The sequence below is a fragment of the Diadema setosum genome, chromosome 5, assembly GCF_964275005.1.
Source record: "Diadema setosum chromosome 5, eeDiaSeto1, whole genome shotgun sequence".
In the NCBI taxonomy this organism is placed as follows: Eukaryota; Metazoa; Echinodermata; class Echinoidea; order Diadematoida; family Diadematidae; genus Diadema; species Diadema setosum.
In genome coordinates, this window is record NC_092689.1 from 9,133,793 (window position 1) to 9,196,200 (window position 62,408).

Genomic DNA, 62,408 nt, shown 5'->3' on the forward strand with positions numbered 1-62,408 from the left:
TAGGGAGAGGGGTGGGGGAGTGCGGAGGGGGGGGGGGGGGTCGGCTGATACACCCACTATGGCTGCGCCCATGCCAAAAATACACATAGCGCGTCACAGAATCGGTCAATAGAACCTCTTTGAACCCATTAGAGATTTTCCCCAGTGACTGCTAGAGTGCGGAGTCTTCATACGCCCTGTACTATTGTTTTGTGAGCGCAAGGGGAGCATTGGATGACAACGAGGCGGTACAACGGTAGGCTCACCCCTCGTGCTAACACGCTAGCAAACGAGCAACCGAGGAGCAGCCAAAATCAAGTGCGTACTCGCGTAAAAGTTCAGAAGTTCGCGTAATACGCGCTGTAGAAATGTATACATAGTACGCAAAGTCCGCCATTGTTAAGTGGAACAATGGCGGCCCCCAGGAAATCACTGACTCCATTGTAGAGTCCGCCCTCTAGTGGTGGGGAGGAGAAAAATCTCTTTGTTTGAACCCCACTCGGCTTAGCCTTTTGTCAAGGCCCTCTCGCTGTATGGTGTAGAGAGCCCAGCCGAGTCAGGTAGCGCTACGCGCTCGGATGGACTCTCTTCGCTCGTCCGTTCACTCGTCCGTTACAGCGAGAGGGCCTTGACAAAAGGCTACACTCGGCTGGGCTCTGTTCATCACACAGCGAGAGGGTCTTGACAAAAGGCTACTGGATAGTATACATTTACGTGACCGTATGTACCACAGTGAATGCTGTCTCCCTTTCATTTTCTTCTTTTCAGAGGAATACAAGCTAGATTGTCAGATGTGCTTAGGACCTTGTTATATCATGCAGAAACATCATTTCTACAAAAGCATATAAAATTTAGATATGCTCTTTATTTTAAAAAAAAATTGTACTCCTCAAAGTTCGACCTCACCTTTTTCTTCTCTCTCCCTCTCTATATCTCTTATCTCTTTCTTACCTGGTCCGTTTGGCTGTAGGCTTTATTTTAATAATGTATGATTAAAATTGATGGTGTACAGCATAATTCCAAGATAATTCATTAAGGAGCGCAATTCCTAAATATCCTGTACGGAGCCCGAGACTGTAGCCCTAAAGTGCCCCCGCCCCCTTTGTGATTCTAGTTAGCTGATAGAGACATGGCTAATTTCTTTTGCAATGACACGTGAAACACCTAAGGCCTTAATTTTGTTCTGTACAGGGCCTAGACAGTAGCTCTGAGGGGAACCTACATTCCATATAAAGCTGATACATTTACCCGAAGAACGACATGACACTATTTTTTTTTTAATTGAACAAGTATAGTGAGTAACAAAAACACATGTATCGATGAAGATAAGATTGACATCAGGATGAGATGGTGATCCTCCACTCCCCATACTTTTTACCTGTCAAGTGTAAGCTTGTAGATTTCTTTCATAATCCATGGGAATCTCATGTTTTACAGAACTCCCAAAATGCAGCAAAACATTAAATATGAACCTCAGGGGACTTGTTTAGGCCACTGCTTAGAAATTTGGAAGTCAACAGTTATCTAAAATTTGAATAATGCACAAAACTCAACTACTCATTAGTTCTGTGTGTCAGCCACACTTAAGCCTGTTTGTTGCAGTCTTCTGTATTTTTTATCTATAAACACAAATCTAAAAGCATAAGAGCTGATGTAATAACATATAGAGTGTGTGGCAAGAATGTATGTAGAAATGTTTGTAAGTTTTGATAAACTTTCTTCACAAAATATACATGATGGACACACATGCAGTGCATGGGTCTGCAAAGGTAGCCTAGTAATGTACTGGAATTTACGGTGAGCCCCGAAAAAAATTCAATTCAAAATCTAACGGTCAATAAAAATGTACGAAATGTTACCTTCCACTTTCAATACTTTATGGGAGTTTCTAAAATGATACTCTCTTCAACATACCACTGTGTTTATACAACTCTTCATTTAAGGCATGCAAATGGGATTCCCTACCTTTAAATGTATACATTTTTAATATGATACATTATTTCAAATCATAGATATGAGATTCACAAACTCTATCTAAAAGAATTGCTTCATAGGATGACCTATAGATCCAGAAATATAGAAATGAAAGTCTTTGACTACGTGGAATAAGAAATGTAAACTTCAAAAAGATCATTGTAAAAGTGAAAGGTCGGACATGGACTATTTGTTTTGAATATCATCGCAATAACCTGGACTTACTGGCAAATATATCATGCCCTGGAAAGAAGATAGGAAAGAAACATCGCAAACATGAAAATAATTCAATCTGCAAAATCTATCTTGATTATCAATTGGATATTACTTACGTACAGGTCAATGTGCAAAGCAGTTCTTTTTGCAGCAGTTGAAACAGCATTAACATGAAAAAAAAATATGGACATCTTTAAAGCTCATAGACAGTCCAGGCTATTGAGATGATATTCGACAATTAGAATTCAGTTTTACAAGTAATAGCTAATTTGTCTTATAACTGCGAAAATATTTACTTTCTTCATACACCACTATATATCAGTCGTAAAATGCTCTAACTTTAAATAGATAAAAGTAGGATGTATAACAAGATTTTGACATTTTGTTTTCCGAGTGATGTACAATCTGTGATTTTCAGTTTAGATCACTCTTTTCAAACGGTGTATCTACTTTTTATTTCAACATTGCAAAATATGCATTATTCCCACTGATTCGTTCATATATATGTTTTAGAAAAAACTTTTTGATCTGCGTTGCTTACAAGTTTTGTTTAAACATACGATTTATGAAATGTTTACTTTGTGTTACCTTTTTGTTGGACTTAAATAAAAAAAACCCGCAATTTGCAATGAATTATTACATCTGACATCAATAGGTATACCGGTATCAATTCCAGATTTGCACAAAGCTCTGATTCCGCTAGTATGTCCCAATAATAAGTATTGCGGCTTTTGGTTTGTTTGTAGATTTTCCCCGGATTTTGTTCTCTTTTAATTTCTGTCTCATAGGGTTTTTCCTATACAATGCCGGTGTGATGGAACAGTATCGTAAGAAAACTGGCGGTCTAGCGAGGTTATGGTTTGGGCCGAAGCCGATCTTATATGTATACGGAGCTAAGTACATGGAGGTGAGTTTGACTATGAAATAAATTACAACGTTCACGCTAGTATCGCTTACAACAAACGCTCTCGTCCACACAGACCAAACATGACACGTCGCAAGTTGATTTGAGCGCTATTTTGACTCTTCTATATTCCCGCCAGTGCGCCGTAGGAGCAACCTTAGAAATACTTGCACACTGTATCTATGCGACGGCATATTCAAACCCTCCTTTGGGTTCGTAATGAAGTTGTATTTAAATCAAACCATTTCAGCATTATATTCTATATTTGAAAAACAATTTATATAGATATCGTCTCAATCGTGACGTCCTTCTATCTAAAACAATACCCCGGTTCTCTGTTTCAAGTTCGAAAGTATTTGTAAAGTTCACTAGAACAGCCACAGAGGCTGTCACTCTGTTGTCAGCGCCAGAATGTGCTGGCGAATCTAGCTGTTGTTGAAATCATCAGTGCGAGTCTTGGGCTTGACCCATTTCGCTGGTGGGCTTTACTCTGACTCGTGTGAAGACCCTCGGCTTGCTTTGCTTGCAACTATCACAGCGAGGGACCTATTATAAAGGTTACCGAATTAATGGGGAACAAGCAAGATGGTATAATTTTATCACTCGTATTTCTGTCTCGTCTAACTCGTAATCTGCTGAAACACATGCGCGTTGTGTTCTTACAGGTTATGCTTACTAGCAGTCGACATATCAAGAAAGGATTTAGCTACAGGTTCTTGAAGCCATGGCTCGGCCCGGGTCTCTTGCTCAGGTATGGAAGATTGTCTTGCATTGGTGTGAAACGCAATTTATTTACATGCGCTAACCATTAACAGAGTTACAATGGCCTGATTTCTGCAGGCAAGGACACCTCTTTTTCTTTTTCTTTTTGTACCCGGATCGGATATTAATACGTCTGAAGGTCTGAAACTGAAAAAATAAAATACTCTCTTGCCGATATCTTCATATCATCACTGTAATAACACCCACATCTGCTCTTTATAGTTTTTTTTTTCAAGATTACATGAAAGACCACATGCCGCCCTTCTCAATTCCTTACACAGCACCGGCAAGAAGTGGTTCCAACGCCGCAAGATACTGACACCAACTTTCCACTTCTCCATTCTCCAACACTTCATCGATGTGTTCAACGAGCAGAGCCACATCCTGGCGGAGAAGCTGGACGCGTTTGCAGACAAACGTGATCCTGTCAACATCTATCCGCTCATAACTGCTTGCGCCCTGGATGTCATAAAAATTATGTGGTACTTGACGAGAATATATGCTTCATTATACATTCCAATATAAGAATGGTTGCTGAACAGACAAACAGTTGCGATAGATATAATTAGTTGCATTTATTCAAGATTGTAATATCAATAGGCAGACATCAGATTCCAGAATTTAATCAATTGGATTACACAACTCAACCAAATTAACATATACAGTGTATATATATATATATATATATATACATATATATAATTTTAGAGAAAAAAAAGAATGAATAACCGACAAAAAATTCGTTATAATTCTGTGATCATCTGACTAAAAATTCTACAGATCAGCACGGGGACAAAGAATCGGCCGTTGGCACTTTTAACATTTTCCGTAACAGCTACAATGAATCATACGCGTAAGATATTTTGATTATGGCGTCAGTACGGATACAAAATGTCACCGTGACGACTTTTTATCATTTGTTTGTTTGTTTTGTTCTTAACATTGTAGACACAGCCATGGGGAAACACGTCAACGCGCAAGGTGGAGGCGAGAATGACTATGTGCGTGCCGTCCAAAGGTATTCCTTTTTAATAAATACCAATTGACATTAAATCCATTCCTCTATTGTGACGTTCCTTCTGCTACTATTACTGCCAATACGCGTATTAATATAATTTGTTTATATCAAAGATATCAAATTACCATTTCTATTCATTTTGGCTTATAGACTACTCTAGTTTGTCACTCTTATGGCACAGACAATGTTTCGATTGTCAAAGGTTACCTTCTGCTTGACTTTCTCCCCCTATCAATCTCCATTTCTCATTTGCATTATCACATGCTCAAGAATGGGTGACCTGCTCATGAGGAGGTTAAAAAATCCACTGATATGGCCGGATGCTGTTTTTGAGCGGACTGAAATTGGTGCACAGCACGCTTTGTTCCTGGAAACTCTGCACAGTACGACCAAACAGGTGGATGTTTCACTGTGTTTGATATGTTTGGAATGTCATCTTTATTTAAAAGAGTCATTGCTGACTATGATACCAAGATTCGGCTGTCACGACTACGTCATTTAGATTAACCCATTAACTGACCAACAATGCAGAAGCCGTAGTCTTGCTGTCCTTACGGTTAAATCGAGCTGAAAGACCCAGGAGCATGGAATTCAAGGGTGATCCGATTCATTCTCTAACCAACAGCGTACATTCGAAAACTAAGATCAGCGAATGTGTGCATCAAAGCGTACGCTGATTGGTAACGAACGACTACAGTCCATTTCCTTTGTTCTCCTTCTTTTTTTGCCTCCGTGTGCACTTATACAAAGATAAAGCTATAAACAATACGTTTACCTCGGTTCCCGAATATATAAGAGCTTGGCCAGCCTTTTAGCTCGATGGTACATCCCCAAATTACCGGTTCTTTAAGAATGAAGGTTAGCCAACAGTTACTCTCCATGGGAGTATAATCCGGTAAAGAAGGGAGTCACTTTGCGCGGGTGTAAGTCCATCCTACACAGGTCTATGATTTAATATTCTATTTTCAGGTGATTCGCGAGAAACTGCACCGTACTTCCACACCTCTTGGCGCCAGTTACGTGGACAATGGTGCGATGGGTGTCGGAACACAGAAGCGTATCGCATTCTTGGATCTCCTCGTCCAGATTCACAGAGAGGACCCAAACTTCACAGTTGAAAACATCCAGGATGAAGTGGATACCTTCATGTTTGAGGTAGGAAATATGCATTGTTCGTTACCTGTAGTTGTGAAACGACTGTTCTTCTTGTTGTTGTTGTTGTTGTTGTTGTTTTGTGTGTGTAACTCCTCCCAACTTCTATGGGCAGTGACGGGACCGGGGTTTTTTTTTCCCGCCACTCCAGGGTCTAATAATTGTGACGGAGAACCGTGATGTGCCTTGGTGAAATCAGGGTGGGGTGGAATAAAAGTGTCCATTCGGGACAGGAGAGTTGGAGTTGGCAAACATGGCGTGAACAGTTGTAGTCATTCGGTGCTGATCCAAGAATGTTTTGTCGGTGTATGACAGATGTTATGTCGGTGCTGACGGGTGTTCTGTTGGTGCATGACATGTGGGGAACATGTCCGGGAAATGAACATACAAACAAGCTGTCTTTTGAGTAGTTATTTCGGTGTTTGGTACATCGTTGTAAGTATTGATGCCCGCTGGAAGTATATGTGTAGTGTTCGCACTCATGTGAGATGTGTACACAGGGTAGCGAACGTAACAGTGTCGTTCTTTCGTAGCGGTATTGTATACTGCGTGACATTGCACGGTATGTGTAATGGGGCTGCGTTAGCAGTGGTTGTGAATGGAAGTGCGATTCGCGAAGTGATGCGATGAGTATGTTTTGCTCACTTGTACTGGTCTTCTCGCTAGCTGAATACCAGGGTTGCAGCGTTGATTGCTGGAAAGGAAGGGTATGTATTTCCGTTTCCGTTATGTCATTTTATCAGATTAGTGTGTCACTTTCTGGTTATTTGGATTAGCATCGGTAGATGTGGCTTTACGAGGAAATTGGCCTCGAGATATACGAGCGTTTGTTTGGTCTGAATTGCTTAGACTATTCTCGTAGTTCGGTACGCAGTGGAGTGTACTGTAGGCAGTTGCGTTAGCGACGTAGTCTTGAAATCTAGTCGGAAAGCTAGATGTGAATAATCATGGCAGCCAAGTTCGATGCTGCAGAGTTTGTGAAAGACGTCACTCTTGGTAGATTGAGAGGGTTAGTGAAAGCCCAATTGATTGAGGTTGCAACTCATGTAGATGCTGGTATCAGAGAGTGTAGTCGAAAGAAAGAAATCTTTGCAGTTCTGGTGAAGAAGCTTGAACTGGGTGGTGTAGAATATGAACACACAGACCAGAGTGAGAGTACAGATGAGATTGAGAGTGCTGGTAGAACAACTGCTCCAAGTACTACTTCTATTACTAGACCTAGTGAGATGAGGGTTGATCCCACACAACTAGAATTGGCTAGATTGGAGTTAGAAAAAGAAAAAGTGAAGGCAGAAAATCTGAGACTCGAACAAGAGTTAATGCAACGTCAAATTGAGTTGACCCAGGCCCAGGCCAGTAGCATCCCAGGGGATAGGCCTAATGTTACTATGTCGAGACCAAAGACGCCCGATATTGCAAAAATGGCAAACACAGTCCCCCGCTTTGATGAAGAGGATGTAGACTCTTTCTTTTTCTCCTTTGAGAGAATAGCCAGGAATTTGGAGTGGGAGAAGAAATATTGGTCCATGATAGTACAACAAAAGCTCACAGGCAAGGCACATTCAGTAGTGTCTGCTCTCTCGGATGAGGAGGCAAATGACTATGACACAGTTAAGGAAGCAGTCCTTCTTGCCTATCAGTTAGTCCCAGAAGCCTACAGGCAAAAGTTTCGAGGATATAGGAGAGGTTCGAGACAGACCTACGTAGAGTTTCAGAGAGAAAAAGAAATTCTGTTTGATCGATGGGTTCGATCAATGAAAGTAGATCTCACTTATGACAATTTGAGAGAGATAGTGTTGATGGAGGAGTTCAAGAAATCGACACCTCCAGATTTGAGAACATATTTGGAAGATCGAAGAGTACATGATGTAAAGAGTGCAGCAGTCACCGCTGACCAGTATGAGTTGACACATCAAGTGAAAACAAAAAGTCCTGAGAGAAAGAGGGAATTTGATCAGTTGAGAAATCCTGACACTCAAAAGTGGCACAGTAGTCATAGTGAACGCAGGGATAAAGTAAAGACTGAATCACAGAAAGAGCGACCAAAATCGCCACGGCCTCAATACAAAGAAATGAGATGCTTCTTCTGTGGGAAAACAGGTCACATTAAGTCCGAATGTAGGCGATTGCTGGAACAAAATGAAGCAAGAGAAAAACAAAAGCAAAGAGCAACACATGGTTTAGTCCGTGCAGACACACGTACACAGAACAGTTCAGATGCTGAAACAAAAGAGAAACAGTACCAAGCAGCCACCAATGGTTTTGTTAAGTCAAGTGTAAGTGATGAACAGCGTCATCCAAATGTTGTGAAAAGCAGTGTCTCAAAAATGACAGATACATGTTCAAGTGGTCGTGTGGATGAAAAGTACAAGGACTTCATTTCCAAGGGTACAGTTACCATTGCTGAATTTAGAGTACCGGTTGTCATCCTTCATGATACTGGAGCTACACAGTCCCTCATGGTAGGAGATGTGAAGAGTATGCCCATAGACTGTAACACGGGTAGGAAAGTACTGATACATGATGTCAATGGAGGAACTCAGGCGGTCCCTCTTTTCCGAGTGAATTTGGATAGTGGACTGATTTCAGGGGAAGTGATTGTGGGAATTGTTCCATTTCTCCCTATGGATGGAGTTTCCTTTTTGCTTGGTAATGACCTTGCAGGAGGTCGAGTGAGTGTCCTTCCGGTTGTTTCCGAAGTCCCAGTGTACGAGCAGGAAACTGAAAAACTTGTCGATGAATTTCCAGAAGTATTTCCAACATGTGCTATCACAAGGTTTCGAGCAAGTGAAGCAGAGCGTGAGAGAAAGGAGTCTGAAAGTGAAATTTCTCTTGATGGCACATTCTTTGGAAAGGTGACTAGTGAAGATGAAAGAGAACAAAGTTGGGAGGAAGGTGTGTTCAGTCAGCCAGCTTTAATCAAAGCACAGATGGAAGATGAGGAGTTGTTGAAGTTGAGAGAGGGTGCATTGACTGTAGATGAGGCGAAGGGAGTGCCAGAATGTTTCTATGTAAAGTCTGGTGTTTTGATGAGGAAATGGCGTCCTCCAGATCGTCCCGCAGATGAGGACTGGACGGTTGTCGACCAGATAGTTGTTCCTCCGCCGTATCGAAACGAAATTCTACGTCTTGCACATGAAATTCCAATGGCCGGACACATGGGTGTCAAGAAGACTTTGTGTAGAATCAGAACTCACTTCTTCTGGCCCAAGATGAGAAAGGATGTGTCTGAATTTTGTCGAACGTGTCATGAATGTCAAGTGGTAGGAAAACCACAACATGCCATTAGACCTGCGCCTTTGATTCCTATTCCGGCTTTTGAGGAGCCATTTAGCCGTGTGATGGTAGATTGCGTTGGTCCATTGCCGAAGTCCAAGTCAGGATGTCAGTATTTATTGACTGTGATGGATGTTTCCACGAGATACGCAGAAGCATTTCCGTTGAGGAGCATAACTGCTCAGTCAGTTCTGGATGCCTTGTTGACTTTCTTTACTAGGTATGGGCTACCAAAAGAAATACAGTCGGATCAAGGTAGCAATTTCATGTCTCGTGTCTTTCAGGAGTTGATGTACCAGCTTGGTATTCAACAGATCAAGTCGTCTGCATATCACCCGCAATCACAGGGGGCCTTAGAAAGGTACCATCAGACGCTAAAAACGATGCTGAAAGTCTACTGTCAGGATAATCCCAGGGACTGGGATAAAGGGATCCCTTTTCTTCTCTTCGCTGCTCGTGAAGTGCCTAATGAATCCACTGGATTCTCCCCCTTTGAGTTGGTGTTTGGGCATGAGCCAAGAGGGCCCCTGAAAGTTGTGAAGGAGCAGCTGTTGTCTGATGAGGAAGAGAAAGATTCCAATGCCTTAGACTACATCTCCATGTTCAGAGAGCGTCTTGTGAGAGCGAATGAAGTGGCGAGAGAACACTTGAAGTCTTCGCAACAGACAATGAAGGAAATCTTTGACCGAAAGGCAAAGAGTCGTGTGTTTGAGGTTGGAGACAAAGTCTTGGTTCTACTTCCATTTCCAGGAGATGCATTGAGGCTAAATTCAGTGGTCCCTATGTAGTAGAGAGGAAGCTTGGGAAGGAGACTTATGTGGTGAGCATGCCTGATCGTAGAAAAACCAAGAGAGTTTGTCACGTGAATATGTTGAAGAAATACCATGAACGTGTAGAAGACAAAGGTGCAGTTGTGAGTGAGAGTGTCCTACACAGTGCTGAGAAAAGTGCAGAAGAGTTTGAACCTGATGCTCCAGATTCTCAGAGTGTGAGTTTCAAGTCAGGAATGATTCCGCGAGTAGAGAACTCAAAGGCACTAGAAAATCCAGAGTTACTGCTCAATCATTTGTCTGATTCGGAGAGGCAAGATGTTGTCGACATCTTCCAGGAATTTCCGGAGGTTTGCAGTGATAAATTGGGCTGTGCGAAAGACACTGTTCATGCGGTAGATGTTGGTGACAATGCTCCCATAAAGCAGCATCCATATCGGATTCATCCTGCTAAGAGAGAACAGGTGGATAGGGAGGTAGATTTCATGCTTGCAAATGGAATCATAGAGCCCAGTAACTCAAACTGGAGTTCCCCGGTAGTGCTAGTCCCAAAGGCAGACGGAACGTCCAGGTTTTGTATCGATTACAGGAAGGTCAATACCATAACCAAGACTAATTCGTTTCCGCTTCCTTTGATTGAGGAATGTATTGATCGGGTAGGAAGTGCTGAGTATGTCAGCAAATTGGATTTGATGAAAGGGTATTGGCAGGTGCCATTAGACAAAGATGCAAGAGAGATCTCGGCGTTTGTCACGCCCTCCGGGTTATACCAGTGTCGTGTCATGCCCTTCGGGATGAAAAATTCCCCCGCAACTTTTCAACGGATGATGAATCAAGTTATTGCTGGTCATGATAACTGTATTGTCTACATAGACGATGTGTTGGTTTTCAGCAATACGTGGGAGGAGCATGTTGCTCATCTTCGAGAGCTGTTCCAGAGGTTGTCACATGCAGGACTTGTGGTGAATTTGGCCAAATGCGAGTTCGGGAAAGCTTGTGTGACCTACCTAGGTCACAAGGTAGGCCGAGGTAGCGTCGCACCACGAGATGCTAAGGTCCGAGCCATCGTGGACTTCCCTGTGCCGTCATCGAAACGGGAGCTTCAGCGCTTTTTGGGAATGTGCGGATTTTACCGGAGATTCGTCCCCAACTTCAGTCACCTGGTGGTGCCCTTGACGGACCTGTTGAAAAAGGGTACAACGTTCCAGTGGTCGGCGAGCTGCCAGGATGCGTTCCAGAAGCTGAAGGCCGTCCTCATGAACGATCCCGTGCTCATCGCACCAAACTTCGAGAGGAGCTTCTAGCTGGCTACGGATGCTAGTGACCGAGGAGTAGGAGCCGTGCTACTTCAGGATGACGACAACGGACACAGCAAACCCGTGTGTTTCTTCTCCAAAAAACTGAATCGCCATCAGCAAAAGTATTCAACTGTGGAGAAGGAATGCCTCAGTGTCGTTCTAGCCGTGCAACATTTTGAAGCGTATTTGGACGGTGGAAGAGACATCGTGGTGTACACTGACCATAACCCATTGACATTCTTAGAACGCTTCAAGCACAAGAATCAGCGTCTCTTCCGTTGGAGTTTGATTCTCCAACCGTACCCACTGAGAATTGTGCACATAGCAGGAAAGGACAACAAATTAGCAGACGCTTTGTCGCGAGTTTGATACTGTGCGCGCGCTGATAATGTTGCCGAACGATAACAATCTCAAATCTACAGTGAAACCTACATCAAGCTGAACATTTCAAACAAGACTCAAAACAGACAAGAAACTGATGTTGATTTTTTTTTTGTATATGACAAAGTATACATGTGTTTATGTATTTTCGTTCAGTTTTCTTCCTTTCCCAAGGATCTGTGAAGGAAGAAATTGTATTTATGTTAATCATGTTTGTTTTCAGCGAAAACAGTATGTGTGAGTGATACTAGGAAGTATGAGAAAGTACTAGTACACAATATTCTGTCTTTATAAGAAGACATCGCTTGAAAAATTTCATGATGTGTTACACGCCAAGCATTTTATGATATTTTGAAAACCCAACATTACAGAAACCAGGATACTACGTTTGTGGTGTGTAAGATTACAGTGAAAGTTGTGCTTCAGTTGCACACTTCTACATGTATTGTGATTTCATTCAATGTACCAAAGAGTCAAAGGATTCAGATTTGTATGTATACCGATATGTTACCGAGTTAATGCTAGAAAATGCAAAAACAGTATTGAAAAACACATCCGGGCAGTCACAGGAAAACTGTGGATCAAATTTTGAGTTTTATGTCAACCGATTTGTGTTAAAACACAAGAATTTGTGTTGTTTTGTATAAATGAAAAAGTGTTGAGTGACAATGAGGCATAAAGAAGCCAAGATGTTATAATGTCACTTTTGTAAATTGATAACCTGTATATATGTATTTCGTTACAGAGTGACAGCGTCACATTTGTGTGTCGAGTATGATCTCGATATTTTCCAGAGTTTGCACATATATTACAACATCCTATCGCGTGACAGTACATATGTATGAAGGGACAGAAAGAAATGTCCTATGTTCAAAATTTTGTTGTCGTTTTGGCTAACTTATGACGCAGAGTTGACATAAGTATAAAATTTATTAGCAAGTACATTGAGTAGATGTACATATGTGTTGACGTGTTTAAATACGATGTTGTTATAATCAAGAGATGCGTGCTGTTACCACATTCAGTGAAACTCCAATGAAAGTTTGTGTTGGAGAAACAGACATATCTTTGCAACAGTCAGAACAATTTCGTGAAGAAAGTGTATTTTTGGTTTTCACATTTAAAGATGAAGTGTATGTGTTACCGAAAACAAAATACTATTCATGCCTGAAGTTATGTAAGTTTATTTGTCAAATATGTGAGGATATAATTACAGTCGAGACTACCAGAAAGCACAGTCTCAGTCAAAATATTGATACTACTGGAGAAATGATTGATTACATCTGGTGTAATCTTTCCGGATTATGTGCACTCGTATGTGCACCCGTTGAAAACAGTTTCACATGTGCATTACTGTAGACACATTGCGAAATTATTGTATTTACATGTTTTGTAGGGGGCTTGTCAAGTTTCATATATTGTTCTAAAAGTGGACAATTGATGCCGGAGTAAACTGATTCTGATATGGCTCAAAATCAGTGATTAGAAGTAAAGTAAGCCTTACAACGAAGGTGTTTATAATCGAAAAGTTACATTCATAACTTTCCTCTTGTTGGGGGGAGGTGTGACGGAGAACCGTGATGTGCCTTGGTGAAATCAGGGTGGGGTGGAATAAAAGTGTCCATTCGGGACAGGAGAGTTGGAGTTGGCAAACATGGCGTGAACAGTTGTAGTCATTCAGTGCTGATCCAAGAATGTTTTGTCGGTGTATGACAGATGTTATGTCGGTGCTGACGGGTGTTCTGTTGGTGCATGACATAATACATAACTATGGCGTTTTGTGTTGTCAAGGGCTGAAGCGTTCATGGTATATTTGGTTATGCGTAATAGGAATTTGAACTGGCAACAATACCTGTCGCTGTGATTTTCGAATCACATTGCGCCAAAGTCCTGCATCTTTCGTTTTGACCAGTCCGTTATTAGTCTGTAGTTTGCTCCCCGAGTATTCATATTGACTATGGTACTCAAGATATTTATTTATTTTTTTTTGCCATCAACAGTTCTAGACTTGTTTGTGCCCGCTCGTACTGAAAGGGTGAGTGGCATCGTGTTGACTGAACCCAACAATTCGTCCAAGGACTCCTATCCAGTTTTGCCGCAATGTTCAGCTGGGAGCGTATCGGCCTTCAAACAATGATAATTGAAATTAGACAAGAACAACATAAGAATATAGACGATGCAACCCACCTTTGTGGTGAAGCCGTTTGTGAGTAAATATTGTTTCCCAAAATCTTGATGAACCGAAGCAAAGTGCTTTCCCCAATCATGTGTAACTGTAAGGTGTATACAGGGATATCTGGTTGGAAACAACGTTATAGTGGTTTGAATTAAAAATGTGGGCCATGAAGTGACAGCTAGTGTAAGATACTACACACAGAGGGGAGTTCACTAAAGAAGCTAATTTCGTCCAAGTCACGGGGATGATAACATGTTTAGAGCACTTCAGCACAAGTGATCCACAGTGATCGAATGACGTAGATAAAACATCTGTTCTTTTCATCATTATCGTAAGCATTAACCTTAGATGTCATTATCATAATCATCATCATTTGATTGTTATCGTTGTTGTTTTTACTATTACTACCATCTGTATGGTTATTACATTCTTGTCACCGAATTGGCGGCCTCTACAATAGGGTCATGACACCACAGCGGCTGGAATGTCTTGGACCCTGCTTCTTATTGGCCAGCACCCCGATGTTCAGGCGCGACTGCATGACGAGTTAGACGCTGTCCTAGGTATTAAAGTTTGGCACAGTTTAATATATGGAAGGATGTGGCTTTATAGGCGATAGGGTTCTGTGATAATTCCGGCATATCTCAGACTTAAGCGGAAAATAGTTTATTTCTTCATTTTGTAAAATTTGTTGACCAAAAACACTGGAGATCAAGACGTGCTGGTAAGATATACTCTGCATGCTTTTATTAATCATACATGTCTGATCTTTTCCTTCTGCTTTGCAGACATGTAAAGATTGAGGCTCTATAGGCCTATACGTTTTTGCCAAGGAAAAAGATTTACCCCCCCCCCCTCCGAGTTTATACTTTGCACTCTATTGTTCTCAGTACTCTGGCCTCACACGACTACTTGGTAGTTTATTTTAGAGGCATTATTTACCGTTTTCAGATGAAACAAAAACCCAGCTTCAGTGCTTCGAAATAGTTCTTAATTGTGAGTTAGGGATAGAAACAAACAATTTAAAAGTGTTAATCAGTATAATCAATGTTAACTATTGTTGAATATACAAAATGTAAATAATAGTTATAATATTTTTTCTCACTAAAAGATCTACAGTTATGGTTTATTGAGAAAATTAGTGATATCTCCTTATATTTATGTATATGTATATGCACATATGTTTTTTGACCTATATGTAGGGGACACGGACCGTTCTGTGACCTCAGACGACCTGGCTAAGCTGCCATATATGGCTCGTGTCCTGAAAGAATCGCATCGTCTCATTCCACCTGTTCCCTCTGTTGCCAGGTCTATTGACGAGGATATCGTCCTGGGTATATTTAACGATTTTCAATTTGATTGGTATTGTTTCATCTATTCTTGTAGGTTGTAAAATCTTATATTATCAGTTTGTTTGGGACCATCTTCCTAGTCAAGCTCATCGCATGAAGATGGTCCCCTGCATTGAAAAAATTATATAAGTATAATATCTATATATATATATAAATATACATGTATATAATGTTGTGTGTAATCATACCGTCCCCTCTAGTAAGAGGCAAAACACTGTGTCCCTCGGATAGGACATAAAATAGAGGTCCCTTGTGTTAGACGGTCACTACTCATGCACGTAAAAGATCCCGCTTCATTTATTCATCGCAAAGAGCAGGGTGTTTAACCCGGGGAAGTGGTCCCGCCTTTCATCCAACTAGACCCCATGAAGACCAGCTATTGTAACTGAATAGCGGCTATCCAGCCATTTTCTCAGATGGAAATGAAACAAACAAACAAATAAACAAACAAACCAATTAATATGATTAGGTTTGTCTTTAAACTTCATTCGAAGTGCTCTACATCGTACAGTTTATACCATCAACTTGATATTATTTGATTTTTTTCTCTCCTCTTATGTTTTCTTCATACGATCGTAGTCCATAATTTGTATTTATGCGCTGGATCATTTCATACAATGACATAGTTATTGTCAATATTTTATATACACCTTGTATGAAAGAGCGTAAATTAGTCAAAGACAACGACAACAAAAAGAAAAAAACTTGATACATTCACAGACAACGGGAAACTACACTTGTCATTTTATTCATGTTATTGGCAAGTACTAAACTTTTGATGCCACATTCACACATTTGCGACAGGATCCAAGCAAAAATCTGCACTGAAAAAATGGAATGAAGGGACTAAACATTGAGGCCTCTATTCAAATTCGGGGAGGAGACTGATTAAATGAGTTTGACCTATTATTCACTTACAATGTGGGGAAAACGCTATACGTATAATAGAACAGCTATGACACAAAGCTCAGTCACTACAACAATGATCAGATCGCGATATAAATATTGATATCAAACACCACTGTTCTAATACTAGCAAAACACCCCCCCCCAAAAAAAAAAAATAGAGAGAGAGAGAGAGAAAAAAAAACAACAACCCTTGACTGTTTAAGTGGAACATTTCTGAACTGAGTATGGCTAAACAATGACCGGATCAGAACCTCAGTAAGCTGATTACTCATGAAAAAAAAGAGAGAATATTGAAGGAAACAAGCAATCACAAGAATGAGAATCAGTCTTATTTGGGTGATTACACCGGGCCTGCGTAGAGTTGCACTCTTGACTCTCCCCCCCCCCCCGCAAAAAAAAATAAATAAATAAAATAATAATAATCTGGAATAATAAATACATTTTGTTTCATGGGAAGTCTATGTTTAATACACATATAGTAGAGAAAGGTTTTTTGAAGGTAACTGATAATATATGTTAGATGAATACGGCCGACCTCTGCGTTGGAAAGATTGTAAGGGTAAAGACTTGCCATATACTCAGTATTTCACTCTTCTTGATTGCTTCAAGAAGATGCCAAGTGAATGGAAGCTTTTTTTTCTTCGTCAAGATTATCACCCCTTTATTAAACCCCTGAGTATTTTTCCTTTAATTTGGATTAAGGGTAGATGGTTGGAATTACATAACGTAACAACAAAGCATTTATATAATATATATCTACATTTGAATAACCCTGGAAAATCTAGTGTTTTTGATCGTTTTGATGTTATGTATGACATTGGATTTGAGGATGTTCAATCTTTTTTCAAATTACCTGCCAGTTTGACAATTGATACAAAATTAAGAATAATGCAATAAAAGATATTGAATAATTTGATCCCCGTTAATTCGTGGCTTGTTCGAATGGGGAGAAAAGATGACTCAAGATGTTCCTTTTGTAAAAGCGAACCGGAGACAATAGAACATTTGTTTTTTGATTGCCGGAAGGTGTCAGTATTCTGGGAATAATTGTTTAAAGATGAAAAAAGGAAAACTGATTCCTTGCAATTGTTTTCATGTCAAAAGGTGTTATATGGTGTTATACATCCGAGGAACAATTTTGTTTTTTTCGTACAATTTCATAATATTATTAGGTAAACAATTCATTTTAAGCTGTAAGTATCAAAGTTTATGTCCTCAAAGGCAACATTTTTTGCAATATGTAAAAAAAAAAAAAGTTTGATTGAAGAAGCAATAGCTAAAAGCAAAAATAAATGTGATTTGCATGGGGCAAAATGGAGGAAAATAGAACACATTATATCTTTAGAGAAAGTCAACTGCCCTTCCCCCCTTTCTTTTTCCTTTCCCTTGCTCAGATGGTCCTTTCTTCCTCACCGCGGTTTATACTCCTTTTTCTAATTCCCTCCCTCTCTCTCTCTCTCTCTCTTGTCATGGCGTTCACTGCAGTTTACGTTTATGAAACAATTGTTCTATCCTGCATTATCATCCCAAAGATTGTAACTCCAATACCACCCCCCCCCCTCCCCCCGGGCCGGGAGGAGGGACAGGAGACTTGGCATCTTCAGCCCAGGGCTGGGTGTATATTATGTTATTGTAGAGAGGAAATTACGGAGAGTGCATAAATGAGCTGGGTGAATAGTACCTTTATTTTGTTTTTTATTTTTTTTTTAAAGCTTGTAGTGTGTGGTCTTGCGCCTTTAGTTTGTTTTGTCTTGTCTTTGGTAATATTTAGTGTTTCCATTAAAGGCTATTTCTTTTTTCCCCTCGTTTTCTGTGTATACGATTCTAGAGTTAATGGTGTTAACGTGTGTTAGAGAGCATACTTGTAGTCCAAAAAAGGATCAGACGCCTGGTAAATTTATTATCATTGAATGCTATCAAATGTTTGTTTTGTGATGTCAAAAATGTACATGTCATATGATTTATGAAAAAGTACAATGTTCTTGATCTGATCAATAAAATGCAGAAACACACAAAACAACAATAACAACAATAACATGAAAATGAATAAACAAATAGACAAAAAGTGAAAGTACAATTACAACAAATTGTCGCCTGGCGACATGCTGCTACAACAACAACAAATAAATAAAAAGTGAATGATTCATGAAGTTAGATGTAAAAATCCTTGGATCCAGCCCTAGATGATTTTCATCGGTCTGTCACAAGGTAGCGTATTTTTGCGTAACCCCGTATAGGCATTGGCGTACGGAAGCGTAGTTTTGCGTGCTATTGCGTAGGCATGATGGGCAGTATCTAGTGTTGCGTAGACTTGCCCATAAACTGCGGATTTTTGTATCGTATGGTTTGACAATTTCATTTTGCTTATTTATTTGGTTCATTCATTTCATTCATTCATTATTTTTTCATTTATTTATTTTGCATTGATCTCGCGTACACCCTTATACGCTCAGCGTATTGTTACGAAGGCCAGGGTACGCACAAGCTCAGCGTAGTCGGTACCCCGGGTCGGTATGCAAAAGTACTCAACTCCACGCAGGCCCAATGTGAGCCCCCTGGTCAAATCGTCGGAAGGCCAGAAAAATTAAAGACTTACTCATGCTGATGATTGCGATGTATGTGCGTGCTTGCGTGCGTGCGTGCGTGGGTGGGTGCGTGTGTGCAAACACATGTGGAAACACTAGAATTATTGGTTTTGGCATCGCATTTCAAACATTCATTTTCAAATGCCATGGTTTTCGCGTGTGAGAGCGGACGTACTCACAATGTGTCATTCAAGTTTGTTAGGTCCTGACGCCCATCAGTCAGTTTTCTCACTACCACTTTTCTCGAATCATCAGATGGGTGTTTTTCATCCATCATGTTAACCGGGCTTGGAGCACTGGCGTAGCCAGGGGGGGGGGGGGGGGCGATGGGGGCCGTCGCCCTCCCTAAGATTTGGACCGGGGATTTGGGAGGCGGAAAAAAAAAATGCGTGTATACTGTATGCATGCACATGAATCGGGTCTCCTTTACAACCTTTCATCAAATAAGATATTTTTTTTGAATATTTCACTCAAAGTGTGCACCAGATCGTTGAATTTCAATTAAAATATGCAAAATCTCTCATGCTTGGGAGAGGGTATCCCCCTCCCAAACCCTCCCCCACTGTGCTTCTTTCCCTAGCTTAGTACACTTTTCAGATTAAAAAAAAATAATAATAATAATAATTCTGAGTGCACAAGACTTATCACTTATATTCCGAAAACTCAAGGTTCCCTCATGTATAAGGGGAATAATTTCCCTTTTAATCGACCCTTTCCTCCCTCAGCCCCCCCCCCCCCCATCAGTTTGTGTGTGTGTGTGTGTGTGCCGGTGTGTGTGATTTCCCAAATGTTGATTCCATCAAATATGCGTATACGAGATATCTCAATTTCAGGCAAAAGCTCCATCGGAATGGAAGGGTGGAGATAACACTCGCCCACGCCTTCTCCCTGCTCGCCCACCCCCCCCCCTTCCGCCATGCATAGAAGTAGACTGTGGCTATACCCAGATCGCTTTATTTCAATTCTAAAAACGCAAAAGCTCCGCGAGCGGGAGGGGGAATCCCCCTTCCCCTAAGCTCTACCTCACTAGACTTTATACATACACACAGATGGTGCACATTCGGAATAAGAGCTAAATTCCGTGATTTTAACACTTCGATGAAAAAGTATTGCACCAAAAATTTGCACCAGATCGCTGGATTTCAGGTCTGAAAACGCAAAATCACCTTCGTGTGGGAGGGGATATGCCCCTATCTACACCCTCTTGTGCATACTTTCTTCTGTTTGATTGCTGAACTGCAGACAGCATGATATTCAGTGTAAGAATTAATACAAGACGATTATTTAAATGATATACCATTTTATAGGCAAATTGTTAAATAATAATCTACACTAAAATATACTGCAACCTTAAACAAGTGGGACTGTTTCAACTCGTTAAAACACGCAAAAACATGCATCAAATTGCACCATTTGCAACATCAAAATGCAAAAAGTTCTCACCGTGGGAGGGGACACCCCCCTCTCACACCCTCCCCTCCCCATTCGCTCGCTCCGCTCGCTCGGGTTCAGTCGCGTTCATGATATTCAGTGAAAAGAATTAATACAAGAAGTGTATTTAGAATTATACCATTTTATAGGCAAATTGTTCAATAATAATCTACACTAAAATATACTGCTATAAGATACCTTAAACAAGTGGGACTGTTTCACGTCGATAAAACGAGCAAAAACATGCATCAAACTGCACCATTTGCAACATCAAAATGCAAAGAGTTCTTACCGTGGGAGGGGGACACCCCCTCCCACACCCTCCCCTCCCCCTCGCTCGCTCCGCTCGCTCGGGTTCAGTCGCGTTCATGATATTCAGCGAAAAGAATTAATACAAGAAGTGTATTTAAAAATATACCATTTCATAGGCAAATATTGTTCAATAATAATCTACACTAAAATATACTGCTACCTTAAACAAGTGGGACTGTTTCACGTCGATAAAACGCGCAAAAACATGCATCAAATTGCACCATTTACGACATCAAAATGCAAAAAGTTCTTACCGTGGGAGGGGGGACACCCCCCTCCCACACCCCCCCCCCCCTCGCTCGCTCCGCGCTCGCTCGGGCTCGGTCGCGTTCATGATATTCAGTGAAAAGAATTAATATTGAGAAGTGTGTTTAAATTATACCATTTTATAGGCAAATTGTTCAATAATAATCTACACTAAAATATACTGCTACCATAAACAAGTGGGACTGTTTCACGTCGATAAAACGAGCAAAATCATGCATCAAATTGCACCATTTGCAACATCAAAATGCAAAAAGTTCTTACCGTGGGAGGGGGGACACCCCCCTCCCACATCCTCCCCCCCCCCCTCGCTCGCTCCGCTCGCTCGGGCTCGGTCGCTTCGCTCCCTCGCAGACTAACCGCCCCCCCCCCCTAAGATCAAACCCTGGCTACGCCGCTGGCTTGGAGGTGGAGTTTTGGCGACGATCATCCTCGCGACGTCTGCCTCTACGTACCTTGTGGTGAAATTCCTCCGGATTTTCATTCTCATTAGCAAATTCGATGGGCCTCCAGCCCTTCCGATGGTGGAAATGCCCACCAATTCAGCAAAGATCCACGAGGTATCGCACCCATGACTATTGTATAGTCGTACATGAATTCCTATGACACTTTGTAATACCTACGTTTGTGTCAATTATATAAATGGACCCTATAAACAGGGTCCATGTTTTACTTCATGGTGAGTCATGCAGCGGTACGGCTATTGAAACAGAAATTACTGATTTTTACCAATCATGTCTTTATGGTCTGGAAAATAGGAAGCTGTTGGGTGTTTTCTTTTTTTTGAAATGCAAATTATCTACAGCTTTTCCGAATTGACATCAATATAATTGTGTCCACCAAATAAGCAGAATTGTAGAAGCTTGTGTTGCTTTAGAAAAGCTGACAATGCGAATAAGGAAATAACGAATCTGACATTCTAGGTAGCGCAACCATAAATTCAACGCGAGTAGAGGTTATTGACATATTCTCACCGAACTCCCACAGTGTACATAAATCTTTACTATTTTGTGCAAACAAAATAGACTTATAAACAAGATGCATCTATTGTAATTGTAATTGTAATAACAAAGCAGCAATGATTTAAGGAAAATCTTAGCGGAAAATGTGTAAATAAGAAAAAATTTAATTTGATTAGCATGAGAAGGAAGCATTTACATGCCAAATACAAGAGTATTTCATCAATTTCTTTGCGTTTATAAAGGGAGAATATTCTACCTACCAATAGAGCAATGGTAATAAAAAGACAAAGGAAGCACGGAGATTTATATATAATGTTCTTAAAAGGGAAAATCATCACAGTACTCTAGAAATGAAAATAGGAGATAAAATTGAAAAAGATAGTGAAGTCATAGAAAAGGAATGCAATAACTATTTTGTGATCACAGTTTGTTTTGACAAAACAAATTGCTCCATCTTCAAATCCAGTTCTTCCTTTTTTTTTGCTTAATCCCATTCCCGAATCTTTATTTTTGACACCAACGAATGAACGGAAAGTGTTGAATAATAAAACAACATAAAAAGAAAAGAAGATTTCATTTTGATATTTTAAATAATTCATCCTTTAATAGTCCATACTTTTAATCGATTAATCCGGCACTGTAACGTAAAAAAATAAATATGCACTGAATTGATCAGTGTTTTAGTAGTAGCCATGATAGAAAATCATGGGCGTACATACTCGAGCAGGATTCGAACCTACGACCTCCCGATCACCGGACAGGCGTCATCTCCACTAGACCACCGAGCTTTCGCCCAACAGCAAGTGTTGGTTCCAATCCTTATAGTATGCAGCGGGTACTGCTTTATTATTCAAATTTATGAAATTCTTCCGTCGAGATGTTTTCATTGCAATTGATTGACAAATTCCCCTACATCGACGTAAATAAGCACTGAATTGACCATGACCATGACGGTTGGTTCAAATATGGTTCCCATGGATTAAGCATTGGAGCAAGTTTCTACGTTTATTTCATGTATTAGTAGTGGGTATAATCACAAATGGAAGCAAGTACTCTTATGATGATAAATTGGAATCACATTTTGATCTTGTTTGAGTTTTAACTTAATTTTACCAATTTCTTAGGTTTTTGTACACCTTTGACCTTTTAGCGAGATAAAATTCAAACTTTGAACATTTTACTTGCTCAATGCTAACTGCCGTTAACAGCAAGTACTGATCAATTTATTTACCAGAGGGGAAAATATACCTGTTTTTTTTTTTATTGACGTTAAGAAAGTGGACTCTTTTGGTAAATCTGATTAAAATAGTCACTAAAATATGTTTTATTCTGAGATTGAAAATTGGCATTGTTATGCAAGGCAGTTTTTCTTTTTTCGATGATCAATAACACTCTTTTTACTCGGTTGTATACGTACCCCGGATACCTAAAATATTTCTTTTGTATTTTCTTTTGGAGTGTCAGGTAAAAATCCGAAATGTTAAGCCGGCTTCTCATTTTCACGACTATTGTATTTTGTTGTCAAAAGACAAATTTTCTTCTCATAGTTTATCAATATTGATTTCTCAAACTAAAAAATGCTTAGGGAATTTGTGTAATTGCTTTTATTAATGTAAGTAAGATTTCAAATGACATACCGAATTCTAATGAAACATGCATACATAAAAAAAAAATTGTGACAATAATTTCAATAAATATGACGTGACAATATGGCAGATGGACTAAGATTCTAAACTGAATGGGTCAATGACAAGGCATTATGGCCTTATTCCAAACCTATTTCTGAGAAAGTTACCACAGAGTTTCATCTTTTCTTTCTATAACCACAATTGACACATAGTGACGCTTTCAAACACACACACATAAACTCACAAACAAACTCATGCAAGCGGATTTAAAATGGAAGATACCTTTATCCTTTCGTGCCTTTGGTACACTTCCGTCGTACGTGCTATAATTTTATGAGTACATGTAGTTAGCTCTTGAACATTATCCCATTTATAATGGTAAATATCAGCTTTCTTAGTACAACAATTGAATTATTCATGTAATAACTTTCGTACTTTCATCTGCTCTGGCAATGGATTGGCGTGTTCACAGACCCCTCTTCGTTACTTCCCTGTGCCTCCTTTTTTTTTTCTTTGATCTTAATTGTTGTAATGTCTTTTTATGCCTCCACCACGAAGTGGTGCCGGAGGCATTATGTTTTCGGGTTGTCCGTCCGTCCGTCCGTCCGTCCGTAATGAATTTTGTGGACAGCGTAACTAAAAAATCTTTTGAGGTATCCTAATGAAACTTGGCATGTATGTGTATTTACATTAGGGGGTGAAGTTGTGTTTATCAACTTTTGGGTGCACATGGTCAAGGTCAAAGGTCAAAAGGTCATGGTCAAATACATGAAATTTCACTATTTCCATCATATCTATGCAATGCCTGAAGATATTTTCTTGAAACTTAGTGTATACATGTATTACCCAATTAAGATTCTCTGGTGAAAGTTTGGGGTCATGAGGTCAAACGTCAAAAGGTCAAGTAAAAATATTAAAACTTCACTTTTTTCTCCGTACCTTGGAAATTGTTCAAGGTATCTTCATGGAACATAGTACATATACATGTACTGACTGGCAGTGATTATCTACACAATTTAGGGTTCATGGGGTCAAAGGTCAAGGGCAACACTTCCAAATTTCACTTTTTCCTCATGTTTATGCAATGCCAGCAGGATTATTATTTTTTTTTTACACTTGGTGTGGCTCAAGTTATCATGAAACTTACTACATATTTATGCATGTTCTGCCTGACAGTGATTATCTTATGAATTTTAGGGTCACAGGCCCGATGAAAACGGTAACAATTTACTATTGTTTGTTTGTTTGTTCATTTTCCATCTGACAGGATGGCTGGATGGCCCATATTCAGCTACGTTAAGCTGGTCTTCCATGGGGTCCAGTTGGATGTGAGGTGGGACCACTTCACCGGGTTAAACACCCTGCTCTTTGCGATGAATGAATGAAGCGGGATCTTTTACGTGCATGAGTTGTTGCTCTCTCATACACGGGACCTCCATTTTATGTCCTATCCGAGGGACAGAGTGTTTTGCCTCTTGCTAGAGGGGACGGTATGTTTACACACCACATTGCTCAGTCCAGACTCGGGTTCGAACCCGGGCCGCGTGATCGTGAGGCAGACGCGCTACCGACTGAGCCAACTCACCGCCCTATACAGAAATTGCACTTTTTCTCCATACCTTGAAAATTACTCAATGCATTAACGTATGAATGGGTCAAAATTACGTTAAAGTCCTTAAATCCCCAAATACATGCTCTCCTATTCATCCAACTAAACCTAGGTCAACACATTTCTGACAAACTTGTCATTTTAATATTTTGCCAGTATTGTGAAAATGTAATCACACATTGTCCACATGTACTATCTAGACCTATTAGGGGAATCATGCATTATGGCAGAGGCATACCAGTCGCCATAGCGACATTTCTAGTTCTTCCCTGCTTTTTGCTTTTTTCTTTGTGTGTGTGATTATCTGTGTGTGTTTGTTTGTACTGCTGTTTTTTTTTTTTCTCACATCACTGTTTTGTACGCCCAGCGTAATGAATAATGTCTGGGCCGCAACATATTTCATTTCATTCATGTAATTATGACTGTGTATCTCTGGTGCTAGATGGATGAATTAGGATTTAAAACATGATTTTGGCATTCTGCTTTTCGAGTGGACTACGTTTTACAAGTTGTGCTTTCAGCTTAAATCACTCCTTTCCTTCTATTATTTATTTTCGTTAAAATTACAAAGTTTGCATTGTTTATATTCATTTGTTCATAACATTGTAGAAAAGTGCTATAATCTACATTGCTTACAAATTGTAAAACAACATAATTATGAGTCACTGATGCCTACTATGTAGAACCTTTTTGTTGCATGGAAATAGATATTTCTTACCTCAACAGGCATATCAATGATGTATATCAATATCATTGTTCTTTCTTTGTTTGTGAATTTTTCCTTGGATTTTGTTCTGTTTAATTTTTGACTTGCAGGATTTTTTCTCTACAATATTGGTGTAACGGAACAGTATCGTAAGAAGACTGGCGGCCTATAGTGAGGCTATGGTTTGGGCCGAAGCCGAACGTATATGTATACGGAGCTAAGCACATGGAGGTGAGCTTGACAAGGAAATAAATTGCTACATTCAAGCCATCATGACTTGCAACAAACTCTCTCTTCAACAGAGACCAAACATGACATGTCGGAAGTTGGTTTCAGCGCTATTTTAACTCTTTTGTTTTCCTGCCAGTGTGCCGTAGGCTCAGCTGTACAAATATTTGTCCACGGTATTAGATATGTGCTATAAAACATATTATGTCAAATCTTATATTGCTTAGGGTTAATAATTAAGTCCTCATATTTCAGGCAATTCATTTCCAGCATTGTGTCCTATATTTGAAACAAACAAACAAGAATTTATAGATCACGCGTGTGGATTATCGTCTCTATCGTGACGTCTCTGAAATCTAGAACAATTCTTCGGCTGTTTATTTGTTTCCTATAAACATACTCTAACTAGATATGTCACTTCAAGTTCGAAAATATTTGTAAAAGTTCACTAGCTCAGATAGTATTACAGTCACAGAAGCTATAGCGCTGTTGTCAGCACCAGGGCGTGTCTTGGTGCGAAGGTAGCCGTTGATGACCTCTTCAGAGTCACTCGACTCAATTGAAGACCCTCTGTTTTACCTGCAATGGTTGCAGCGAAGGGCCTTGTCTAACGGTTTCCTAGTTAAGGGAACAAGAAGAGATGGAATTATTTTATCACTTGTATATCTGTCTAGTCTTCCTCGTAATCTGTTGAAACACTTGTGTCGTGTTCTTACATACAGGCTATACTCAGTAGCAGTCGACATATCAAGAAAGGATTTGGCTATAAGTTCGTGGAACCATGGCTCGGCCCGGGTCTGTTGCTCAGGTATGGAAGACGCTGATTGTTTTGCATTTGTGTGTATCGCAATTTATTGACATGATTGTGTTAACCATTAACAGAGTTACAGTGACCTGATTTCTTCAGCTGAGGGCACCCTTTTTTTTCTTTGGTACCGATATTGATCAGTCTGACGGGGGGGGGGGGGGGGGCTTGAACTGAACAAATAAGAATTTCATGCTCTCTTGCTGATATCTTTATATCATCAGTATAATAACAAACACCTCTACCTCTATAGTTCTTTTTCAAGACCGTAAATGCCCTTCTCAATTCCTTACACAGCAACGGCAAAAAGTGGTTCCGACGCCGCAAGATGCTGACACCAACTTTCCACTTCTCCATTCTCCAAAACTTCATCGATGTGTTCAACGAGCAGAGCATCATCCTGGCGGAGAAGCTGGACGCGTTTGCAGACAAACGTGATCCTGTCAATATCTATCCGCCCTGGATATCATATGCGGTACTTGACGAATATAATATACCTCACTACTCATTCAAAAATTAGAATGTTTCCGTTAAACAATTGCGAAAGTTGGAATTAGTTGCATTTATTCAAGAGTGTAATATCAATAGGCAGACATCAGATTTCATAATTCAACTACACACGTGTAATTGATTTACACAACTGAACCAAATCAATATATATATATATATATATATATATATATATATATATATATATGTAACTTTAGAGAAAGAAAGATTGAATAACCGACAAAGGATAATGATGAATTCTGTGATTGTCTGGCTATAGATTTTACAGATCAGGACGGGGACAAACAACCGGCCGTTGACACTTTGACATTTTCCGTAACAATTAAAATGAGTCGTGCGCGTAAGATAGTATGATCATGGCGGCAGTAGGAGTACAAAATGTCATTGTGACGACATTCTTATTTCTTTGTTTGTTTGGTTCTTAACGGTGTAGACACAGCCATGGAGAAACATGTCAACGCGCAAGGTGGAGGCGAGAACGACTATGTGCGTGCCGTCCAAAGGTAATACTCTTCCTCTCTATCGTAGAAACTGTCCTCGTAAACGTCATGAGGTGTCATGTGCCTAATGTATACATGCAGTAACTTATATCAGTCCTTATCTTTGACGTGAATCACGCGCATTTGCCTAAGACTAAGGTGAGAGTGGGGAAGGGGTTGGTTTGAAGTGGGAAGAACCTCACATCGCCGCAATCATAACCAGGGAGGTGATCCTATCATATCACAGCCGTGCCTTGCTTCATTATGGACACATTATATGGGCCAACTTCTTGAAATAGTGATCTATCGCTCACGCACAGTTTTCGCTTTGTCCTGAAACCACTACAAAAATCGTGACATCGCGAATGTCTTGTCTACTTCACAAACTACGCCACCTTATTCAAAAATTAATTGAAAATTGATATAGGTTTTCCCGGTCAATTTCATACTGTTGTCATTCCAATCCATTAATGTGTAGTCAAATTCACACAGCTCACGCACGCGAAAATATTCGGGCATTCAAATTCAGAATCCAATCGATCAATTTCATTTATGGGAGTTCTATTTCGTTTTTGTTTGGGCGTTCAATTTCCAAATGCGAGCGGTGCATTTCCTACTCGTGCATTCAAATTCCGATGAGCTTGTTTGGAGCGATCATTTTAATTTTCAGGCGATCAAATTCCTACCTCGTGCAGTTAATTAACAAGGAAAATGGAGTCGATTTTTTTTTTTTTTTTTTTTTTAAGAAAGGAGAAAGGGCATACACAACCCATGAAGGTTGGCATATAGTGTAATTATGATTGTTTCAAGGTTCTACATCGTTCTGTGTTTATGTATTCTTTGTTTTTCATCTCAATAAATTTTAAATTGTAAGGTCCAATCAGCAGTGCATCTAAACAACACAACGACAATCTATCATATTTCTCGATGATACTGCACGCTCACAATACCCCAACACTAACCACACAATGAAAATGTATCAATTTAAAGACAAACTGACGCACAGTAATCTCACATATTTCCGCAAAAGTAAACCAATCAGATAGCAATAAGCAACAAACAAGACGTCTACAATGTTCATGCTACATGTGCTATCAGTTTCAATGTAGTCGAAATTGTTTTTGTTTTTTTTTTCAAAGGTGTCAATCAACCTTCCTTATTAAGCTCGTCTGTAGGCCTAGATATATACAATGCATATATGGGCCTGTATATTCCTTCTCGTGAAGCCCGAGTTCAAAATTTAGAGTGAACAGGTGGACCTATACTGCAAAATAAATAATCTTCATCATAAATCCAAATATATGCAAAGCTAAATTAAAAAGACACACATACACGGCCCCAAAATAACTAGGAGTTCAGGACTTCTTTTAAATTGAATGCAGTTATTTAGAACATGGTTGCCTATTCACGAATTTGAATGACCGACGAGATTCCGTCGCCAGCTTCAGATGAATTTGAATGCTCATCACTGAAATGCTCCTCTCTTAAATTTGAATGCTCCGATAGTGAATTCGAATGACCGGATTTTGAATTTGATTGCTGATTCAGTGCTATGAGAGTGAAATGCGTGAAATTGAATGCTCGGAATAGGACCTTGAATGACAAAAGTATAAAATCGACCGGGAAGAACTATATTTCTGAAAAACCCAAATTTTCGGCGCCCCCCCCCCTTCTTGAAGGTTAAAAATATTAAGTGCCTCCCTAAGCGGGAGGCCTTGGATTTTTAATAAATACCAATAGACATTTCCTATAGTGACATTCCTTCTATTACTATTACTGCTGCCAATACGATGATCAAAGTATTGTTCATATCAAAGATATCAAAGATATCAAGTTATCATTTCTGTTCATTTTGACTTATAGACTACTCTAGTTTGGTCTTATGGCACAGACAATCTTTCGCTAGTCAAAGGTTACCAAGGTTACCTTCTGCTTGACTTTCTCCCCCTATCCCTCTCCATTTCTCATTTCATTATCACATGCTCAGGAATGGGTGACCTGATCATGAGGAGGTTCAAAAATCCACTGATGTGACCGGATGCTGTTTTTGAGCGGACTGAAATTGGTGCACAGCACGCTTTATTCCTGGAAACTCTGCACAGTACGACCAAACAGGTGGATGTTTGATGTGTTTGGAATATTATATTTATCTAAAGAAGAAATCCACCCAAAAATAGATGAACTTCAAAAGAAAGAGAAAACTATTCCCTACAGAATGATGCAAAAATGAGAAAATTGGATGAGAAATTAGTAACATACTTTTTATACAATTTTGAAATTTTATTAATTTAAACCAGTCCTTATGAGTATTCCAAAGCAAGTCCATGATGTCATAACCTCACAATCTTTCATGTCATGTTATATTTGAAATTCGGAAATGTTATTTTTAGCTTATACAAGTGAAAGCCTGTTCTCATACAAAGATATACCAGAATCAACATGTGTTCTTTTTTTATTCTGGGTAGTTTTAAGGCAAGTTTTATATTCATACAGCTGAAATAAGATATTTTTATCAGTTCTGTATATGAATTGAATAAGAAATTGTGAGAGCATGACATCATCAACTTGCTCATTGGAATATTCATAAGGACTGGTCAAAAAATGTTTTCCCCCAAAATGTGAAATTGAAATTATGTCATATCTTCCTTATTTCTCATCCAATTTTTGCCATTTTTGTATCGTTTTGTATGGAATATTTTGTCTACTTCTTTTGAAGTTGATTTACTTTTGGGGTGGATTTCTTCTCTAAAGGACTCTTTGCTGACTACGATACCTAGATTCGGCTGTCACGACTATGCATTAAGATCCACCTATTATTTGACCAATAATGTGGAAGCCCTATTCCTGCTGCCCTTACGGTTCAATCGAGCTGAAAGATCTAGGAGCGTGGAATTCATGGGTGATCCAATTCAATTTCTAACCAACAGAGTTAGAGTTAGCCCTCCGCCCCCACCCCCTAAATTTTTTTTAACACTTTTTTTTTTGGGGGGGGGGGGGGCGTACCTCGTGACTGATGTCACGGCAAGATGACATGTTCATTTTTTGTAATTCAGTTTTGTAGCAAAATTTTAAATCAGGAATATCATTTACGATCGCAGATGTCAAAATGATGACTTGCGGCATGTCTAGTTATTATTAAATTTTTCGTTAGCTTCCATATGACTATCAAAAGCTTTCCGTTTGTTTTTTTTTTTTTCTTAAGTTGATTAAAAGATTTTAGGTATTTCAGAGGGCATTCTTTCAGAGGAAGTTACGAGAGGGCAAATCAAGATCAACGGAAAAGGATGGTAAGATGAAACGTTTTGTACCTTTTCTCTTTGCACTTTCAGGCCAGCGATTCGCGACGATGGAAGAGAAGGTTGTCTTGTGTAACCTTTTAAAGCGGTTTTCCTTTCGCTCGCTCCAGACAATTGACGAAGCAAAGCCGTCTGTAGAGTTTGTCACAAGACCAGCAGAGGAAAAGATCCTCATGGAAATCAGCAGGAGGGAGTAGCCTATACCGACATGACTGAGAGCTGCTTCGTGTATATACTGTGGACTCCCCTTAAAACGAAGTCCTCGGAACAGGCGTTTTTCTGTCGTTATATCGATATTTCTGAACATCTAACTGAACAAATAAACAATAACAAAAACAAACAGCGGGTAATGTTGCGGCCTGAAATTTTACTTCGTTGTAACTGGAATTTCGTTGTAACCGTGTTCGTTGTGACAGGACTGCACTGTATAGCAAACGCAGTGGAACCATTCAACCAAACAATTCTATATACATGTACTTGAAGAATTTGATCGTGACTTAATGTTGCGGCCATGTTTAAACAATTCAAAGAAGTCCATCATTTGATTGCACCGCATAATAAAGCCTTTCCGTTGACACCTCATTTAAACGAGGAATATTCTATATATTAAAGTAATCATGGCAATTTTTTTTCTAGTAATTTTCTTTTGTTTTTTATCAGTTTTAAACACAATATCTCAAATTTTCATGCAAGAATGGATTTAACTCATTTCGCAATCACAGTCCTCAGTTGGTATTGATGGAAATAGATTTTAAAACTGTTATAGAAATCCGATTCTGAAAAAAAAAAAAACTTTGCTCATGGAAGAAAATTCCTAGATATGAAAAAAGGAAGAAAATGAATGATCCGAACGGCTTTGCTAATAAATCTGCCCCATCATTAAATACTACCCACACTACGCATAAAATCACATCGGATTTGAACAACATATTGGTCTCATGATCGAAATTCGATTCTTTGATGGTATATATGATGATTTTTCTACCATGACTTAAATGATTACTGCTGCTGCAGTCAACTGCGTCTGTTCTTCTATGTGTCTAAATACCTTTAATTTATATAGATACATGCCAGGATCGACAATATGCAATGCTTGACACTAACAGTAACACCGGGGGGGGGGGGGGCAGGGCAAATCATCAAATCTAAAGTAAAAAAAAAAAAACACCCAGGGTGAGTGGGCCCCCTATTATCATTATCAAAGCATGAAAATGATTATAAACCCTGATTATTATGTAAAAACTGCCAATACGTATAAAGGCCTTCAAAAGCTACGCATTGTAACAAAGTTTACAAAGTCTTACAAATTCACTATTGAATTAAGGCATACACATAAATTTCCATGACATTATATATTCATGAAATGATAATGTCTATGGCCGTATACCTGCTTTGGATGATTTGATATATACAACTTTGCAGTGAAATTTGGCCTAGGAAAACAAAATGTGAAGGCCGACTGAGTTCGGGTGTAAAGATCGACTATGCACAGCTTTGTTCCAATCTTGCAACCCTAGTTGCGACAGCTAACTGAAATTCGTGTAGCAATCAAGCACTGAGCTACGAGTTATTCTCCTTTTCTGCATTTTAGAAAGCACATGGAAACAGATAAGACTGTGTTACATTTATGTAAGGTGAAGAAATGCAAAAATAGTAAAAAAAAACAAAACAATAAAGAGCGAAGTGGTCATGTTATTTTCTTTTTGATATCTCAGCCATTTTCATTAAGTAGATTTAAATTCCTTTTAGAAAAATGATCTTTCATATTTCATAAGTGGTTTCTCCCTATCATTCCAAAAGACAGAAAACAATTCCCTTGCTCTGTCTTACCATAACATTCACAAATTTCATTGTTTCTTGACTTGTATACCCAGTGAAACTTTTGTATAGTATATTCCAGGTTGATTTATTAATATCCCTTTAATATGTCATGTATGTGCATCTTCATCTATCTCAGCGATTATTAGGAGATGTTTTTATAGAGTTTTACTTATCAATTAAGGATTTATCATATCGGCAACTAAATCTTCAAATATACATAATCTATCATGAATTTATCACTTTGTTTTCTTCGTGATTGTTTCCAGAGAAATTGTGCTGAATGAATTTATTCTTTTTTTTGAACGTGAAAACCTTTTACTTATGGCCATATATTGTTTAATCAATTTGATGAATAGTGTCTAGTACTATTTATCCCATCCTTTTGTATTCAGATTATTTACTTGCAGCTTTATTTCCTGACAGTTGTTGTGGAGTACCGTAATAAAGTGTTACTTTTTGGAATTTGCTTGTGTCTTTAAGTTCAATTCCTCTTTAATTTTTTTTTTTTTTTGCTTGATTGTACTTTTTTTTTTGCTTGATTGTACCTTTTCTGAAAGAATGAATGATATACAGTGGACTCCCGTTATACGAAGTCCTCGTGACCGGCAGTTATCTCTCGTTATAACGAAGTCCTCGTGACCGGCAGTTATCTCTTTTTATATCTAAATTTTGTTTATAACCGAACGAATAACAATAAAAACATAGAGCTGATAATGTTGTGGTGTGAATTTTTACTTCGTTGTAACCGGAATTTCGTTATAACCGTGTTCGTTTTAAACGAGAGTGCACTGTAGAAAGAAAATTGTAGCGTCCATTTCAACTGAACGGAGCAGTACCTTTAAACCCTCGAAGCCTTATATTGTAATTATTTCATTATTTGTGGGTTTTGTAAACCAAAACATAACAAATGCTTCCTTATTGTTCACAATTCTTTGCGATTTCAGATACATTACATAACCATCAATGCCAATATTAGTAGAAATAAACACGGTTCTTTTGTACAACATGCTTGTATATCAATTGCACTTAAGAATCTCTGCAATCAGATTGATCAATCGTCAAGCACTGAGCCATGCGTCCGCTAAAATCCGAACGCATCGATCAAGCCTTATAGTGTTGCAGGTGTACCGGACACATGATATGGAAAAGGGTTGCATTTCATCAATTTACGGGCCCATTTTATATTCAACACGATGATGCACAGGCCTATTTCGTGGATCGATGAGAACTGGATGCCCTCATTTAAATTTGGAACAGTCTAAAACCATCTCGCTGCCCTCGTGGATTTAAACAGTTCCAAAGTTAAACTCGCGAATCAAATTTATGATAATGGCAAGGATAGCACCATACGATCGGCAATCGATAATGATGATGAACACCACGATGAGAAGAGCGATAAAAATATAAACACGCTCTATGAATTGGCGCTGCCAATTCAATTCAATTAAATTTCACATACAATGATAACATACAGTCGACTCCCGTTATAACAAAGTCCTTGGGACCGGCAGTTTTCTTGAAATTTCGTTATAATCGAACAAATAAAAAAAAAAAATTACTTTGTTGTAACCGGAATTTCGGTATAACCTTCTTCATTATAATAGGAGTGCACTATAGTCATAATAGTAACAAAAATACACTTGACAGAAAATGAAACCTATTTGATATGTATATATATATTTATATATACATATTATATATGTGTGTGTGTGTGTACATGTGAACTGAGGGAATGCAGCACTAGCAGAACTTAGTGAAGATCGAGGGGAATCAAACAATCTGTTTAAAATTTAGGAATTTTAAACTTTTTAGTGCGACAGCCATGGATGAAAATACTACAAACTTCATGGCATCATAACTCTGAAGAGAATTTGATAATGTATTATGTCTTCACTTTTCTACAATGATGAAAGAGCGCTTTAATAAGCATCTTTCTGAAATCAGAAGGATTATTATACCCGAAGCATAATACAATATGATTATATCAGTAAAAAGTCGAGGGAATGAGTACTTTTCAGATGAAATGAAATTTTGTAAGGACTGACAGAAGGACAAAAAATGTTACAGAATATTTTTTTTTTCATGGATTTTGAAGACATTCTTTTGATGGTGGTGGTGGTTATGGTGATCATGCTGGAGTAAACAAAGACAGGAACGACAATGAAAGCGAGAAAAGTTTCGAGGAAGAAAGCGATGAAGATGGTGTATGAAAACAACGGTGAAGTTGGAAAGCGAGGGCAATTAACTGACTGGCGATCCAGACAACAGCGGGAAAACTATCGATGTGTAGTCCCACCTGCCCTGTGAACCGTCCGACCGTCATGAACCTTTCCCGAGAGAAGATGACATGAACAACGACAGAATCTAGATCCTGAACGTCTGAAGAGTATTTACTGGTCCAGGGCAATCTGAGCTTTAGGCCTATATCTGGTTGTGGTGACGTTGGTATTTTTATCTCAAGTTGTACATTGTTTATAAAGTTATCTTGCTTACTTAAAGGGACTATGCAAGGCAAATGAATGTTCGTATTGACTCGTATTGATTATTATACCCTTAAGCTCTTGTGGCTAAAAGAATATCTGAATATGTTCCCTTTATTATAGGTATGATAACTTTTCTACATGTTTTTTTTTTTTTCAGAATACTTGTATACGCCCACAAAAAAAAAAAACCCAAACAACTTTCAAACCATGATTCTGTTTATAACATCTTTTGGCAATCTCTGCATAAGTAGTAACAAATTAGACAATGTCGGAATGCACCTTTCTCCATGCACACTGAGCATATATATCAAACTCACATGTTCAACTGCAATATCTTTTATCAGATTAACATGCAAGTCATGCTTATGAGTATAAACAAAGGTCCAAGTCAATGTCTTGTTGCTAATAATAGTATCACCAGCGAAGACTTTAGATTAAGAATGGTTTATATTTTTGCATAATGAATATTTAAACGATGTAACGTACTTACCATCAATGGGCTTCATAGGAACATTACGAAAACGAACGCACGCACACACACACACACACACACACACGTGTGTGTGTGCATATATATGTATATATATATATATATATATATATATATATATATATATATATGTAATTATATATATATATATATATATAAACACTCACACCACAGCTCGGGTCTGCCTGAACCGTTTTGAAGTCTCTGTGGCCAAGCGGTTAAGTCTTTCCACGCCAAAGGACCCTAGTTCGATTAACGGCGGAAAACAATGCTTTCAACTCGTGCACTTTTTTCCCAAAAAGGATGAACAGTAAGAAGATTTATAATTCCATAGTTACCACACGTTTTCTCTTTCGTCAGATCACACACATACACACAATAACATGTATGCATGTAAATCAATATATATATATATCATATATATATATATATATATATATATATATATATATATATATACATACATATATATATATACATATATATATATATATATATGTGTGTGTGTGTGTGTGTGTGTGTGTGTGTGTGTGTGTATACCACACGATTCCATGCAAGATTCGCCAACTAGCTCTATTGCGTGTGTATGTGTGCATGGGGAAGGGGCGGGGGTTCTAGACAGGATACAGGATTAATTTTGGAGGCATTGGCGTTGTATATTTACCTTGCGCCACCTTGGGAAAAAGAAACTAAAGAACATTACACTGTTCTTTGCCTTTAAATAACACCATCTATCATCACAAAGTCATTTTGTAAGAGTCATAAAATAAGCAGATAAATATTGATCTTTAGCAATATACTATATTACTTTTATGGGTTCGATGCACTTGCAATGGGAATTTTCTTGGCATACACGGTAATACACATCCATTGTTATTATTCAACGCTAAAATGACATGAAAATTATTTGTTGTTTTTTGTTTTAGATTTATAAATATATCAGTCATTGGTGTCGATTTAACGCCCTGCATAATATCTTTGCGTCCAGCGTCATATTCCATTATCTTGTTGGTCCTAAAAAACCTAACGGAGTCGAAAGGGTTTTTTTTTCCCCTCTTTTGTTAATCTATAACTCACGAATGATTGACATCAAGGGCAGCCTTCCCAATCTACGATATCAGTGAGATATAAATGTTATTCGCGTTTATTTCATATATGGTCCACGAGCAGGAGTTATCTTTACAATTGATGATAAAATCTAGGATATTATTGAGGTATATAATGTTATATGTATCTATTTCATATGTTCCACCAACACGAGTTATCTTTACGAGTGATGATTAAGTCTAGGATTTTAGTGAGGTAATATAAATGTTATCTGTATTTGTTTCACATATGCTCCATCTTCGTTGAGGGCAGCAGCTTTTCACAGAATTCATTGTGCACCAACGATTCTGCGATCTCTAAGTTCGCTTTCTTGTTTGGTGACCTCACATTCTCTTCAAAATCTCTCCCACACAGACATTATTTTCATTCACGCAAGATCGTTAAGAGGTAAGTTATTGCTGCGCAAAGGATTATAATGCAGATGTGTTTAATATTGATTTAAACACTTTATTTCTGTACTCACTGCAAGTGACGAAAAGTATATGCTTTTTTCGTATGTAAGTACTGAGATGAAATCCTTACGTGGCTTACATTGTCGTCAACGTTCATTAAAAAAAAAATTAATTGTTTGGGATAAAGGATAGGCCTACTAGTGCTGCCATTTTTGCCTTTTCGGATCTAGGGTTTGAATCTTTGATAGAGAATTACAGGAAAAAAAAAAAAAACTGGCCAAACCTTGAACAACAAAGTCAACATAGCATTATGTGTGTGACCGCGAAACATTACTACCAATGTTATTGATATGGTTGCAACAATCACTACTGGTTTCCGTGTAATTTCCCTTCGCTTCATGCTCTCTTCCGTCTGCACCAATACTTACAGTAATTGCGTTCTCTAACTTATTTCCTCACAAAAGATCGCAACACGTAATGCTACTAGCATGAGTGTATGATTGTCATAAACTTAGAAATGCTGCTGATTCGATAATTATAGAGAGTATTCCATTGTTACTCAATGTACTGCTCGATTTTCTCCCTGCTCTGACAACGTTTAGTTCCGATGACGCTTTCACTGTGACGCAGAAGGCTGCTTTTCAGTATACCTTCATTGTAATAATTACTCTATTATTGTTCCAACGGTAGGGCCTACGTTATTACTCCCACAACAACTGTATAATGCTTACAAGTTCTCTGACTTTAGCCTCTTTGTTTTTGTTCTGTTTTTCATTCAAAAGTAACCATGGCGATTGATTTTGGAATGGGGACAACAGCGATCATCTTTGCCGTAACATCAATCGTGATATACTACTTGGCCAGGTGTATCCACATATTTGTTCTCATCAGCAAGTTCCATGGGCCCCCTGCACTCCCGATTGTCGGCAATCTTCATAAGTTCAGTGATGATCGCAGAGGTCAGTCATCGTTGAGTAGAATATCAGTGTTAAAGTTGATACCAATGATTATTTCGTTTATATGATTGTATTAATGAAGTGTGTGTGAGTGTGTGCTTACAATGACTCAGAACAATAGATATGAATACCACGAATACCACCTTCTCAGAGCTCTGCTGACTATAAATGCGGTCCAAGGCACATTAATGCTTTAGTAATAGTTCATGATGGATTGCCCTGGGCACTGCTATCCTGAATTCATGAAAAAGAGTAAAATGCATGCACATGAAAAACGTAATCACATGTTTTCATGTGCTTACATACACTACATTTCAGGGATGAATAAAGACTGTAATAGCTGTAATAGTGGCCGTTGTTCAGGATCATTGTTTGGGTGTTAACCACACACTCCCATAACCAATTGACCCCTGTGCAAAGTTTAAGTTTTGTACAGAGAGTTCAAAATAGAGCAAAATCTGAACCCTAACTTAATATCAAATCTTGAATTTAATGAAACTGCCTTATGCTTTCATTTTTGAATTACCTCCAACAAAATTGTACACTATTCAGCTATTGCTCATATCAATGTCGATGTTATTTGATATTTAGTGTTTGAACTATTAAGGATCAAAAGTTGGATTTTTTTTTGTAACGCCTAGTACTAGTTGTTACATAGTTAATAGTTCAAAAACTATATATCACATAACATTGACATTGATATGAGCAATAGATGGATAGTGTACAGTTTTGTTGGAGGCAATTTTGAATATTTGTTTCTGTAAAAATTGTAAACTATGGAGCTTTTCAAAAGATAGCCACAAACGTGATAAATGTGTGGACGGAATGTTTGAACGTGGTGCGTATAGTGTTATTGTTCATAGCTTGGTCGTATTGTAATGAATTTTCAGTAAATATGATGTTATTTCTGGTTTGGTGCCTTCAAGTAAGGAAGTGACATAATTTCATTACAATTAATATCATGTACTAACAAACAAAATGTCGTCAATAGATTAGATATTATGTCGGGCTATCAAATTTGAGTAATTATCAATTTCCATTCCTAAACATATTATTTTTCATTGAAGTGACCTACCGTATGTCTGGAGAATTTGGAATTATACCAAAAAAAAAAAAAAAGAAATTGAATGAAAGAGAGTTGATAGAATTTCTGTGGCCTCTAAAAGTGTACCCTGCATTTCATGTAACAAAAAGCCATTAAAAAATGTGAAAATTAAGGAGAATTCCCAAGATACTGGTGTTGGTATCGCTCGACAGTTGTGAAGTTGTCTTTCCTATCTCTCTGCTGTCATCTGGAATTGATGGACCACAAAAAAAAAAAAAAAAAAAAAAAACGTGAGGCATTCACTCACTGAGTTCATAATATGATGCAAAAACGCCTTAACAAAATTGACCCTTTATCATGGAATTGCCCAACTATGTCATACGCTTGTATACATGCATACACACGAATACAATACGTAAGTGTTATTACTTCATCTTCGTGATAGAGTATTTCCTGTACATTACTGGCGTTCTCGACGAATATCGAGAAAAATCAGGCGGACTTATGAGATTGTGGTTAGGACCAAGACCAATTCTGTACATCTACGGAGCCAAACACATGGAGGCAAGTATTCCAAAGGACCTGTTCGTAAGAATTTTCTGTCATCCATTTCGTTGCTAATGTTGCTAATAGAGCGGTAGTATAATGTCATTATTTATTGTCATCGCTTTTGAGTGATAGGGGCTAACATTTTGATACCATTACAGAAATGGCTAAAGCAGGAATTGTGCAAACCAACAAGACACAATATATAACACTAAATTCACAAATTGTAGTATAAGAATGAAGCAATCTAAATACATCTGTAATTAGTACTGTCAAGTAGTAACAGCACCCAAGATTGAAAAATATGTATATTGTCTGACAGAAATGATACAAACGACAAGAGACAAAACCTGAAAATACATCGCATTTTACAAACGTTACACTTTTTATCATGGATTGTGTAAAATGTTATCTATTACACATGATTATACTATAGCGCAGACGTAAAGACAATAATGTGCAAACAGGAAAGGGAAGGGGAGGTAAGAGCTGATATTGCACTGCTGCTTATCCACCAATGTATACGTGTAAACAAATGTGTGTGTGTTTGGGTGTGTGTGTGTGTGTGTGTGTGTCGTGTGTGTGTATGATATTTCACGTAATGTAGATGATCAGTAGTAATAGTAAGCAAACACATGGGTGTTTACAACACGTTTAATAACCTAAATTTTAACCTTTATCTTCAGTGTGTTTTTATTATTGCAAGCAGCTATCTGGCACTACCTCAACGACTTTATGTCAACAAATATCAAACTAATCTCAAAGGTTTTTGTGACAACAGGTTCTACTGAACAACAGTCGGAACATCAGGAAAGCATTCGACTATTCCTTCAGTGAACCATGGCTAGGTCTTGGCCTCTTGCTCAGGTATAGTAGTGACAATGAATTAATATTCTATGCAGCATAAGAGCGAGGTTGTACTCAAGAGGAGAGGGAGGGGCGGTTGCTGATTTTTTTTTGCTCATTTTTGCTAGTTTCTTTCATACGCCTCAGTCAATTGTAAGTAGGTAGAATATTTCGTCCATGGATCTAAGCTTTAAGGATACACACTGGGAAAAATTCTGTCTGAACATTAAAAATCACGTACTTTTCGTTTATACAGTTTGCCAACTTCTTTCAGTGTTAACTACAGTTCCCACCAAGAAATGACCTTTTTACGTCTACTTGTGTGCGTGTGTGTGTGTTTGTGTGTGTAGTGCAAGCATATTGGCATAGGGTGTTTTTTTTTTGTCTTCATTGATTGGATTTTTAAGATCGTGAGCATATATTGTCACTGATTACCTACAATATAGTAGGCCCTAAATTATCAAGAACATAAACATTATGAACTGACAACCTGAGCACCGTTTCATGAAAGTTGTTAGCCCTGACAAGTCAGTCTCTGACAATTTCAGTAAAATCCTTGGTTTTGATTGGCTGAGACGCTCTGGTGTCCGACTGCTACCATGGTGACTGTCAAAAACTGACAACTTGCCAGGGCTGACAACTTTCACGAAACGGTGCCCATGGTGTTTGCTTGTATACCTGTGATTTGCGAATGGTATTGATGGAGGAGTCACACTCATCTTTACCAATACATCATATCCCCTGGCAACCAGTGGTATGCACCTTGAATCACGACATTCTTTATATCATGTAATATGATTTCTGTATATTCTAAACGTTGAAATGCCAAATTAATGATAAACATGATGATAATGGTAATAACAATAATAATAATGATAATAATAATAATGACAATAAAAGTGCAGTACGTCCGGAGTCATTTCGAACATTCGTTATTTGAAATTTCAATCCTCAGTGACGGCAAAAAGTGGTTCCAACGTCGCAAGATGCTGACGCCAACCTTCCACTTCTCCATCCTCCAAAACTTCATGGATGTTTTCAACGAGCAGAGCAACATCTTGGCCGAGAAGTTGGACGCTATGAAAGACCAACAAGTCCCCGTCAATATTCTACCGCTTGTAACACACTGCACTCTCGACATCATATGCGGTAATTTCCAGGCTGCAGAATGGAATAACACCTTCCGCTCAAAAAACACAAAACGAGACAAAACAACAAAACAAAACAACAACAATAACAACAACGAAACAACATCAACGACCAAAAAAACATAACAAAACAAAACAAAACTAGCCTTATAGGTACCTGTACTTTGCAATATCCATAAACTGCTTTTATATACATGTTTCTTCACAGCAGATATTCTACATCAAAAATTGCTCCCCTGTTAAGTTCAAACTGTCCATGTCATAATTTTATATCACGTTTGGAATGACATCGAATGAAACAGGGGAAATACACTTGGCACACGAAAGAGATAGGACATTTATATGTCACATGAAAGCTACGAAGCACTGGATGGATGATGAAATCAATTTACCAACCTGAATGGATACGAAGGGTAAGAAACGTCTTGTGAAGATACACGAGACTTCTCCGATCGCATTACAGAGTACTGCAATAAATAGGCGCCTGTAATGATATACTAGTATGCGCCCACGAATTCAGGTGCTTCTCCAAACCGTCTTCTGTGGCTAGTTCTGTCTATCAAAAGTTTAGAGGGGACTGTCGATGTCTGATTGCATAAGCAAAAAGAAAAAATGACAAAACTGACAAATTACCAAATCATTGTGACTATTATCAGGAGGCAAACTGTCACGTGAAGCGTTTTAGTTGCTAGCCTACTTCATTGTTTATCAAGTGGCTGTAAGTACGAATCCGGCTAGGTTTGTTATTTCAGTTCCGTATGATTTACCATCCACAAAACTTACTAACTGTGAACTAGTGAAAACCTAACATGATTGTGCAGACAATGTACTCAACTTCATTTCCCCGTATATGAGTGTGGGGATTCTTCGCCTTGATTCGTACATCTTGAAATTTGCACACATAATAACCATGAAATATTTCAAACATAAAAACAAACTAGAGATTGTAATTTGTCATCACTGACAAATTAAGGTGATCCGATTTTTTTTTTTTTAATCAATGATTCAAGTCCTGATCGCAATAGGCATGACCATGCAGGTTTCATCTGTGTTCAGAGACATTGGCCGTGTGATGTTTGGATTCTCATTTAGAAAAGGGAGTCATATCTGCCATCTTTGGTACCAAATCTGTATACACTATAACAAAGATACAGCGACAAGTACATATGACCTTTGACCCCACTTTGCACAACCTAGATGGCATCTGAGCAAAAAATGGTTATTTTGTGAAATGATTCTTGTAACATGATCTTTGCGTGTGCAAAATATGGGAAAGATAAGACATGTATTCACGAAGATACAGGATGAAACATTTGTGACCTTTGACCCTAATTTACATACCCAAGATGTTGTCCGATCAAGTAGTTGTTATTTTATGAAATAATGTACGTGACATGAACTAAACATGTGCAAAATATGGGGGTGATAGGGGCTGTTTTTCTTGAGTCATTGCAAAGAAAGTTGCAGAAACATAGAATTATCTCAATACATCGAAGATAAGCTTTAATTTAACCAAGTATTTTAACATGATCCTGACATCATATGAAAAAACAAAGGGCACGTAACGATAGCGCAATGTCTCAGTTACAACATATTAAAATCTGAGAAAATTTCACCGTGGGGTAAGTGAGCTAGTGCTCGATAAAGACAATCATGTCAATTTTCACATCTAGAAAAATTCCCTCCCATAGAGATAACACGTCATAACGAAGAAACAGAAAGAAGAATATATGACCTTTTGACCCCACTTTGCACAGACAAGATGGCATCTGAGCAAAGAGTGGTTACTTTGTGAAATGATTCTTGTAACATGATCTTTGCGTGTGCAAAATATGGGAGAGGTAGGACATGTATTCACTTAGATACAGGATGAACCATTTATGACCTTTGACCCTAATTTACATACCGAAGATTGTGTCCGATCAAGTAATTGTTATTTCATGAAATGATGTACGTAACATGAACTAAACATGTGCGAAATATTGGGTAGATAGGGTTTGTTGTCCCCGCCGAACGAGTTCGAGCAGGGGACTATGAAACGGGCTCCGTACGTGTGTGTGTCCGTGTGTCCGTGTGTCCGTGTGTCCGTCCGTGCGTCCGTGCGTCCGTGTGTCCGTCCGTGCGTCCGTGCGTCCGTCCGTGCGTCCGTGTGTGATCAAAATGTTCAAAATGCTACTCCTTCGCCATTTCTAATCCGATTTTGATTCTGTTTGCTTTATATGATAGCACTACATGGGAGCTTTGAAACTTCTATAAAGAATTTCAGTTGTGACCTTTGACCTTGACCTTTGACCTATATTGTACATTTTGCTTCAAAATGCTACTCCTTCGCCATTTCTAACCCGATTTTGATTCCGTTTGCTTTATATGATGGCACTAGGTGAGGGCTTCAAAACTTCTACACAGAATTTTGACCTTTGACTTCTTTGACCTTTGACCTTGATTTTTTGCCTATATTGTACATTGGCTACAAAATGCTACTCCTTCGCCATTTCTAACCCGATTTCGATTCCGTTTGCTTTATATGATGGCACTAGGTGAGGGCTTCAAAACTTCTACACAGAATTTTGACCTTTGACTTCTTTGACCTTTGACCTTGATTTTTGACCTAAATTGTACATTTTGCTACAAAATGCTACTCCTTCGCCATTTGTAACCCGATTTCAATTCCGTTTGCTTTAAGTGATGGCACTTGGTGAGGGCTTCAAAACTTCTACACAGAATTTTGACCTTTGACTTCTTTGACCTCTGACCTTGATTTTTGACCTGTATTGTACATTTTGCTATTAAATGCTACTCCTTCGCCATTTCTAACCCGATTTCGATTCCGTTTGCTTTATGTGATGGCACTAGGTGAGGGCTTCAAAACTTCTACACAGAATTTTGTCCTTTGACTTCTTTGACCTTTGACCTTGATTTTTTTACCTATATTGTACATTGGCTACAAAATGCTACTCCTTCGCCATTTCTAACCCGATTTCGATTCCGTTTGCTTTATGTGATGGCACTAGGTGAGGGCTTCAAAACTTCTACATAGAATTTTGACCTTTGACTTCTTTGACCTTTGACCTTGATCTTTTTACCTATATTGTACATTTTGCTACTAAATGCTACTTCCGGCGGGGACATATATTACGCACCGCGTAATTTCTACTTTTCCTTGTTTTTCTTGAGTTATTGCAAAGAAAGTTGCAAAAGGACATTAATATGAAAACACATTGAAGATAAGCTTTAATTTCAACCACGTTTTTGGACGTGATCCCGACACCGTATGAAAAAATGAAGGGCACACTTAAGATAGTCCAAAGTCTCAGCTACAACATATCAAACTCTGGGAGAAATTCACCGAATCATTAGTGAGCTAGTGCTCGATAAAGATAGTCATGTCAATTTTCATTTCCAGAAAAACTGCACTCCCATAGAGATAACACGTAAACTGGTCAAATTTGACAAGATTACATTCAATCCATTTTTACGAGGTGACGCCATCCTCCAGTCTAAATGTTTTTATTATATAAGTGAAAGAACATTTAATAAGCTACAACATACTGAAATCTGGGTGAAAATTGGCAAAGGATAAGTGAGATACGCTCGAGTGAACTTGAAATTTTATGACGTCATTTTGAAAATTTACTTTTTTTACTTTATCAAGAAATTTGATATCTTTTAATCATTTTGCCAGCATTGCCACCCCATGAAATGACATGTACAACTTATCAGCTTTCAGAATATGTAAAGAAAATGGGGGGGGGGGGGGCACCGTCCATCCTGACGAGTAAAATCGGGTTTAAAATTGACAGTTTTTTTGGCATAGTTGCACTGTAGTTGAATTTCAACTTTGACGGGCCCGTATGACGTCATATTGAGTCGGATTGACTTGAAACTTGGTAGAAATATTCCTTGACATTTCAGGCATCCGATAAATGTGAAAAAACGGGAAATTTCTATTGCATATAAGCTGTGCGTGCGTATATGTCCGTCCGATTTTTTTTTCCGAATTTTTTTCCGAATTTTTTTGAAATTCCGCGCGCGCGTCAATGGCGATATACAGTGCAACAATGCCAAAAAACCGCCAATTTTGAATCCGATTTTACTCGTCAGGATGGACGGTGACCCCCTATTTTTTTTACATTTTCTAAAAGCTGATGAGGTGTACATGTCATTTCATGGATTGGCAATGCTGGAAAAATGATGAAAAGATATCAAATTTCTTAATAAAATAAAAAAAGTAAATTTTCAAAATGACGTCATCGAATTCTAAGTTCACTCAAGCATATCTCACTTATTCTTTTGTTTATTTTCATCTAAATTTCAATATGTTGTAGCTTATTAAATGGTCTTTCAGTCATATAATAACAACATTTTGATTGGATGAGGGCATCACCTCGTAAAAAGGGATTAAAAGTAACATTGTCAAATTTGACCAGTTTACGTGTTATCTCTATGGGAGTGCAGTTTTTCTGGAAATGAAAACTCACATGACTATCTTTATCGAGCACTAGCTCACTTATGCTTCGGTGAATTTCTCCCATATTTTAGTATGTTGTAGCTGAGACCTTGGGCTATCGTACCTTTGTCCTTTATTTTTTTCATACGGAGTCGGCATCACGTCCAAAAACTTGGTTGAAATTAAAGCTTATCTTCGATGTATTGAAATATGTCTTTGTTTCTGCAACTTTCTTTGCAATAACTCAAGAAAAACATACCCTATCACCACCGTATTTTGCACATGTTTAGTTCATGTCACGTACATTATTTCACAAAATAACAACTACTTGATCAGAAACCATCTTGGGTATGTAAATTAGGGTCAAAGGTCATACATGTTTTATCCTGTATCTTAGTGAATACATGTCCTATCTTTACCATATTTTGCACACGTAAAGACCATGTTACAAGGATCATTTCACAAATAACAACTTTTCGCTCAGATACCATATTGTCTGTGCAAAGTGGGGTCAAATGTCATATGTACTTCTTCTTGTATCTTCGTTATGACGTGTTATCTCTATGGGAGGGAATTTTTCTAGATGTGAAAATTGACATGATTGTCTTTATCGACGACTAGCTCACTTACCCTTCGATGAATTTCTTCCAGATTTTAGTATGTTGTAGCCAATTTAATACTCTTTAAGTTTTGTTTATCAAAGATTTAATCAGATGATGTCTTCACCTCGTGAAAATGGATATAATGTAACCTTGTGATATTTAACCAGTTTACGTGTTATCTCTATGGGAGGGAATTTTTCTGGAAATAAAAATTGACATGACGGTCTTTATCGAGCACTAGCTCACTTTAATACTCTTCGATGAATTTCTCCCAGATTTTGATATGTTGTAGCTGAGACTTTGGGCTATCGTCAACATTTGCTCCATCTTTTCATACGACGCCGAGATCACGTCAAAAAACTTGGTTGAAATCAAACTTATCTTCGATGTATTGAGATATTTCTTTCTTTCTGCAACTTTCTCTGCAATAACTCAAGAAAAACAGCCCCTATCATCCCCATATTTTGTACATGTTTAGTTCATGTCACGTACATTATTTCATAAACTAACAACTACTTAATCAGACACCATCTTGGGTATGTAAATTAGGGTCAAAGGTCATAAATGTTTCAACCTGTATCTTGGTGAATACATGTCCTATCTTTCCCATATTTCGCACACGCAAAGACAATGTTACAAGAATCATTTCACAAAATAACCACTTTTTGCTCAGATGCCATCTTGGCTGTGCAAAGTTGGGTCAATGGTCAAATATACTTCATTCTGTATCTTCGTTATAGTGTATACCGAATTTGGTACCAAAGATGGCAGACCTGACTCTCTTTTCTAAATGAGAATCCAAATATCAGACGGCCAATGTCTCTAAACAAGGATGAAACCTATGGTCACGCCTATTGCGATCAGGACTCGAATCATTGATTAAAAAAAAAATCGGATCACCTAATTTGTCAGTCTTGACAAATTCCGAGTCTAGTTTTATTAGAAAGTGTTCCTCTAATGATTTCCATGGGCTGTTATATTGGGGGTCTAATAAATGGGTCACTCATACCATTTTCTGGGCATTAGCATAGGTCTCAGGATCTATCATGCGCAAACCACACTGATCATAGTCATTACAGAGAATAGAACGTTTCACCCGATCATTACCATCATTCCAAATGAATTTGAAAAAGATTCCATTCAGTTTTTTAAAATAAGATTTTGGTATAGGTATACACGGTACAGAAAACGGGTACAATAACTGAGGAAGAACCATAGTTTTGATCACAGTAATCTTTCCAATAAGAGACAGGCTTCTGTGTTTCCAACAATTAAGAGTACGCTGTAGTTGCTGAAGGTTTGGTACAAAATTCAACTTATAAAGAGATTTTACATTTAAGGAGAAAGTAATACCCAATGTTTGAAATGACTGGGTACGCCAACCTAAACCTTCAGATTTAAAAGGCTGAAAGTCACTGTCTTTTATTCTGCCAATATGAATGGCTTCTGTTTTTAACATGTTAAGTTTACATCTAGAGAATTCTGAAAATGTTTGTAATGTTTCAGAGAGGAATTGAAAGAACTGCCCTTGCCATTCAAAAAAAATTGTAGTAGCATCAGCAAATTGGCTGATTTTTCTTAACCGAACCATCAAAAGAAATACGTTCAATATTTACATTATTCCGTATAGATGTAGCTAAAGGTTCTATTGCTAATAAGAAGAGCAGAGGAGAAATAGGACATCCCTGAAAAATTCCCCTTGATAAAGACAGTGGCTTTGATAAAAAGCCATTATTACAAACATACCTCGTCCTCAGATTATAAAATGTCTTTACCCACTGAATAAAGTTATCCCCAAGATTAAACCGTTTCAAAACTGTCGAAAGCTTTTTCAAAATCAAGCAGTAAAATTGTTTGTTTGTGTCTTTTTTAATAACAAAGAGTGTTGACTGAGTGTAAACCAAGGTCGGATTTTTGGCCTAACCCTGTAACAACAATTTCGCCCATTTTCATCACATATACATCCGTAACACAAGTCCTGGGCTATACATTACCGAACAGGACGTTTTCAACCGATGATACATGTCATTAATATGATAAAACAAGGGGGTCCAACATGATACTCTTGGAATAGAAAGCTGTATACAGAAAGAGAAAGACACCTGTCTATGATAACTGGTTAAAAATTCAAATAGCAGAAACTAGAGCACACACTTTAGTGCGCTTTTGAAAACCTAAAAAATACGCAGCTTGAACCCTACCTGTCAAAATATCAAAAATCCTTCATAAATTCCCAAAATAATTCTGGGATCACTACCAAAATTTTATTATTTGTTACTTGTGCCATTGTCAATCTTTCCTGTAAGTTTCATTCAAATCCGTTGACTACTTTTTGAGTTATTTTGCAAACGGACAAACAAACCAACGGCAACGAAACATAACCTCCTTTGGCGGAGGTAATAAGGATGGGAATGGAAATGGAGGGTCACACTGAAAAGCGAAGCTTTTGCGATATGGGACCTTGAAGACTGAGAGATGGAGAAAGCGAGAGAGAGAGAGAGAAATGGTTTGAACCTGTATCGAGTGTAATGAAACCGAATCTGGATGATGCAACACTTGTATCCTTGAGGACTTTATGATATGAAAGATGGCCAAAAAAAAAAAAAAAAAAAAATCACATAATTTCCTACTGTATGGAAAAACAGATGGTTTTTATCATATTCCCCGGGAGTTGAATCCGAATTTGTGTTGATACAACTTTTTCTCTCCTGCGCTTTGTATGATATCCAAAATGAAAAAAAGAAAGACAGAGAGAGACGAAAAAAGCGAAACTTTGACATAAGTGATTCCGTTTACGTGAAAAAAGTTGAAAATTAATTGTTGATTTTACCCTATTTCGAGGTTGCTGAATCCGAATCTGGGAGAAGTAACTCTTTCCATCCGGTTTTGAGATAAGCCTATCTAAAATGGTCGCCAAAACTTTAAAATTCTAATGTAAGTGTTTCATTATAAAATGAAAATTGAGAATGAAAAGATGGTTTTCCCCTATTGTATTTCGAGAGTGCTCAATCCAAATATGGCTGATGCAGCACTTGTATCCTTAGGGGTTTTAAAAATATTGTTGTTGTTCATTTTCCATCTGTGAAGATGACTGGATAGCCCATATTCAGCTACACTAAGCTGGCCTTCCATGGGGACCAGTTGGATGTGGGGTGGGACCACTTCACTGGGTTAGACACCCTGCTCTTTGCGATGAATGAATGAAGCGGGGTCTTTTACGTGCATGAGCTGTGACTCTCTCATACACGGGACCTCCATTTTATGTCCTATCCGAGGGACAGAGTGTTTTGCCTCTTGCTAGAGGGGACGGTATTCAAGATTTGTTGGCCATTTTTGCGGCCAGGTTGAATATCTCGAAGAATTGTTAATTTTATCATGGTTGTTACCCTAATACCTCGTTGTGCACAAAATCAAGCATTCTTGTGTTTCCAACAGAAGATAAGGGGGAAGAGAGAGAATAGCTATGTTACCACAATGTCTGTTCTTCCTCACCCAGACACCGCTATGGGGAAACACACCAATGCCCAAGGTGAAGGTGATAGCGAATACGTGCGTGCATTGAAAGGGTAATTAAACATCTCCTGTACCATTCGTACCACCAGTATATATGTTTAGAATGTAAGCGAACAATTCTGTTTAAAGTTTTAAGATATGGACTAATAATATCAGAATTCTTCAAATAATATCAGATTTCTTCAAATCATCAAGTATCTGTTCGTGTCAAGGACAGAAGTGTACACAATTTATGTTCCAATTAAATGCTACAGTTATCTATATTCATTCCCAAAATGTATTTGCATTTTTGTTTGTTTGAAAAAGAATGGTAAAAGGAGGCATTCGATGATGCTTATACTTATCACATTTGTTACGAGATCTATGGGACATGTTAACAGCTGAATGATTAGATTTTTTTAATTTACCTCGTATTTACTCATTGATTTATTTATCTATTTGTCTATCCATTTTACAATCATGCATAAACTATCTACGAATCCAGCATTGCTGCCTTGATCGTCTTCAGACGAAAACACCCACATCTGTGGATGGACGAAATATTTAGCCGGACCAAAGCCGGTTCTCAACAGAAGAAATACCTTGAAGTTCTTCACGGCTTTACCAAATCGGTGAGCTTTCAAGTTTTTATTATATATATATATATATATATATATATATATATATACATATATATATTATACCTTTAATATGAAATGTGATCAATAATACTACATGATTAATTTTACATTACTACTTTATTTTGTCACACAACAACTACGAACCCATTAATATACTGACCCTCATAGACTCACGCTAGTTAGATCTACACTGATATTGGATGCAGCCATGTTGTTATATGTATACCAGTGAGTCATCTTATGTATTACTTATGTACGGCCGTGATAAAGGTCTAAAGAAAACACCGGAAGCTTGGCAATAAATCACGTTGAACTAACTGCTAGTATACGTCCGTTGAACCCTTCATCTTCTCGCACATGATTAAATAATGAGGAGCTACGCTGGTTCTGTAAAGGGTCGGGACCCCTTCTCGTACTAAGGTATCATACGGGTAGTGAAATGAGTAATGAATCCCACAGATCAATACAGTTACATTGTATGTTTAACGGTGTATTTTGCTAGGAATGTAGATAATGATATGACACTAATAATCCGTGTTATCTCACTATCGTCAAACATTTTACACTTTCAAAAGTAGCTGTGGCTACATGTGAATGACTAAACAAAAATAATTAAGACCTTTACATAATTTTGTGTATTATTATACACATACTTCATATTTGCAGACTTACGCAATTATGTACGTCCATGCTGTATGCAAACACACAAACACAATCTCCCTCTCATACATGCGTGAGTGAGTGTGTGTGTGTGTGTGTGTGTGTGTGTGGGTGGGTGTGTGTAGTTTTCATTGTCAACTTTTTCCTTGTACCGTTAGATGATTCAACAAAGACTGCATGAACCAAAAAAGCTTTCCGACATAGACAGCAGTGGCAATGGCGCCATTGCAGGGAAACGAAAGAGGGTGGCTTTCTTGGATCTCCTCATCCAGATGCACAGAGAGGACCCCAGCTTCACTCTGGCAGACGTACAGGAGGAAGTGGATACCTTCATGTTCGAGGTGTGAAGTGAAGAAGAGTTTTCTCAAGTGTGTTTCGGTGATCATTAAATCCCCAATCAAATCGACTTTTTCTACAATATCGGCAATGACGAGGTTGACAGGATCATTAACATTTGCCCCTGCCTTCATCCCGTTGAAACTGAGGTTAGGCCAATAGGTATACCTAGGGGGCATTTAATCAAGTCTTTGACAGTTTTTTTTTTCTTCGGCCAAATTTCCTCTCTGAAAACCAGATACCAGGATATCAGTAGCTTAAAACAGTTGTCGGGGGAAAAAAAATGAGAAAACGCTTGAATGAAATAATGCCCCCTGATGTATGATCGGCAGCATGTGCTCTATGCAGGTCTCTCATACTGTATTTTTTTTTCATCCATTCCTAAAAATGTATCGACCACTTACTTTTACAACCACATTCTCATTCACGGCCGAAGGAGTTACTTGTACTTACAGCTTTAATAAGATGAACGAAATCACCCGAGTCTATGATCAGATGGAAAGAAAAATATATTTTTGTTTCAAATTCTTCACAGCTTTTCTATTTAAGTAATACAAGTTAAGATGATGACATGATGGCATGATGATAAAAGAGCTAATGCAGAAATAAGACGGAAAATAATTTTAGTTATAAGCATGAAACAGGGACACACACACACACACACACACTCACACACAAATGGAGGTGAATTTGATATGAATGTTAGTAATGCAAGTACCCACGTCATACTTTACCAGATACTCACAAATCACCTCTGAATAGATGATTGACGGATATTCCATTATGTAACACAGGGCCACGATACGACAGCCTCGGCTATCTCTTGGAGCCTTTACCTATTGGGTCTTCACCAAGATGTTCAGGCGCGTCTTCAGGAGGAGATTGCTTCAGTTCTAGGTACGATTAAGGCTTTGGGTAAGATGAAAATATTAGTCAAAAGCGTAATCTTCTTCACCGGTTCCCAGCTGGTAGGTCCATTGGTTTCAGCGTATTGTTTACACCGCACTAGCAGGACTGACACATGTTTCAACGCGCAACCTGAACTTTAATTGATTTTAAATTCAGTCCGTATAATACGGTGCGCGGCACAAAAAAAAAAAAAAAAAAACCAACCCAAAACAAAACAAAACAAAACAAAAATAAAACACCGGAGTGGACTTATTTTAACAGTCGGGCAATGATACCCATATGCAGGAGAATATACGAGCAATGTATTTCCTGTGCTCAAAAGTATGAAGTACGTACATCCGTGTACAATAGTGTGTTTGTAAGTGTAAGTGTGTATTTATGTGCGTGTGTATCAATGACCAAAATGGCATGCACATGCTGCGTTTCTACAGGGGACACATACCGTCACGTGACGACAGATGACCTGGCCAAGTTCTCGTATTTGACCTGCGTGGTGAAGGAAGCTCTTCGAATCCTACCGGCGGTACCAGCCATTGGCAGGTCTCTTGACAGTGACATCATCCTTGGTGAGTGGAAAGAGATTTGGTGATTTGCTTTGCCTTTATTTTTCCACTCTTTTTCTCGGAAAAAAATAGTGTTGTTGTGACGACAGAGATGACGTAGGGTCCCCTAAATATTAATGCCAATTAAAAAAAAAAAAGAATCGGTCGTTTTCACATCTATTTTCTGAACGAAAACGATCTTCGAGGAGGGAGAATGTGCTCCGTAGCTTTTTGTGATCTATGGCCAAAAGTTGAATGATAGGATTGCTTTGCAAATTCGCGAATCATCTGCAAATGTCGGATAATATCAAACATAGATCATTTCAAAGGGTGAAATCAAGAAAAGGCAGCAGACACTCGATGTGGATAAGTTTGGGTAGGCCTGCATCGAATAGAAATGAAGAAATATGCCATTATCTGAACACAATAAAAAAAAACCAAACATATGTTTGTGCAACAGAATGAGATTAGAATATCAGAATCAGAATCACACTATTATTCACATTGATGGGCTTACTTTGCAAACACACATAGACACAAACACACACACACACACACACACACACACACACATTAAAATAGCAAAAACAGATCTGACAGGAAATGCCCTGCCGTAATGATATGCCATTATATTGGTAGATATAAATGATATGAAAATGATGGTATGATAACAATTGTCGACGTCATAATTCGTAATCAGTGTCATTTTATTAGCATTACTTTATTATTTCACTCATCTGACTCGCAAAACAGTAGCAGTTGTGGATATTGACATCTCACTCCAACTTATAGATGGGAAACTCGTACCGAAGGAAACGAATATTGTTCTGGGAATCTACGCCCTCCATCACGACCCCGGACAATTTCCTGATCCCGATAAGTTTGACCCTGATCGGTTTCTTGCGGACAACAGTTTCAAGCGACATCCCTACGCCTACGTCCCATTTTCAGCTGGACCAAGAAACTGCATTGGTAGCTATACATTTCACCAAATTCCAAGTAATCTTTGCTTTCTTCATTTTGTTGTCTGATACACAAAACGCTATTTTAGATTACTAGTACAGTATAGTTCACGCAGTCCGTGTGAAAAGGACAATTCTCATCAAGAATATGTAGAGTATCGGAAGTGACCCTTCGATAATAAATTATTTGAGGTTTTACTTGCAAACGCTTTCAAATTGAACGAAAGTGACCTACAGGATAGAATAACAGTTTTGATATGGAATTGACCTAACGGTTCCAATAGGTACATAAGCTGTATGTCGGGATCCTATTCTGATCAGTAAGGATGTGCCTCATTTTTGCTGGAATTTAAGGCTAAACAACACGCCATAAAATGAAATCTATGCTGAATTTCCTGAATACCGAGGATATGAATGTGTACACTATGCGCGTTCTGCCGACATCACCTACATTTATTGTATATCGTGCAACTTGCAAGCAGTTGCGTTCAAGATGTCGGAATATCACACGACATCAACACTCCTGTTTGATCATCCTATACAGGACAGAAATTTGCCATGATGGAAATAAAGGTCACCTTGGCCAATCTCCTGCGGCGGTTCTCATTCAAATCACTGCAGACGGTGGAAGAAGTGAAGCCAGCAGGTCTTATGATCCTCAGCCCAGCGGAAAGCCAAATCCTCATGAAAGTGAGCAAAAGGAAATGAAAGAAGGTTCCTTGTTATTACAGCGAGTGAAGTTTAAAGAGGGCGTAGTCTACAGTAAGCAATCCCGGTTGGGTGAACATGTGTGGTACACGTACATCGAGCGACGATGTACGATGATGTACACACACACACACACACAGTTCTTTTCTTTTATGAGACTCTTTAATTATAACTATGTTACGATGTGATCTTTCCAGCCAACTCTTAACAGTGTTAAAATCATTTCATCGTTCTTAACTTGTCGTGGCTAGCAAATTTAAGATAACACCGCTTTTATTTGAATGCAGCACGATTATGAGTCTGGGTGAAATGTTATCGAGCTTTAGGCCCCCTCACACACGAGCGAATTGCCTGAAATATGACTTGCTATGGCTGGCGAAAGGCATTTTTTGAAAAATCGTTTTCAATGGTAATTGATAGTTAATCATATTTACCCTTCGTGTTTGAGTTCGTACACCTTCTGAACTAACAGTTGCGATTATTCAAATTCGCACGGGATTTTTGAACACGTTTAAAATTTCCCGACGAATTGAAAATCGTCTGTCATTTGCTTGAATTTGCATCTCTCATTTTAATAGTCTGCGGTAATCGTTCGTTTATCGTTCGTGGTGCTATTATCACGCATAGTCCCTCATCGCGCTTTTGCCAAGGTGGACCGATCTCTAAAGAACCCTAAACGAAGCAACATGATGACTAAATATGACTTGAACATAGAAATGAAGATATACTATGACAAACGTATTTTCGCTTGCCATCTTCTATGCGAAGAGAAACCAAGATTGACTTTTACTAAATTTAAATAGCGATGCATACACGAAGGCAAGTCTAAGAGATACTATGACAAACTATGAATTGCGAAGTGATACGAATACGAGCGAATGACCTGACGAAAAAATTGGCGAATGCTGAGCTGCTCTCTGTGACCAGCCACTCACCACGCTACTCATATATAAAGATTCCACCCGAAAGTTTCAAATTTCTTCAGAAAAATGGAAGATGCAGCCCGCCTCAGAGTCCAGTATTTACTGGCAATGGCTCGGAATGAAATTATACATCAGCAGCTGAACCTACACCAGTTCATCAGAGGCCGCTTCAGATGGAGACGAGGCTTCAGACGACGTCGTATCTGGAGAAGGACGTGGCTGAACCCTGCCAGAAGAAGGGCTTTTGGAATCTACGACCAGCTGTTGGTTGAACTCCGAAGAGAAGACCCTTCGGCTTTCAAGAAATTTCTCTGCATGCCCCCTGAACTCTACGATGAAATCCTGGAGAGGGTCAGAGGAAGAATTAGGAGGCAGTACACCTGGTACAGGGAGCCGCTGGAAGAAGGTCTGAAGTTGGCAGCTATTCTCCGTCATCTTGTGTCTGGCACCAAGTATTCCGACATGCAGTATAGGTGGAAGGTGCCTGAAAACACCCTATCTGTATAGTGGTCAGGGAAGTGTGTCAGGCCATATGTGACGAGTATGCAGATGAAGTCATGACAGCCCCTTCAACCCCTGACGGATGGAGACAACTTGCTGGTGGATTCTACAAGCGGTGGAATTTTCCCCACTGTGTGGCAGCTATTGATGGCAAGCGTGTGGCCATCAGAAAGCCTCCTCTGTCTGGCTCGTTATACTACAACTACAAGGGCTTTTTTTTTTTAGTATAATACTGTTGGCTATAGTGGACAGTGACTACAAATTTGTCTGGTGCGATGTTGGTGGTAGGTATGATACAATAGGGGAAAGGGGGTAGGTCGAGTCAATTTAGGGGTACGTCAGATTTGTTATCACCTCATCTCCATTGTTACTGTTTCAATATTTATTTTTTGCTAAAATGATAGCAATTGGGGCAATTCATCTCAGTTTTTGCTTGATACCCTTTTTCTTCTTCAAAAACGTGCTTTAAGAATAATCTAATAATGACTCGTCTGTTGAGAATGAGAAGGGCGTTAAGTTGTCTCGAACACTGGGTTTAGTGGCAACTTAACGCCCTTATCATCAACAGACGTAATAATGTTGGATATTTATTTCACACAAATGATCTTTTGTGTAGAAGCAAAAATCTGAAATTGATTGATTTGTTACATTATAATGTTGGTATTTTTATGTATAAACTTTCAATTGATGAGCTTCCTGACATTTTTGCACATTACATAAGAAATAACTCTCTTCATATCTACCCAACTCGTCATCGTGATGACTATCACCTTCCACGTACTCGCACAATTTATACTCCCCGAGGAGCGCGCACACACACTTACGAGAACGCCTGATCTATATTATTTCGTCTTCGTTTCCAATCGCACGCCATATCAAACCATTGCTCATTGTTCGTTCGTCTTATCGGGTCATATCAACCCTTCGCGCGCCTTCTTTTACTCAAAGAAGTGAACCGAAAAATCGTTATCCTTCGCATGTCATATTTATTCTTCGCTCACCGTTCGTTAATCATATTTGACTTTAGTTTATAATCGGATGATTTGAAGGCAATTTTATTTGAAATCGTTGAATTCGCGAGCATTTCGTGCGTTTTCCCCATTCGTCCCCCTACATTCGCTCAGGTGTGAGGGGACTTTTTACTAGAATGTTAACGAAAGGTGTCCTTCACTTTTGATAATGGCAGTTACCTGTTATTAAGCTTTCTACCATCGGAATTCAATGAAATTCAAGAGCTATGCTAATAGTCCATTTGTCTTACTTATTCATTCTTATTGCATTTTGTTTTATTTTGTTTTGCTTCTCTTTTTTTAGGTTGTCAAACTTTGCAGGTTGGGCAGCCCTGTAAATCATGGCACAGAATATATGTCTTAAGTGCTTTAGATTATGGTCATGTTAGGCAATTTAAAATACACTTTAAGTTAAATTTGCTGTGTATATATAACAGAGATGAGTATGTTACTGATCGGCTTTATTTTCCCTTGCTAAAAGTGTCTTGGGAGGATACTTGATATAAATTTGAGAATATCCGGTGGTGACTGCTCGAAAAGCTAAGATTTTGTTTTGTCTTTATGTGGTCAGTTCTTCTTGAATGAAATCAGTCAGGAATACAACATCGTTCAGTTAAGATGTTTAGCATGCAGTTATCGTTTGTACATAAAAGGGTGAGACTTGTCGATTTAAGAAATATCAACAATGCGATATGTGTTGTGCTAGACTGCTACTGATTTTTTCTCAATGTGCTTTTCAGTGAAATTGTTACCATTGCACGCATTTCTTTGAGAGTACTATTTGCTGTATGTCTTACTGTATGCTTGTTATGTATAATCTATTATGTTATGTTCAATGCAAACGTTGAGTTTCAAACATTTCAATGCAAACGGATAACGTGCACAAATGTTTGCTTTCAGATTTTGCAAATATAATGTGTGTATTACACACCTGTGTCGACTAATAGACCCCAAAGTCTTAATAACCTAGAGTAAAATTAGACTAACAGAACGACATATATCTTATTACATCGGACTTGAATAATAAGAGGGTTACGAAATTTTAAATTTTTCGAAGTTTTCATAAATCAGTGATATCATTTGCCAGTGCACATTCAAAATAACAGAGGTGATGATGATAATCATTTCCTGGAGGCCTTCTAGTGAACTGTAAAATGATGTGTACTATATTTCTTTTCTTTGTTAACATGAGATCATTACAAATGTTTTTCGCTTCGCATACCATCCTATAAAAAACATCAAATTATGGTTGATCGAGATGTAATGATGACTTCAAAGGGTAAACTTAGCTTTTAATCATTGAATCACATATGTATTTGCTATTCTTTCTTGTTTTGTAACTGCTACTTTAATTTTGCATTTTCCTCATGTTACGGTGCTTAATAATTTTCCCATCGTAAATGAGAAGCAGACACAAATCGAGTTTCCGAGTAAACAGTCACCTTGAAGGCATTTAATGGAACCCAGCTTCAGACCAGATACCCAGCAGTGTGTAGCAGACAGTAACGCTACAGTCACCGAGAGGTGGCGCTATATAACAAGCTTGACTTGTAACATTGATAATCATTAACAACACTGGCGTGATTGCCTTTCTTTTTTACTCTTTCATTTTTCACCTGAATAATAAAGAAAATATAAAAGCTCTACTTGAGCTTAACAAACCATTACCTTTAAAATGAATAAGGGTGTAAACTATTATAACATACAAGTAGTTGCACTGTTCATGACCTATGATACTTTCAAGAGTAAACTGCCATGAACTATAATAGGCTAGCTGGCTTATAAAAACACTAAGCTAACACCTGAAAATAACAATTACACTAACACCTGACTTAGACACCAAGAGTGTAATCATAAAAACTTATTGGGTACCGTACGTTTAACAATAACACCAGATACGCATTCTACCATCAATTCTTCTCGTCAACGTTAAAGAAAACAAAAACAATCATGAATTGTTACAAGTATATAACCATCACATCATACCAATACCTCTCTCAGACGTGCTGACACTGAGTCATACAGTCCTGATTGACATGAAACATACCGTTCAGCAAAAACAACAAATTTGACAATCATGTACGACCTGATGGGGCAAGCTAGGATGGCATGAAATAAGTAGCTCCTATAAAGGCATAGACTTACACAGTATAAACAAAAATATGAAATGATGTACAAAATGTTCATGTGGGGACACAGGAAATACACATATCTATATGAAAATAGAATTACATATGCACGTAGCAGAAAACATTGATATGTACGAGTAAAGGTGCAATTAGGGACAGGCACCAAACAGACACCAGAGAAGTAAATATATAAAGGTAACTGGGAAATATTAAGAAGATAAGGGTATGTGATAATAAACCTGGTATTACATACACTCAGAAACAAGAAGGCGTATGCACCCACTAAGGATATAAGCATCATATGTTATACACAGCACAAAGGGGCAAATCACTGAGACATAAGCGGGGTGACTGAAAAAAAATACACCTATAGAACATATCCACAACTAAATTATACGCAGAACATACCAAGACAGCTAGGTGAGAGACAATAAAGATAAACAAGGATGTCATACAAGGACGGATTGGTAGAAATGAAGAATAAACATGATACAAGTACAGCTTAAAAGAAAAACAAAAAACGCCCGTTTGGGGCACCTCAGAAAAAAGGTTATGTTAAGGGACATAATGTAATAAACCAGATGGGGGAAATGAAATAACATATGTGGCACCAGAATAACATGGCTATAAGAGAGGTACATTGTAAGGATACACAGTGAGTGAGGGGGGGGGGGGCATTAATCTGAGGTAGCCAACAGTTCGCACAGAAAACAAAATACATGTACATTGTATATCATTGATTAATACATCAAATAATCATCAAACCTAGGTGGGAGGCGTCGGGAGCGCTGAGGGCGCCCAGTGGGGGTCACATGGGTGGGGGGACAACCTGGACCGTTAATAGTCGGAACAGTGGGGGCAGGTTCCTGGGGCAGAGGGGGAAGGGGGGCTTCAGGAGGGGGCTCCTGCAGGGGGACACACGGGACATCTGGCCCAGGAGGCAATGAGAGTTCCTGTGGAATGTCTCTGCAGGTGTCCGGGGGGAGCAAAACTCGCTCGTCATCTGGGGAAAGCAAGTCTGTCTCATCTTCGTCGGACATCTGGTGCTGGGGAGGAGCCACAAGGGGAACAGGGACCCTCATGCATTGCGATGTCTTTACACGATATGACGATTTTCTGAGCTGAGAGCCAATGAATTTGCGAATGTTACACCACTTGCCATCTATTGATGTTACAAGGTATCGAGGGCGTGCGGAGGACTTGCTGCGATCTGACCGGAGATAAACAAGGTCCCCAACTGCGAGAGGGTCATCATTGGGGAGGATGCGGGAGGGAGCCTTGGAACGCTCGCTGTGGGGATGGTTCGAAAGGCGCTGTTCATGTTGTGAAGAGATGAGGTCTGCATCCGACAGTGGAATTTGGCTGTGCGTGAATTGGTCGCGCTGAGTCCACATTTCACGTGCAGAAAGGCCACGCGAGCGAAGACGGCTATTGAGACGGGCAGTGGCGAGGGACAGGGACAAGGATGTCAGTGGTCCTCCGGAGGGCTCATGCCGCAGGATTTCATCTTCGAGTTCACGAATGGCCTTCTCAGCAACCGGGTTCTTATTGGGATTTTTGGCATGACCTACTTCAATGGAAAGGTGAAACTGGGCGAGCAGGGCATCATCTTGTAAGGAGGCGAAACCAGGGGCGGGGTCGGTGCGGATGACAGCAGGGGGCCCATCGAGCGGGCGAAGTTCCACACAGAGACGGATCAAGGTATCGCGAAGAGTATCTCTGCGCTCATCTGGAAGGAAACAAGTGGCGGTGTAGGAAGTGACACATTCGCGGAGAAGTAAAATCAGTTGTTTCGAGCGCTTGATGACATCAGCGGCGAACGATGTACCCACGGCTGCGGGGGGATCGCCAGTGGTCTGAGGGACAACCGTGTGTGGAGCATTCCGCAGGGATGCACACTGATGGCAAGTGTCGGTGACACGTGTGATGGCAGAGTCCATGTCCAAGGCAAAAAAATGCCGGTTGACAACGGTCTTGAGTTGGTGGTGGGTGGGATGATCAAGTTGGAGATGGAGTGAAGTAAGCAGGCCATCAAGAACGCTACGGGGGATGATGATGCACTCGCGAGGTGACAGGAGAGCCTGTTCACGGCGGACAACCAACAGCCCATCTCTAGCTATGGTAGCAACACGGAGATAGCGTTTGACGTCTTTGATATTGGTCAGTTTCTTAGAAGGTCGGGTGCCCTGGAGAAGGTGAGCATGAGTGCGTCGCAAGTCTGGGCACTCAGATTGTATGCTGACCCACGCTGGACGGGAAGTGAAGGGTAACTTCTGCTTCCCTGTGAGCACGTCCGTAGGGGACACTCTGTGAACAACAGAATCCTCTGTCTGACGAATGAAGAGGCATACCTGACAAGAGGAATCAGTGCACTCTGGGGCATTCCTGCTAGCAAAATCTGACGGAACATTGGCGGATCCAGCCAGATGGAGCACGGCACATTGGAACCGGCTAACTGTGGACAGGAAGGTTGACACACGTGGGCTGGCAGAGAACTCACCACGACAGAGTTTTTCAAAAGCCTGTACACAGGGCTTGCTATCTGTGAGAATGCATGGCCGGTGCTTGGACTGCACAATGTACGGGCTGAAATACTTGCAGGATGCTGCAATAGAAAGGGCCTCTATTTCACATGGGAGCCAAGTAACCTGCCGATCACGAAGTTTGGAGCTAAAGAAACCAGCTACCTGTGGCTTTCCTTGTCGTGTTATGTACAATGTGGCACCA

The 62,408-nt window shown here is 38.9% G+C and overlaps 1 protein-coding gene across 1 annotated transcript; it reads left to right on the forward strand.

Annotated features, from left to right (window-relative positions):
* Window positions 1–38,065: 38,065 nt before the first annotated feature.
* On the forward strand, window positions 38,066–55,118 carry LOC140228570 (cytochrome P450 4V2-like). The gene is made up of 12 exons (XM_072308801.1): window positions 38,066–38,237; window positions 39,725–39,843; window positions 40,607–40,692; window positions 41,627–41,820; window positions 50,365–50,434; window positions 50,866–50,992; window positions 51,820–52,002; window positions 52,792–52,894; window positions 52,963–52,965; window positions 53,338–53,472; window positions 54,241–54,420; window positions 54,955–55,118. Exons 1-12 carry the CDS (start codon window positions 38,066–38,068, stop codon window positions 55,116–55,118), a joined length of 1,536 nt encoding a protein of 511 aa, XP_072164902.1.
* The last annotated feature ends 7,290 nt before the right edge of the window (window positions 55,119–62,408 follow it).

Coding starts and splice junctions, on each gene's coding strand:
- LOC140228570 (XM_072308801.1), top strand. CDS start 38,066: ATGGCGATTGATTTTGGAATGGGGACAACAGCGATCATCTTTGCCGTA. Junction 50,435..50,865: donor TACGTGCGTGCATTGAAAGG/GTAATTAAACAT, acceptor CTACGAATCCAG/CATTGCTGCCTTGATCGTCT. Junction 53,473..54,240: donor TGACAGTGACATCATCCTTG/GTGAGTGGAAAG, acceptor TCCAACTTATAG/ATGGGAAACTCGTACCGAAG.